General features: G+C 39.3%; 1 protein-coding gene and 1 pseudogene across 1 annotated transcript; both read left to right on the top strand.

Annotated features, from left to right (window-relative positions):
• Positions 1-7652: 7652 nt before the first annotated feature.
• On the top strand, positions 7653-9313 carry LOC125962190 (putative uncharacterized protein FLJ43944). The gene is made up of 3 exons (XM_049702527.1): positions 7653-7757; positions 8836-9065; positions 9214-9313. The coding sequence occupies exons 1-3, from the start codon at positions 7653-7655 to the stop codon at positions 9311-9313; spliced, it is 435 nt and encodes a 144-aa protein (XP_049558484.1).
• A 22502-nt stretch (positions 9314-31815) lies between these two features.
• LOC125962025 (RAD52 motif-containing protein 1-like) lies at positions 31816-63265 on the top strand (annotated as a pseudogene).
• The last annotated feature ends 8824 nt before the right edge of the window (positions 63266-72089 follow it).

Genomic DNA, 72089 nt, shown 5'->3' with positions numbered 1-72089 from the left:
CCATCCAAAAACAACAGACTACACATTTTTCTCTAGTGCTCATGGAACATTATTCAGGATAGATCGTATCTCGGGTCACAAATCAAGCCTTGATAAATTTAAGAAAATTGAAATTCTATCAAGTATCTTTTCCAACCACAACGCTATGAGACTAGATATCAATTACAGGAAAAGATCTGTAAAAAATACAAACACATGGAGGTTAAACAATACACTACTTAATAACAAAATGATCACTGAAGACATCAAAGAGGAAATAAAAAAATACCTAGAAACAAATGACAATGGAGACACGATGACCCAAAACCTATGGGATGCAGCAAAAGCAGTTCTAAGAGGGAACTTTATAGCAATACAATCCTACCTTAAGAAACGGGAAGCATCTCGAATAAACAACCTAACCTTGCACCTAAAGCAATTAGAGAAAGAAGAACAAAAAAACCCCAAAGTTAGCAGAAGGAAAGAAATCATAAAAATCAGATCAGAAATAAATGAAAAAGAAATGAAGGAAACAATAGCAAAGATGAATAAAACTAAAAGCTGGTTCTTTGAGAAGATAAACAAAATTGATCAACCATTAGCCAGACTCATCAAGAAAAAAAGGGAGAAGACTCAAATCAATAGAATTAGAAATGAAAAAGGAGAAGTAACAACTGACACTGCAGAAATACAGAAGATCATGAGCGATTACTACAAGCAACTCTATGCCTATAAAATGGACAACCTGGAAGAAGTGGACAAATTCTTAGAAATGCACAACCTGCCAAGACTGAATCAGGAAGAAGTAGAAAATATGAACAGATCAATCACAAGCACTGAAATTGAAACTGTGATTAAAAATCTTCCAACAAACAAAAGTACAGGACCAGATGGCTTCACAGGCGAATTCTATCAAACATAGAGAGAAGAGCTAATACCTATCCTTCTCAAACTCTTCCAAAATATAGCAGAGGGAGGACCACTCCCAAACTCTTTCTATGAGGCCACCATCACCTTGATACCAAAACCAGACAAGGATGTAACAAAGAAGGAAAACTACAGGCCAATATCACTGATGAACATAGTTACAAAAATCCTCAACAGAATACTAGCAAACAGAATCCAACAGCACATTAAAAGGTTCATACCCCATGATGAAGAGGGGTTTATTCCAGGAATGCAAGGATTCTTCAATATATGCAAATCAATCAACGTGATACACCATATTAACAAACTGAAGGAGAAAAACCATATGATCATCTCAATAGATGCAGAGAAAGCTTTCTTCAAAATTCAACACCCATTTATGATAAAAACCCTCCAGAAAGTAGGCATAGAGGGAACTTTCCTTGACATAATAAAGGCCATATATGACAAACCCACAGCCAACATCTTCCTCAATGGTGAAAAACTAAAAGCATTTCCACTAAGATCAGGAACAAGACAAGGTTGCCCACTCTCAACACTCTTATTCTACATAATTATGGAAGTTTTAGCCATAGCAATCAGAGAAGAAAAGGAAATAAAAGGAATCCAAATCGGAAAAGAAAAGTAAAGCTGTCACTGTTTGCAGATGACATTGATACTATACATAGAGAATCCTAAAGATGCTACCAGAAAACTACTAGAGCTAATCAATGAATTTGGTAAAGTAGAAGGATACAAAATTAATGCACAGAAATCTCTGGCATTCCTATACACTAATGATGAAAAATCTGAAAGTGAAATTAATAAAACACTCCCATTTACCATTGCAACAAAAAGAATAAAATATCTAGGAATAAACCTACCTAAGGAGACAAAAGACCTGCATGCAGAAAATTATAAGACACTGAAGAAAGAAATTAAAGATGATACAAATAGATGGAGAGATATACGATGTTCTTGGATTGGAAGAATCAACATTGTGAAAATGATTCTACTACCCAAAGCAATCTATAGATTCAGTGCAATCCCTTTCAAACTACCACTGGCATTTTTCACAGAACTAGAACAAAAAATTTCACAATTTGTATGGAAACACAAAAGACCCAGAATAGCCAAAGCAATCTTGAGGACGAAAAACGGAGCTGGAGGAATCAGGCTCCCTGGCTTCAGACTATACTACAAAGCTACAGTAATCAAGACAGTATGGTACTGGCACAAAAACAGAAAGATAGATCAATGGAACAGGATAGAAAGCCCAGAGATAAACCCACACACATATGGTCACCTTATCATTGATAAAGGAGGCAGGAATGTACAGTGGAGAAAGGACAGCCTCTTCAATAAATTGTTCTGGGAAAACTTGACAGGTACATGTAAAAGTGTGAGATTAGATCACTCCCTAACACCATACACAAAAATAAGTTCAAAATGGATTAGAGACCTAAATGTATGGCCAGAAACTATACAACTCTTAGAGAAAAACATAGGCAGAACGCTCTATGAGATAAAATACAGCAAGATCCTTTTTGACCCACTTCCTAGAGAAATGGAAATAAAAACAAAAATAAACAAATGAGACCGAATGAAACTTCAAAGCTTTTGCACAGCAAACTAAACCATAAACAAGACCAAAAGACAACCCTCAGAATGGGAGAAAATATTTGCAAGTGAAGCAATTGACAAAGGATTAATCTCCAAAATTTATAAGCAGCTCATGCAGCTCAATAACAAAAAAACAAACAACCCAATCCAAAAAATGGACAGAAGACCAAAATAGACATTTCTCCAAAGAAGATATACAGACTGCCAACAAACATATGAAAGAATGCTCAACATCATTCATCATTAGAGAAATGCAAATCCAAACTACAATGAGATATCATCTCACACCAGTCAGAATGGCCATCATCAAAAAATCTAGAAACAATAAATGCTGGAGAGGGTGTGGAGAAAAGTGGACACTCTTGCACTGCTGGTGGGATTGTGAATTGGTACAGTCACTATGGAGAACAGTATGGAGGTTCCTTTAAAAACTACAAATAGAAGTACCATATGACCCAGCAATCCCACTACTGGGCATATACCCTGAGAAAACCAAAATTCAAAAAGAGTCATGTACCAAAATGTTCATTGCAACTCTATTTACAGTAGCCCGGAGATGGAAACAACCTAAGTGTCCATCATCGGATGAATAGATAAAGAAGATGTGGCACATATATACAATGGAATATTACTCAGCCATAAAAAGAAACGAAATTGAGCTATTTGTAATGAGGTGGTTAGACCTAGAGTCTGTCATACAGAGTGAAGTAAGTCAGAAAGAGAAAGACAAATACCGTATGCTAACACATATATATGGAATTTAAGAAAAGAATTGTCATGAAGAACCTAGGTGTAAGGAATAAAAACACAGACCTACTAGAGAATGGACTTGAGGATATGGGGAGTGGTAAGGGTAAGCTGTAACAAAGCGAGAGGGAGGCGTGGACATATATACACTACCAAACGTAAGGTACATAGCTAGTGGGAAGCAGCCGCATAGCACAGGGAGATCAGCTCTGTGCTTTGTGACCGCCTGGAGGGGTGGGAGGGAGGGAGACGAAGAGGGAAGAGATATGGGAACATATGTATAACTGATTCACTTTGTTATGAAGCAGAAACTAACACACCATTGTAAAGCAATTATATTCCAATAAAGATGTAAAAAAAAAAAAAAAAAGAAAAGAAAAAGAAACTGCAAAACTCTTTCACAAAAGGACTGTACCATTTTGCATGCTGACCAGCACTGCACTGAGAAGTGCTGACATCCTTTTCAGCACTAAGTATTGCCAATTTAAAATAAATTATTAGCCATTGTAAAAAAAAAAAAAAAAAAGAGGACTTGATTCCTGTATCAAGGTTCTTAGTGACAAGCAAAACTGACTCTTGTAAGTTTAATCATAAAATTCATGCATTCATCTCGACTGTTGACTATGTCTGTGTCTTTGGCAACTTACTCAACTCCTTGGACACTCAGCTTTCTCTTCTGTAAAATGGGAATCACAGAGATTCCCAGATAGAGTGGGTGTGAACTTAGAATTTGATAACCATTATAAAATAGCAAAACAGTGTCCAATAATTATGAGTTCCTTTCCCTGTCCCAATTGTCAGTGGACAAAGGAAGTCTGACCCTGAAGAAGCAGGGGGGAGTTAGCAATGATGTCAGACTGCTTTAGAAAGCCAGAACTTTTAGCAGAAGCAGAAAGCATCTCTACAGAGAAGCTTCAGGTCAAGGGCCACATCCACAGACAGCTCCAAATGTAGAGTAACAAGCATCTCCAGTACTTCCAACATTTTTATTCCATCATGTTCTACGGTAAGTGACACTAACAGACGTAGAAGCCATTTTATTGGCAATTTTCACAAAATGCCCTGAGCAGGCACAATAGCAGACTCCAAGGTGAGGTGATGCAAAGTGATGCCAAAGCAAGTACAGCCCACTTCTCTGAGCTGCAGTCTGGATTCTGAGCCCATCGCTGTGTAAATTGACATGGCTGAGGGAGGAAGGGGAGGACAAGGCATTGCAGAATAATTCAAATAAGTGTCCGGATGCAACCAGAAAAGTCTGGAAAATGTTGCTAGAAGTAAAGGAGAGACATCTGAAATATTGGTGCTGGAGAATTTCCAGAGGTAGGTTGGCCCATAAGGATTTTATGATTCTAGGCAATTATATATTCTAGATGATGAACAGCTATAAGGATAACTAGAGAATCTGTGGAAGGAATCTTGAAGGATAACTTAATACAACCTGCTCTTCCAGTGCTCAGTCCTCTCCACCACACATTGGCTAAGTGTTAATGCAGTTTCTAACTGAGCATCTCCAGCTGCCCATTCAGTGTTCCAACTGTCACATGGTAAAGTTCTTCCTAAGGTCAGACTGCAATCTTCTTCACGGTGATCAGAACCCATTGTTTCTAGACCGTACTTCCAGGGCAACATAAATGAAGACTCACTCTCCACAGGGAAACCCTCCAAGATCCTGGATCCTCATCCCTGAAAATGTACTGGTTTGTCAACATTCTGCCTAAAGGATCCCAGAAATGCTTACTTTCAGTAGATAACAAGAGCTGAAGGACAGTGGAATTTTCCCCTCCCTCGCTTTTAATATTTTACTTCCATTAACTCATTCTATGCACTCATTAGTTTTCTGATAAGCCACAACAGATTGAGAATAAATACACTCAAAATTTATTGAGCTCTTGATATGTGCTTTAGGTACTTTATTATTATTACTTTACTTAATCCTCTTTCCTACCCTGGAAAGTGTTGTTTAAACCATTCATGAGTGAGCAAATTTAAGCCAGTCTGTGGCTATACAGTCAGAAAAAGTTAAAACTTTCCAAGGTCATATCCAGGTTTGTCTGCTCTAGAATTCATGCTCAAGCCCACCAGGTTCTTATACTGTTCTTGTTCATATGAGCTACAAACACAGACAGAGATATTTTCAACACTGGTTGCACAGGCATGCTTTAATCTTTGTTAGTCAACAAAGCACTATGACCTACATAAATTAAAGAAAGACAAGTATTTTCTGACCTTCAAACCTTTGGTGTGTGCAGTTTCATACACAGTTCTATCAGGGAGAGAGGAAAAGGAGAAAAATCGGAGTGGGAGGGCTGGAGAGAGAATCTGCCTTTGAGAAACTTTTGATGGAATTAGGAATTTGAAATAAATTAGCTTAATTCAGTTAGAAAAAATTACCAGGCATAACATGATAAAATATTAAGTAGTATAGGAAGGACCCCACATACTCCAAAAGCACAAAAAAAAATCAACGCAGAAATGAAATAGTCATGGGGGGCTGTACTCAAGAGCTGGAATTTAAATGAGTTCTTATAGGATAAGTCTGTATCCTGAATAAAAGAAACTGCTGTTACAGTCTACCAGTCAGGTTTTTTAATATATGCCATAGGAACCAATTCTAATTTATGCAAAAAAGAGATCTTATTGGAAGGATAAATTATACCTCATAGATCAACAGAAAGCAGAGAACAGAACTAGGAAAATGAGCAGGAACCAAGCGAGGCCAGCATAAAAGTAAAACCCAGCCAAGGTCATTTGGCAGGATGCGTCTGAAGACCACCACTGACATGCAGCCAGAGTAGTCACCGGACAGCTGGCGTCACTACAAATGACCCTTGACCCTGCTGCTATAATTATGAAATCCTACACTATTCTTTACTGTTGGATAACTCCCTCAGACAAGAGAGCAGGAAGGGAGGAGGGAAAAGGAAGGGAAGGAAGGAAGAGGAGGAAAGAGGAGGCAGAAGAGGATGTGGGAGCAGAGGGAAAGAGGATGAAGACAAGGAGGAAAAGCTTTTGTTAATAATAAAATGGGGGCTTCCCTGGTGGCGCAGTGGTTGCGAGTCCGCCTGCCGATGCAGGGGACGCGGGTTCATGCCCCGGGCCGGGAAGATCCCACATGCCGCGGAGCGGCTGGGCCCGTGAACCATGGCCGCTGAGCCTGCGCGTCCGGAGCCTGTGCTCCGCAACGCGAGAGGCCACAGTGGTGAGAGTCCTGCGTACAGGAAAAAAACCAAAATAATAATAATAATAATAATAATAATAAAATGGTGTCGTGAATACACAGATGAGGAAAGAAAGATCCCCTTAAGCCTTTACCCAACCCCCTTCAGTTTCTGAAATTGGAGGCACTCCTACACTATATACAATAGGGAACTTATTCTATACAGAAAGTTTGAAATCTGAGTAGCCTCAAAGTTTAAATTCCACCCCCCACCCCCCCCGCCAACGCCCTTCACATGAAAGCGTCTTGGAGTTTAGGTGTTAAAGGTGTACCAGACTATTAAAAAGGACTAAAATTAAATAGATTATGAAAAGGACTGTGAAGAAAGTAAACAGGGTGCTAGTTACAGTATTTCAAGAAAATTACTTAACATGCTGACTTGAACTTTCTAAGTATCTTCTCCATGTGTGCTCACAGGGAAGACCTCTGAAAAGTGACGCTGTAGTTTTTTCTAGATTAATGGCTCTGTTGAGAAAAGGTGGGGTGGGAGAAGTTTTCCCATGCTAATGTAAAGGGCCATTCACTTGGTTTTAGACTCTCTTTCCCAGAATGAATTGCTCATCTGCCCCAAACCCCTCCTACAGAAGTTCTGGAGTCATCACTGATTCAGTGGTAACCCCTAATAATAGAGTGGTGAATTAATAATGAGATGTGAATACTGAGAGTTTGGAGGAAATGGCAACATTTTATTTTATTTTATTGTTTTTTATTTTTTAACATCTTTATTGGAATATATTTGCTTTACAATGATGTGTTAGTTTCTGTTTTATAACAAAGTAAATCAGTTATACATATACATATGTTCCCATATCTCTTCCCTCTTGCGTCTCCCTCTCTCGCACCCTCCCTATCCCACCCCTCTAGGTGGTCACAAACCACCGAGCTGCTGTGACAAAGAGAGATTGGCATGGACATATATACACAACATTTTCGAATAATTGTAAGGTGTGTTCCCCTCCCACCACCCAACTGGTGCTCATTTTGCTGGACAGCTACTTTTCTTGTCAGGCGTGTGGCCACTAAAGATGTCATAAATAACGGGTGGAACGTTAGGCGGGGGAGGGGCGCGCAGTTGCTAACGTGAGCGCTCGCGTCGGCGCTGGCATAGTGGTTCAGCTCGGATGCAGGTTGTGGCTCCGGCTCCTCACTGGCCTGGGTCACTGCTCCTGGGAGCCGCCGCATGTTATGTCGCATCTGCGCCCCACGTCTCCTCCTCACATGGCAACGAGTGTGGCTTCTAGTCCAGTCAGTTCAGCCTCCGGAGTGGGCCCTGGGCCCCATCCAGGTGACCTCCAACCGCCCGCGGCTGACAGAGGCTTGGTCTTCATACGTCTCAGACCCCCCCTCCCAAATTGCCCCATGCCCTTACACCGCTGGCAGAAGCCGGGGGCTTTAATTACTTGACGTCCTCGTCTCCAGTCCAGATGTTGGCCCCGCCTCATCAAGAGTTAACTGAGACTGAGGCTCCATACCCGGACACAGATTCCGTTGCAGAGCTGTCTACAGGGCCAGATCAGTTTGCTGTTCCACATCAGGATCTGAATAACAAGAAAACCCAACATCAAAAGATCCCAGAGGCGGTTCCAGTGCCAGACTGGGATCAGAATCAGCCCTTGGTTCTGCCTTCTCGACACAAAAGTAAGATTAAAAACATAGGTCTAGATCAGGCTGAAGGTCACCAGTCATTTTAAATACTTGTTCCACCTCTAGGTAGTAAGAGCTCAAAACCAATGAAGTTTATTGTTTCTCCCCCAAACCTGAAGAAAGATCTAGTTCAGCATCACTGGCTTGCCAAAGTTGTTGTTGGAACTACAGGCCAATTTGAAAAAAACAGTCAGGGTCTATAACAACAGTTGCCGGGTGATTATTTAGATCCCAGTATGGATGCCTTTTATCCTCAGGAGAGCCTACCTAGGGATTTTCTGGGTGGCCCAGATGAACCTCCAGAGCCCCCAGAGGAAGCTGAAATTTCTCCATCCCAGCAGGAGGCCCAAATTTGTCATCCAGAGCTCACTGAGGAGGCTGAATCTTTACCCCAGCAAGAGCCCCCTGCTCAGCATCCACAGACCCCTGAGGAGGTTGAATCTTTTTTACCCCAGGCAGAGGCCCAGCCTCAGCAACCAGAGCCCACTGAAGAGGTAGAACCACCTCCACTTCAGCAGGACGCTCCATCTCAGCCTTCAGAGGCCCCTGAGGAACTAGAAACTTCAAGTCCTCAGGAGGCCCTAGCCCAGCTTTTGGAGACACGTAAGGAGGTTGTAGTTCGACTAGTAGCACATCATGGGGTAAATGAAGCTCAGCAGTCAAACTTGTACAATGTCACTGTTAAACCTCTGGATCTAACACTTACCATAACTCCACAGGTCACCAAAGAGGTTGAACCTTCTCCAGTCCAGCAGGAGACCCCATCTCAGCCTCCAGAGTATGCTGAGGAGGTTGAACCTTCTCCAACCCAGCAGGAGACCGCAGGTCAGCCTCCAGAGCCTCTTGTGGAAGCTGAGCCTTCTCCAAGTGAAAAGGAACAACCAACTCAGCGTTCTGAGCCTACAGAGCCTCCAGCAACCCAGCAGGAGACCCCAGCTCAGCTTTCAGAGTCTTTTGGAGAAGCTGAAATTTCTGCAACCCAGGAGAAAGCCTCAGCTCAGTCTCCAGAGCCCCCTAATGGGGCAGAATCTTCTCCAACCCAGCAGGAGATCCCAGCTCTATCTCCAGTGGAGATAGAACCTTCTGCAACCCTGCAGGAGCAACCAGCTCAGCCTCCAGAGCCTTCTTCAGGGGAGGTGGAACATTCGCCAACTCAACAGGAACAGCCAGCTCAACCTCCAGAGCATGATGAAATGACAGTTTCACCTCCAAGTCACCCTCAGGCTCAGCATTCAAACTTATCCAGTGTCGCTGTCAAACCTGCAGATGTGGAGCTTACCATAACAAAAGAACCCACTCCAGAGGTGGACCCTTCTCCAAATCAGCGCAAGCCTTCAGCTCAGCCCTCAGGGCCCCTTACTAATGCAGAATTTTCTACAACCCAGTATGAGGCCCCCACGCTGCCTTCAGAGCCACCTGAGGAGGTTGAACCTTTGCCAGTTCAACAGGAGGCTCCAGCCCAATCTCCAGAAGCTGGTACACATAATAAACATTTCAGTACAAGAGGAGACCCCAGCTGAGTATCCAGAGCATCCTGGAGAAGAATTTACACCTGCCACAAGCCAGCAGGAGTCTCCAGATCAGCATCCACAAGCTCCTGACGTTGTACCTTCTCCACCTCAGCAGGAAGCCACAGCTCAGCATCCAGACTCTCCTGGTGAGGTTGAATCCTCTCCAACTCAGTCTCCAGAGCTCTCTAATGTGACTGTAGTTTTCTCTGCAGAGCATCCTGTGCCAACAGTTTCTCCTCTAGGTCAGGATCAAGCTCAGCTTCTGCAGCAGCCTGATGTCACTGTTAAACCTGTGGGTCTTGCACTTATCACAATTCCAGCGTTAACTAATGAGGTTGAAACTTCTCCACCCCAACAAGAAACCTCGGCTCAGTCTACTGTGTCCTCTGAGCAGTTGGAACCTTTGTCAGTCCGGCAGGAATTTTCAGATCAGTATCCAACCCCCTCTGAAAATGTTGAACTTTTTCCAGTTCACCAAGGAGCCCCAATTCAACCACCATACCCCAAGGTGACATTTCCAAATCCAGAGCAAGTTCAGGCTCACCACCCAACCTTGATTGAGGTCACAATTCAACCATTGGACCTTGGACTGACCAGAAGGCCAGAACCCACTAAGGAGGATGAACCTTCTCCAGTCATGCAGGAGACCTTAACCCAGCCTGCAGAACCACCTAAGGAGGTTTTTGTAGCTCAGCCTCCAGTATATCACAATCCAATAGTTCCAACACCGGATCAGGATCACACTGAGCCTCCAACATCACCCAGTATCACACTAATCAGAATACTCCTACGAAAAGTGGGAAGACTTTTAAAGTCCTGGAAGTCATCTGATAACCTTTTTGGTAGATTTCTAGCTCACTCTAAATCTACTTCTTAAATTCCTCTTCTTTTCTAAATACTGTCAAATGCATTTGCACATAAAGGGAGTTTTGCTTTTAACTGTGATAGGTAGCTTACTTATTTGTATGTGTATACCATGCCTACCACTTTTATCCCAATCATAAGATTTTGAGATTGTGAATGTCTGCATGAACTGGCAGGGGATAATGAAAGATAATGAAATTTACAGTTTAAAACCAAAAGCTCGCATTTTTACAAGTCTCTTTAATGAAGTTCTGTAACCAAAGTAATGCATATGCTCAGCATAAATGTTTAGCTACAAACCAATGTACTCTATTAAACCCTCATCTTCCATAAATAAAATAAGCCCAATAAAAGTAAAAATAAGGGGACAAGATAATACCTAGAATTTCATATCTTTCTAAAGAAAAGGCCACTTCCGAAACTAAATTCTAAGAAAGAAAAATATTTTTATTTCAGAGGCATTTCCTACTTCTATGCTGGCAATATACATTCCAAGAGCAAGTCTGCTTCTAAAACAAATGAGTTTGTATTAATGCATCTTAAAAGCATGAAGCTACAGCTCAGATTAGATGACTAGCTGCAAACAAGAATGCAGATGGAAACACAGTTTTATGCGCTGTAAACATGCTGTACTCTGAGACATAAAGGTACTGGAAATGTCACCCTGAAGAGTGTCTGTGCGTGTCTTTTCTCCTTTCATTTTGGACTGCAGTTAAAGTCCATGCTAATATCATTTCCTGTTTCCCAGAAAAGAAATTAAAAGTCAGAAACAACTTAAATTACTTGACTCCTCTCCCATGAGAGGAATTTGTATACCTCAGGAATGAATGTGGCTCTTTGATGGGGAATGCTTATTTGCTGTTGACAGCTTTTTAGTGAAAAAGATAGAAATCAGATTGAATTTCGACAGAGAGAAATTGAGAGCTTGTTCTGCCAGCAGGAGGCTGAGGCCTCTAATTTTACCGCTGCAAAACAAGACGAACCAAGAATATAATCTACCTACTTTTCAAAAACAAAACATAAAAATTCTTCATGTAGCCTGCTTCAAAGTAAGAAAAATTGCACATAAGGCCAGCTCTGTTCTATCCATCTTGGTATTAATATAATAGCTGGACTGTATTCAAAAGCAGATAGAATAGATTCCAAATTCCATTATACTCTTTTCTGAACTTTTCATTTGAACAATGAAGTCCACAGTAACCCCATCAAACTTCCTTAAACCAAAAGTTGGACAATCTCTGAATATCAAGATATGTGTAGCACACAAAGTTAAATTCTATTCTACACGCCAAATATCGATGGTCAAAGGTACACTTTTGCAATAGTGGTGATATACAGATAGCCTTCATCAGACTCTAGTAAGCTCCTAATTATATATAGTAAATCCAAACAGGCAAGACTTGCTTTGTAATGGAAATAAAATTTGTCTTTGGTGTGTCTGTCAGATTCTTTGAAGACATTTAATTTTGTAACATTTCCATCTGAGACAAAGGTAATGTTTATCAATTTCACATCCCAAAAGCCTGAGGGGGAGAAACATCATAACAATTTTCCAAGTTAGTATATTATGGTTGTGGAAGAGGTTTTTGCTAATAGAGATTTTTAACATCAAGGATATTTCTGTTACCATGTCCTTATGTGTATTATCTCAGAAAAAAAAACAAGGTAGATGTTATCATAGACTCAAAACAGGGTTTTATCAGGCAGTATATACCAGGCTCTCCTTTGTCCCCTCAAAGAACAGAGAATAATGATAATAATAACAACAACAACTACTACTATTACTACCAAGTTGCCAGACAGAAAAGCATATGATATTTCAGGGGACAAAATTAATCAAATACAAAATTAAATATAATGAAAGGAAGTAGCACAGTATGTTAAACAAAATCCAAAGCAGTTATAAGGATACAAGGAGGAAAGGACTACATAACTATAGAATAATTTAGATGTGATATATGATAAAGACATAAAAATAGTATTACAGATATATACAGAATATTTCTGTTTTAGCAAGCCTCAATCAACCATGTGTTTTCAACAATTTCAAAAGAAACGAATTCCCTGCATATTTAAGCATTAACACAACATGCCAATCTAGCTGAAGTAAATAAATAAAGTCTAATTGAGCTTATTAGTTCAAAATAATTAATTTTACTAAATTACTAATTTTTTATTGAAAGTAATATCAGGATACAAAGTAAAAAAGATCTGAGGGCTCATTCAGTTTAATTTGAGAATTCTACAGCAGAGAAAGTAAGTCCACTGAAAAGAACCAACTGATTTCTATATTTCTGGAACTTGGTTAGTTATCGTAAAAAAATCTGCTAAAAACAATCAGAAATACTAGCAAAAAATATAGTAGGCATCTTTTTAAAGTATGTTGGTTGGCCAGAAAGTAAAGGACCTGGTCTGGAATACCCTGCCCCCGGTCCACCTCTTCATACCTGACAGTGCTGCCTCCCTCCTCCCTCACAGGCCGGCCAACATGTATGGTTTGCACAACTAGGTCAAGTTCCTAAATCTGCAGCCACATTAACATCTAAGGATTAGGCCACAAGTGTAATTCTTATAGAAGAGAAGACCTCCCCATACAAGTTCCTACTAAATAATGTCTTTTTTGACCTTAGACTTCTGCTTTTCCTATGGTGCCCAGTCACAGGATGGACCCCTCCTTTCTACGGTGGGCCTGCAAAGAATGCCCAGCAAAGTAATCAATCCAGTTGTTGGGTATGTGGGCAGCTTCCCCTCTCTAGCTCATCAGGATTGCCATGGTAGGGATCACTGCTCCAGGAAGGGGACTGGAAAGCCCCAAAGCAGTACATTAAGGAAGAACAAGCTACAACTAGGACTCTTAATTCGAGTGATTCAAAAACCTGGCCTGTGGCACACATCATCAGTAACATGGGTCATGGTATTCTTTTTCTGCCAATCAAACTACAACAGGCAGCCCATCAGACTACTGACCAGAAAGGTCCCAGAAATACCACCATTAGAGCTATGGGTGGCTATGTTCAGATTTGGAATGGATTTATGGATTTACCACAGGATATGGACATGTGAACACCCAGGCAGCCCTATGTTAGAAACAGAAATCACTCTAAAGAGAACCAACTCAATTGTACCAAGAATATGGGATGGGTATCACTGGAGCTGTGTAGTCATTCTGTCATATAAAAGGATAGTGACTGATAGTGACTGGTCACACCTCCCAGGTATTTACCGGGTAACACTGAATGGGACTCAATATCACGCAGCACACATCTTTGGCCGTGGCTTCCACCTGGGTGGTTGGGCTGCTGCACCCAGGGTTTTCCCTGGACACAGGAGAAAATCTACCCACAGTAAAAATTGCCAACTTCCCTCTCTTCAAGGCCAGAGGTGCACATTTTGCTTTTCACTGGTATGATCATTTGGCTTCCCTCTTTATTCCCTCCATTGACCTGGAGAATGTTAGAGCACACACAGAAGCCCTTACTAAATTCACTCAGGAAGCCTTAAACGATAGCCAACAAAGCCTGTCCTTACTGAACACTGAAATGTCTCTAATGAGAAATGCTGTCCTCCAAAAGAGGATGGCCTTAGACATTATTACTGCCTCACAAGGGGGCACCTATGCAATTATCCAAACAGAATATTGTGTGCTCATACCTAATGAGTCTGCTAATGTATATGCCACCTTTATTAAATCACATAAAAACACAAATAAATGCCCTGAGTGACCTAACCTCCAGCCTAGGAGACTTAATAAATCAGTGACTTGGATCATGGGGCTCTTGATAAAAAAAAAAAATCGTCACTGATTTTGGGAATCCTTGTCTTAATCAGTGTTTTCTCTTACACGTGCCTATATTGTTGCTACATCTGTCTCAAATGTAGCCAGACAGCTGCCAAACAAGCCACCTCCATGCTAATGAAACCTCTTGCTGGTCAGGGCACATTGCAGATGAGGGGGACTCATGAGATTATAAGAGCCCATAATGAGAGGTAAAGTGTTGGAGGGAGTCATTGAGAGGACGTGACTGCCAGTTGACCCACAAGCTGGACCCAGGCAATCAGAGGCTCTTACCCCCTCCCCGTCCTTGGATTGAGAGCTCTGCTTGCCTTCCTCACACTGGAAGCTGCCCAGGGACACAGCCTTGAGATAGTAAGGTGGAATTGAGACCCCCTTTATGGTATATGTAACTGAGCCCAATTAAGGCCTCTACGTAAACTTTAAGATTTTAGCAGGCAGGTGAAAAGATCTGCTTGTCTGCAGCTGCCTAAGGCAAGCCGTATGTAGGTACCCTTTCTTAAAAAACGTGCCACCTACCAACCTGGAATCCCCTGCCTCTTTCTTCGGTCTCTCCCTGCCCTTCGTCTAGGGACACCCAAATAACTCCCAAGGTTGCAAACTAACAGCCTCTGATTTTGTCTTTGTCAAAACTGTTAACATCTTTTTAAAGTTAGAAGCCTATATACTAAAAAAACAGCAATGAATCTGTTCAAAGTCTCAACAGTTAGAGAAAACACCTAATACCTTTTCATGGCTTGCAGTCTCACGTTCAGACACATTCTTATTAACACAGTGGCACATGCTATTTAACTTGCTACTATCAAGTGATAAAACATAATCATCTTTCAAAGCCAGTTAATTTTCTTTCTACTGCCTAGTTTTTAATAGTTCCACAAATCTGGTAGTTTATTTAGTGAACTATCTGTGGTTGTTCATGTATTTTGTTTACAAATCACTCACTCAGACATGATACTCCAGTCAATAGCTTAATATTGAGATACGACTGAATGACTGAGAGAAGTTTTGTCCATGTTCTCATGATGGTGGAGATCTACTGTTTATCCTTTTCTTGGCAGCCAAAACTGACTTGGAACCCAACTTGAAGTTCCAAACCAAATCAACCTTTCCATTATCATTCAGCCCTCATGCAAACCTGGATGTCCTGACTTGACTTCACAGAACCATGTGGCAGCCACCTTCCTAAAGGCTGTCAGTGAAGGGGTTCCAGGCACAATATGGAGATATGTGCCTTGGTAACAAGGGGCTGCTGAATAAGTTCTCTTAGGAAGAAAGTCCATTTTCTCAATTGACTCTTCTCTCTAACATGGCAAATTTTGGGGTGATATGTTAAGAAGTCAAGCAGAGACATTTAACATGAGGATAAAGAGGGGGAGTGGGGGTAAAAAAAAATGAAGGCAAGGGAGAGAAGGGTAGCTAGCTAGTTCCACATGTCTCTCTCTCTTCTCAAAATAAGTCCGAGGTCCTTTTAATAGAATCCTAAATTTCTGTGATTGCAACAGCTCTTAGAAACTACTGAATTCAAACTCTTCTTGGCATTGATAAGAAAACTGTGGACTAACAAGAAGTTACAGGCATACCTTGTTTTATTGTGCTTTGCAGATATTATGTTTTTTACAAATTGAAGGTTTGTGACAACCCTGCTTCTAGCAATTCTATTGGTGCCATTTTTCCAACATCATTTGCTCACTTCATGTCTCTGTGTCACATTTTGGTAATTCTCACAATACTTCAAACTTTTTCATTATTATTATATTTGTTACAGTGATCTGTGATCAGTGACCTTTGATGTCACTATTACAAAAAGATGTCACTATTCACTGAAGGCTCAGATGATGGTTAGTATTTTTTAACCATAAAGTATTTTTTAACTAAGGTATGTACATTGTGTTTTTTGTTTTGTTTTGTTTTTTTGCGGTACGTGAACCTCTCACTGTTGTGGCCTCTCCCGTTGTGGAGCACATGCTCCGGACGTGCAGGCTCAGCGGCCATGGCTCACGGGCCCAGCTGCTCCGTGGCATGTGGGATCTTCCCCGACCGGGGCACGAACCCGTGTCCCATGCATCGGCAGGTGGACTCTCAACCACTGCACCACCAGGGAAGACCCACTGTGTTTTTTTTAAGATGTAATGCTATTGCACACTTCATGGACTACAGTATAGTGTAAACACAGCTTTTATATGCACTGGGAAACCAAAAAATTCGTGGGACTCATTTTACTGTGATGTTTGCTTTGATGCAGTGGTCTGGAACCAAACCCACAATCTCTCTGAGGTCTGCCTGTACATGAATTTTAGACCCAGCTTCCCGTCGTGCTCTTTTCATTCTGTCTTGCTACCTTTGATCAAAAATTTAAACTAACATCTATAAAAAGCTTATTAACACTGAGCAAAAATACTTTGCATATATTATTCTATTTAATACCAAAACATCTGTTTTAGGCAGCCACCAGCACCATCTGAGGAAGGTTATGTACCATCCCTAAAATCTCCCAGAACTGGCTGGTGAGGGAGCTGAATGTGACTGCAATCACACTGTTTCTCAAATACTTCCTCACACATGGTGATTTAAGCTCAACCTTCTCTTGACTGTGCTGAGAGCAGAGCCACAGATATGCCTACTCCAACATGAGAAATAATATTGTGCTTTTCTGGGAGATATATTTTAAAAACAAGCCCAAAGAGAGAAGCTAAAAGAAAAGGTATTTGGGGACTTCCCTGGTGGCACAGTGGTAAAGAATCCTCCTGCCAATGCAGGGGACACGGGTTCAAGCCCTGGTCCGGGAAGATCCCACATGCCATGGAGCAACTAAGCCCGTGCGCCACAATTACTGAGCCTGCACTCTAGAGCCCGCGAGCCATAACTACTGAGCCTGTGTGCCACAACTACTGAAGCCCGCACACTTAGAGGCCGTGCTTCTCAACAAGAGAAGCCACCGCAATGAGAAGCCCGTGCACTGCAACCAAGAGTAGCTCCCACTCACTCCAACTAGAGAAAGCTCGCGTGCAGCAAGGAAGAACCAACCAGCCAAATATGAAAATAAATAAATAATTTTTTTTAAAAAAAGAAAAAAGAAAAGGTATTTTCAGCAAAATAGAAAATCTCCTGTGTATAGTATAAGTAGTTTGGTGTATAAACACAAAATTTGGGCAGCATAAATATGGCTCCTTATGTATTCACAAGTTAATTTATTTCACTCAATGACAGACAGGAATTAAAAAAGAAACAGAAATCACTGATAGGAATTTATCAAGAAAGTATGGATCTATTACACTTTGACTGGAAACGATCTATTATAGCACACAAATGTGTCACCTCTTCTTGGTTATTTTATATTTCCATCTAGGAACTCTGAAAAAAGAGGGCATAAAATAGTGATTGCAAATAGTCTGATTATCTTGACAAATGCAATGCAGCCTCTTAGGTATGACACTCCTGCAGGCCTCTTCAGCAATCCCATGAAATCTGGAACATTGCTTGGTTCCACTACCTACAGGGAAATACAATTTGCGTCAGGAGTTACCTCCGGCTGATGCAGCTGAGAAATGTTATCTAATCAAGTCTGTAAGCGTCTCAGACAGGTGCTCTCTCCTCCAACCTAGGAAACACCCTGAATAATTCATTATCTAACATGTTACTCTAAGCCAACATACCTGAGGGCGAAAAAATCTCACATGTGGCACTCCTTATGTGGAAAAAGCAAGGGCTTTAGAATTCTTAAATTCTCATAGGAAACATCACAAAACCCTTTCTTTTAATGTTAAAAAAATGGCATCAGGAAAATACGGGCCTTGCTACTCCATTACCGACTTCCTAGCTGATTTCCACATCCATACCTTGGCTCTACCCAGCTTGTAAATAATCCTTTCCATTGGTTAAATCCATTGCTAAATCATCATCCTCTCTCTACACTCAATTTCACTACAGACGTGAACACACTTGCTTTGCAGCGCCTGCGGATGGTGCTGCAGATACTTCCCCTGCCCAGTAGGGAGGAGAGTCCAGGCAGACTCACAGCTCTTTTTCTGGTTCAGCCTCTTTGTTCCTGCCCACACCCTCACTTCCCACTATCAAGACTAGAAGCTGGTTTGCTTTCGTTTTGACCCTTCAGATCTCAGACCAGGTGGGCATGGAACATGCTCTCGTCTCCTTAGGACCCAACACTAAGCTGACTCCTTTTATCAGTGATTCTCAAATGTTAATACACACCTGGAGAGCTTGTGGAAATACAGATTACAGGGCCCCACCGAAGTGTTTCTGATTTAGTAGATCCGGAGAGGATCAGAAAATATACATTTTAAAGCGAGTTCCCAAGTGATGCTGATGCTACAGGGGATCATGTTTTTAAGAACTTCCAAGTTACATTAATGTTTCCCACACTGGCTTGTTCATTATTTTAAAAAATAAATTTATTTATTATATTTACTTATTTTTGGCTGTGTTGGGTCTTCGTTGCTGCATGAGGGCTTTCTCTAGTTGCGGTGAGTGGGGGCTACCCTTCGTTGTGGTGCGGTGGCTTCTCTTGTTGCAGAGCACGGGCTCTACAGTACGCGGGCTTCAGTAGTTGTGGCTCGTGGGCTCTAGAGCGCAGGCTCAGTAGTTGTGGTGCACGGGCTTAGCTGCTCCGCAGCATGTGGGATCTTCCCGCACCAGGGCTCGAACCCGTGTCCCCTGCATTGGCAGGCGGATTCTTAACCACTGCACCACCAGGGAAGCCCTGGCCTGTTCTTGAAAATTACCTGGCAGTGCCTGAGGAGGAAATGCACAATATTTATTGATCAGCCACCACATGCCAAGCGCTGTTACAGACCATATAGACAGAGCAGTGACCAAGAGAGACCAACACATACATGCCTCACAGGATGTGGCAAAGTCCTGGAAATACAGTACATGTTCAATAAATGCTTATCACAACTGTTTTCCAAACTGGAGATAGTAATGGTTACCTGCCAACATGAAATGATAGAATGAATATATTTCAAAGGAATAGTCAAACTAATAATTATAGTTGTAGTTATGGTTATGATTGATATTATATTAATATGACCAATTGTATAAATTTTAAGATTCATTAATTTCATTTTTCTTTTTCTGCCCATACGCCAAAGGATGATATAGCCATGGGATCACAGAATACAAGAACTGAGGAGGACCTTAGAGATCTTGAATAGAACCCCCTCGCGGTACAGATGAGAACACCATAGCCCTCTGAAGTGAAGTTCCCTTCTGTAAGACTTGATTCTTACAGGTCAGACATGGAATGGTTTTCAACAGTGAATACTCCACAGTGCTTGGTCAGTGCCTATAGAGTGTAGGTTCTGAATAAATGTTTGTTGACTATGAGAATAAATGAAAAATGTATAAATAAAGGTCAATGGTAATCTTTGCTCAAGGAGTGCACATGGAACATTAGGTGGCCAAATAGGCAGCTTTTCAATTTGGTGTTTTAAAATATGACAAAAAGCCTATAAATATCTCGTCTCTGAAATAGCATCATACATAAGCATGGTATAGTATTGAATAAATTTTATAACAAGTCTCTTTTCAGTGTAAATTAATAAATTTCCTTTTCACATTATTTTTAGCTATCTAGGCCCTTAGGCTTTACTTAATGATGATGCACTTGATTAAATAAAATGAAAGTTCTTTCAGACATTAAAATGAATAATGAATTAAGACTTAATCCAAAAGTAATTTAACTTTAAACATTCACATGAAATTAAATGAGTCATTGAATTTGCTATATAAGCAAGCATTAATCTCATCAGGCTATGAAAACTAGAAAGTTATACAGTGATCCATTAATTTCAGAGCCTAATACAAGGTCTGTTTAATGCCTGCACTCCATTAAGAAGTCTTATTCCACAATATAAGTGCTTTCTCATAAGTTTAAACCCCAATTAATTTTTTTTACTGCTCCAATCATGTGATAATCAACTCTTGACAAGATTATGGCTGCAAATCTAAATATGGTATGTAATGTTATCGTGTGAAACAAATTTTCTCATGGCCGGCCTCCATCAAAAAAGAGGACATTTATAACACTGGCAGGAATATGAGCATAATATAGCCCATGCCCCCTCCATCCATGGGTGTTTGAAGTAGTTTATAATTCACCCAGTACGTGGATAGATGTCCCTGTTACATGAAAGCAAAATTCTTTCATAGAGTTACAAAAGCCAAAGCAGTGGAATGTACACAAGAATCTTATGCTATAAGCAGATACAGTTCAATGTTGAAATCAAAGAGCATATATTTTTACGCATTTAAAATATTTCCCCATATAAAAAAATGAATCATAATTCTATCAGAAGTTTTTACATCCCAACTTTAGGTTCCATGTGCAGTAAGCCCATTTTACACTTTAAACCATAGTTGAATAAAGGGTAAAGAAAAAAGAAAGAATGAGCAACAGTGTTGTACTTATTACCTTACATAATATTTGGCTAAATGACAAATCTATAATGCCATTCTACATGGCATTTCATTAATCAATGTTGGAAGATATGGGGGGGAAAGGACAACAGGTAGTAAAAGTGAAATATATGTTTTTCACTGGCAGGCAGGTTCACCATCAATTTCATTATATGCCATATGACAAACATCAATTATTTTGTAATAATAAAGAGGGAACCAAGGAAGCGGAATGTGCGAATATGATCACAGTGGTGTGGACTCATGTGTATTAATTATTTCATTGCATTGGGATTAGATTAAAAAATTATATGGTTTGCATATTTTAAACACTCATTAATAAATATTAGTTCTTATTACTTAGAGACTGGCTAATAATTCATCAGCGGCCTATTTGAAATCTACAGCAGTAAATTTAAATAATGAAGTCTATTATCAATGAAGAAGGATTTTGTGGTGAAAGAGAATAAATTGTTGCATAATTTTTTTAACCAAACAAGCATGGTTTACAATGTAAATCTATTCATACTTGGGCTGCTATTCAAAGTCTATATGATCTGTCTCCTAAATAAAGAATATGGGGTGGAGGAGGGAGTTTTCTGGGTCATTCATTTGTAGCCATTCATATCACTTAGGATTTAACAGTTTAATCCCATCTCTGCATTTAATCACCCCCCAACCCCCCCACCCCCATTCTAGTGCATAACTGGCTGCCAAGACCATATGGACACTTAAGACTTGCTCCCATCAACTCAGAGGCTTAGGACAGTCCAAGTGCTGCCCCTCCCAAACCAGCACAGCAGTGCTCAGGGGAAGCTTGAAGGAGGCGCAGCAAAGGTATGCTTTATTTCTTTGTACTCATCACAAAACTTAAAGCTACTTTCACATATTGTAAGTATTCATAGGCAATTGACAATGAGTACCTTAACATTTTGAGTTCTCCTAAAAAGAGAAAGGAAGGTACAAAACCTTCCAGTTTAAAAATGGATAAATGTGAATTTGGAGTTTTAAAAAATTTAAATAAAAGGAAGAGTTGAGCATCAATTACATTTCTAAACGGGACACCCAGGCAAGTTTTCACTATTGTAAACATTTCCTAACTTGAGAAATGAACACCCATCATATTTTGGAGAAGCCCCTCTTTTTTCAAGTCTTAGTAGAATTCAGGGCTTCCCAATATCCTTCCAATATGTTATACTTTTTTTATAATTTAGAGTTGTTTTCCATCATCTGCAACCAAGAACTCTGGGTAGCATATTACGTCTTTAATATTCCAATTACCCATCTCTACAATTGGGGATATCCCCTCACACCATATAAAAAATAGACTCAAAATGGATTAAAGACCTAAATGTAAGACCAGAAACCATAAAACTCCTAGAGGAGTACATAGGCGGGACAGGCTTTGACTTTAATCATAACAATATTTTTTTGGATCTGTCTCCCAAGGCAAAAGAAACAAAAGCAAAATTAAGCAAATGGGACATAATTAAACTTAAAAGCTTATGCACAGCAAAGGAAACCATCAACAAAATGAAAAGACAACCCTCGGAATGGGAGAAAATATTTGTAAATGAAGCAACTGACAAAGGATGAACCTCCAAAATTTACAAGCAGCTCATGCAGCTCAATAACAAAAAACCAAATAATCCAATCCAAAAATGGGCAGAAGACCTAAATAGACACTTCTCCAAAGAAGATATACAGACTGCCAACAAACACATGAAAGAATGCTCAACATCATTAATCATTAGAGAAATGCAAATCAAAACTACAATGAGATATCATCTCACACCACTCAGAATGGCCATCATCAAAAAATCTAGAAACAATAAACGCTGGAGAGGGTGTGGAGAAAAGGGGGGTGCTCTTGCATTGTTGGTGGGAATGTAAATTGATACAGCCAATATGGAGAACAGTATGGAGGTTCCTTAAAGAACTACAAATAGAACTACCATACGACCCAGCAATCCCACTACTGGGCATATACCCTGAGAAAACCATAATTCTAAAAGAGTCATGTACCAATATGTTCATTGCAGTTCTATTTACAATAGCCAGGACATGGAAGCAACATAAGTGTCCATTATCAGATGAATGGATAAAGAAGATGTGGCACATATATACAATGGAATATTACTCAGCCATAAAAAGAAATGAAATTGAGTTATTTGTAATGAGGTGGATCTACCTAGAGTCTGTCATACAGAGTGAAGTAAGTCAGAAAGAGAAAGACAAATACTGTATGCAGATATCTTTTTAAATGAAGTGTCTGTTCAAATCCATTGTTTAATTGGATATTTATATTGAGTTTTAAGAGTGCTTTATATAAAAAGCAATGGAAAAAGTCCTTTCTCTCAGATATGTGTTTAGTAGATATCTTCACCCAGATTGTGACTTATCTTCATTGTATTAAATTGTCTCTGAAGACTAGAAGTTTTAAATTTTTGATGAACTCTAATTTAGCAATATTTTTTCTTTTTTCATATTTATTTAATTTATTTATTTGGTTGTGCTGGGTCTTAGTTGGGCAGATGGGCTCCTTAGCTACGGCTCATGGGCTTCTTAGTTGTGGTATGCGAACTCTTAGTTGTGGCATGCATGTGGGATCTAGTTCCCTGACCAGGGATCGAACCCGGGCCCTGTGCATTGGGAACTCGGAGTCTTAACCACCAGGGCAGTCCCTTAGCAATTTTTCTTAGATAGTTTGTGCTTTTTTGAGTCTTATCTAAGAAATCATTGAGACCCCATTGTCTAACCCAAAATCACAAAGATTTTCTCCTATGTTTTCTTCCAGAAGTTGTATAGTTACATTTAGGTCTATGATTCATTTTGAGTTAATTTTCATGTATGTTGTGAGGGAAGGGCCAAGTTTCATTTTTTTGCAGTTTAAAAAACTATTTCTGTAGGACCCTATTGTGACAGTTTATTACACAACTTACTGCACCTTAAATTGTGCCATCCCCCTCCAATATGGCAAGCTAATAGAAACTTTCTGTTATGTCAGGGCTAGTTGAGGGGATTGCATTAGATTAGTATGCGGAAAGGGCCCTGCATTTAGCAGTCTGTTCCAACCGTCTTTGTCAGGTCAGCTGACAAATGACTGTCTTCACCACGCTGTCACCCATTGGTCACTGCTGTAGCCTCATCTCCCTCAGCCTCCCACAGCATCTCCCACAATTGCGATCCCTCTCTTGTCAGCTAGAGGTCCTCCTCTCTGGATATTAAAAATTATTTCCCTATGTAACTATAATACTGTTAACACACAGTATTGAAGAAATTAAATTGCTACACAATAATATTACCTAATAAAGAGTTGCTATTCAAATTTCCCCAATTGTCTCTCTCATATAATATCATTTATTTTAACAGGTTTTTGAGGTATAATTGACATACAATAATCTGTGTTCACACACACACATACATACAAACCATGAAGACATCACCAAAATCAATATGTCCATCACCTGAGAATGTTTCTTAATGTCTCATTGTAATTCTTCCTTCCCATCGTTCCTTGCCCTTCCCAATCACCATGCAACCATTGATCTGCTTTCTGTTTACATTTTCTAGAATTTTATGTAAATGGAATCATACAGTGTATACTTTTTTCTAACTGGCTTCTAACTCAGCATGATTATTTTAATCTTCATCCATATTGTTGTATATATCAGTAATTCATTTCTGTTTATTGCTGAATAGTATTCCATTATATGGATGTACCACCATTTATCTATTCACCATTGATGGACATTTGAGTTGTTTCAGTCTTTGTCTATTACAGGTCAAGTTGCTATGAATATTTGTGTACAAGTCTTTGTATGGATGTATACTTCCATTTCTCTTGGGTAAATACCTGCAAGTAGAATGGCTGGATCATTGGTGAGTGTATATTTAAGTTTTTTTAAAAATACCTATTTTCCATAGTGGTTTGATCATTTTACATCTCTACCAGCAGCGTATGGAAGTTGCATTTTCTTCACGTTGTGGCCAACACTAGTTATGCTCAGTATTTTTAATTTTAGATAGTTTAATAAGTGTGTAGTTGTATCTCACTGTAGCATTCCTAATGATTAATCATGTCAAACATTTTTTCATATGCTTATTTTCCTTCTGTATATCTTTGAATCTTTTATCTATATTTTTCTGGAGTTCTCTTTATATATTCTAGAAATTAGTCCTTTATCCAATATGTAAGTTGCTAAGTATTTTCTCCCATTCTGTGACTCATCTTTTCGTTCTCTCAAGAGTGTCCTTTACAGGGCAGAAATTCTTAATTTTGATTGTGTCTAATTTATCCCTATATATATTTTTATCCATTTTTTTATGGATTATGCTTTTGGTGTTGTATTTAAGAAATCTTGCTTAATTCAAGGTCATAAAATTTTTCACCTATTTTGTTCTAGACGTTTTATAGTTTTATGTTTTACATTCAGATCTTTGAACCAATTTGAGTTCATTTCTGTATATGGTTTGGATGGAAGTTCTTTTCTTTTTTTTTCTTTTTGCACCTGGATATTCAATTGTTCAAGCATCATTAGTTGAAAAGACTATCATTTCTCCACTTATATGCCTTTGAACCTGAAAGTCAGTTGTCCACATCTCTCTACTTCTGAACTTTCTATTCTGTTCCTTTGATCTTTTTGTCTATCTTTACACTACTATCACAATGTCTTGAAAGTGTAGCTTCATAAGCCTTGAAATCAGTTACTGTTAGTTCTTCAACTTTGTTTTTTTTCAAAGTTGTTTTAGTTATTCTAAATTTTATTTCCATAAGAATTTTAGAATTAACTTGTCAATTTCTATAGAAAAGCCTACTGGGATTTTGATCTATAAATCAATTTGGGGAGAATTGATGTCTTAACAATATTGAATCTTATGATCTATGAATACATTATATCTCTCCATTTATTTAGGTCTTCCTCAATTTCCCCCAGCAATATTCTACAGTTTTCAGTGTGCAAGTCTTTTACGTCTTTTGTCAGAATTATTCTAAGTATTTTATATGTTTGATTCTATTATAAGTAGTATTTTAAAACTTTGATCTCTGATTGTTGAGATAAATTAATCTTTTTGTATGTTGATCTTGTACCCTGCAAACTTGATAAACTCATTTATTAGTTCCAGTAGCATTTTTGTAGATTCTATCAGGTTTTCTACTTAATCATGTTATCTGCAAATAGAGATAGTTTTACTTCCTTTCCATTGTGAATATCTCTTTTCTTTTTGTTGCACTGGTTAGAACCTTCAGTGCAATGTCAAATAGAAGTAATGAGAGCAGACATCCTTGCCTTTGTCCTCATCCTGGAGAGAAAGTACTTTCTCCTTCACCATTAAATATGATGTTAGGTTTTTTGTAGAAGTCATTTATAAAGTTGAGGAAGTCTCCTTCCATTCCTAGTCTACTGAACGTTGTTTTTTTCTGTAATCAGGAATACATGTTAGATTCTTTCATTCTTTTCCTGCATCTATTGCAATGATTATGTGATTTTTCTCTTCTTTTCTTTTCTTAATTTGTTTATTTATGTTTGGCTGCATTGGGTCTTCATTGCTGCACGCAGGCTTTCTCTAGTTGTGGTGAGCAGGGACAATTCTTCATTGCAGTATGCAGGCTTCTCATTGCGGTGGCTTCTCTTGTTGAAGAGGACAGGCTCTAGATGCACGGGCTTCACTAGTTGTGGCACATGGGCTCAGTAGTTGTGGCTCACGAGCTCTAGAGCGCAGGCTCAGTATTTGTGGTGCATGGTCTTAGTTGCTCCATGGCATGTGAGATCTTCCCAGACCAGGACTCAAACCCATGTCCCCTGCAATGGCAGGTGGATTCTTAACCACTGCCCCACCAGAGATGTCCTGATTTTTCTTTTTACTGTGCTAAGATGGGTAAGTTGATTTTCAAATATTAAGCCAACCTTTCATTCTTGAGATAAACCCCATTGGGTCATGTTGTATCATCTTTTTATATATTATTGGATTTGATATGCTAAAATTTTGTTAAGAATTTTTGCCTCTGTGTTCATGAGAGATATTGGTCTATAGATTTCTTGTAATGTCATTGTCTAATCTTGATATGGTGAAATTTGGCCTTATAAATAAGTTGGGAAGTATTCCCTTCTCTTCAACTTTCTGGTAAAGTTTGTGTAGAATTGGCATTATTTTATTCCTTAAATGTTTGGTAGAATTTATCAGTTAAGCCACCTGGACTCGAAGCTTTCTTTGTTGGAAGGTTTTAAACTGCACATACAAGTTCTTTAATATCTTTATGCTTGAATAAATTTTAGTAGTGCATGTCTTTCAAGGGGTTTGTCCATTTCATCTTGAATTTATCAGTATAAAGTATTCTATAATATTCTCTTATTATCCTTATAATATCTACAGTATTTTTCTGTTTTCCATTTTATTTATTTCTACTTTGATCTTTATTGTGTTCTTTCTTCTCTTACTCTGTGATTAATTTGCTCTCATTTTTCCAGTTTAAGGTGGAAGTTGAGGAAGCTGTGTACAATGTTACCAATATCCCACATGTTGACATATTTTATTATGTTTTCAGTTTCCGTGAGTTCAGAATAGTTTCTGATTTCCCTTTTGATTTCTTCTTTGACCACAAGGTTACTCAGAAGTGTATTATTTATTTTCCAAATATTTGGGGATTTTTGGATTTGATAATTTCTAATTTAATTCCATTGTGGTCAGAGACATATATTGAATGACTAAAACCCTTTAACATTTTTTTAAAGTATTTTTTAAAATTTATTTTTTTGCTGTGTTGGGTCTTTGTTGCTTCACCTGGGGTTTCTCTAGTTGTGGTGAGCAGGGGCTTCTCTTCATTGTGGTGCCCCGACTTCTCATTGGATGGCTTCTCTTGTTGCAGACAGAGGCTCGAGGTGCGTGGGCTTTAGTAGTTGAGGTACACAGGCTCTAGAGTGAAGGCTCAGTAGTTGTGGTGTATGGGCTTAGTTGCTCCATGGCATGTGGGATCTTCCTGGACAGGGATCGAACCCATTTCCCCTGAATTGGCAGGCAGATTCTTAACCACTGAACAACCAGGGAAGTCCCAATTCCAGTATTCTTAATCTTTTGTGTAGATCCATATTCCAATCTGGTGTCATTTTCCTTCTGCTTAAAAATACTTCTTTTAACATTTCTTATAGTGAAAGTCTACTAGTAATGAATTCTTTCAGCTTTTGTATGTCTGAGATAGTCTTTATTTTGCTTTTGTTTTGACAGATCTGGTTATAGAATTTTAGGTTGATAAAATTCAATTCACTACTTTAAAGATGTTATTCCACTGAATTCTCGTTTACATTGTTTCCAACAAGAATTCTGCTGTCATTGCTATCTTTGTTCCTCTGTATATATTGTATAGTTTTTGCCTCTGGATGCTTCTAAATTTTTCTCTTTATTGCTGGTTTTGAGCAATTTGATTATTTTTTGTGCCTTGGTGTAATTTTGTCCATGTTTCTTATGATTAAAGTTCATTGGTCTTCTTGACTTTGTGGGTTTATAGTGTTTACTAATTTGGAAAAATTTTGGGTATTATTTCTTCAAATTTTTGTATTTCTCCTCTCCTTCATGGATTCTAAGTACACATGTATTAGGCCACTTGAAGTTGTTGCACAACTCACTGATGCTCTATTGATTTTTGTTGTTTTTTTTTGTTGTTATTCTTTTTGTTTCATATTGTATAGTTTCTATTACTATGCCTTAAAGTTCACTGACCCTTTCTTCTGCAGTGTCTAATCTGCCATTAACCTCATTCAATGTGTTTTTCATTTAGACATTGTTTTTAATCTCTAGAAGCTCAATTTGGGTCTGTTTTACATTTTCCATGACTGTACTTACCATTTTCATTGTTTAGTCTGGGATTTTTAACATATGAAATACAGTTATAATAACTTTTCTTCATGTATAATAACTTTTAAAATATTCTTTTCTGCCAATTCTAACATCTGCATAGATTATGGGTTAGTTTTGATTGTTTGCCTTTTCTCCTCAGTATGGGTCATATTTTCCTACTTCTCTGCATTCTTGGCAATTTTTCATATGGTCCCAGATATTGTGAGTTTTAGTTTATTGTGTGCTATATATATTTATATTTCTGTAAAATGCTTGGGCTTTGTTTTGGGTGAAATTAAGTTACTCAAAACAAATTTTATTCTTTTAGGTCTAGCTTTTCAGATTCGTTGGGTAGGAGTCCAAGTAGTCTTCAGTCTGGAGCTCATTATTTGTAACTACTGAGGCAAGTCCTTTCCTAGTATCATGAGGTTTTCCAGTCCAACTTGTAGGAATAGGTACTATTCCTTCAACCCTGTGTTATATCCAGTTATTCTTATTATCAATCTTTTCATGTGGTTGTTTTCCTGTCATCAAGTAATTCCTCACACAAATGTACTGACCAATATTTTGTTGAATTCTCAAGAGATCCCTCTGCATATCTCCAGAGTTCTTTGTGCACTTCTTTTCTCTCTGATACTCTGCTTTGTGAACTCTAGTTACCTTGGGTTTCCCAGATTCTCAGCTCCATTTCCTCAGTCAGGAAGTCCACCAGTCTCTGCCTGGACTTCTCTTCCTTGTACCATGACCTGGAAACTCTCTCAGAGAAGTAAGTTAGGGCAATTATAGGGATCACTTCATTTATTTCCCATCTCCTGGGGATCACTGAACTTTATTGCCTGAGGTGCAGTTTCTTGAAAACTGTTGTTTCATATGTTCTGCCTGATTTTTTCATTGTTTCAGGTGGGAGGTTAAATTGGTCCTTGTTACTTCATCTTGGACAGAAGCCAAAGCATTCTTTAAGTCTGTTTTGTTTTGATACGGGGTCCAATTAAAGATTAGGCATTGCATGTCATGTCTTTGTTTCATTTAATGTAAAATATTTCCCTACTGTTTTTCTTTTTCAGTCTTTTATGACATTGGCATTTTTGAAGAGTCTAAGCCAGTTGTCTTGTAAATTGCCCCACAGTCTGGATTTGTCTGTTTCCTCATTAGATTGAAAGTAAACATTTTGGGGAAGAATACTATATAGGTGATGTATTCTTCATACTTCATCACTTCAGGTGGCCCAGTGCTGTTTGATCACTTGATTAAGGTGGTATCTTCCATATCTTTCCATTGTAAAGTTATTTTTCCCCTTGGTAATTGATAAATAATATGTGGGGTGATACTTTGGGATCAGTGAAGATCCTACTTTCAAACAACTCTTCACCCAACTGTGCATCAATGATAATCCTTGTCTGAATCGATTATTACATTGATAGTTGCAAAATGAGACTTTCCTAATTCTATCATTCGTTTTGCACTTATTAGCTGACATTATCCTATAAAGAAGAGCTCCCCCACTTTTCATTTTGAGTATCATTATGAATTCATGTGCTTTTTTCTAAATTCCCCCACTTTTCATTTTGAGTATCATTATGAACTCATGTGCTTTTTTCTAAATTAAGTATGTTATACCTTATTATAATAATAATGTTATTCTTTGGAATGTTCCTTTTGTCCAGATTGGCCAATGCGATCTCTGTTATTGGTTAACCACTCGATGCATTTTTATTACTAGAGTAATTTCTAATATATTACTACTCACAAATAGGAACCGAGAAAGGGACTACAGAACCTGTGGTCTTATTCAGACTCTTCTTAGAAGTCTGCCTTCTTCCTGTGTACTCTCAAACCAAAGTGAGTCTTTTGGGTTGGAAGGAGATACTTCTGATTTAAAGCACAGATCAATGTCACCAAATTCTAATCTCTATTCCCTTTTTTCTAGGCATACTGTACATTCTGCAATCCTAATCCTTCTGTTGGGCACCTCTCTCCTCCTCTATATTTATTTACAACAGTCAAAAGCAGCAATTGGCCAACCGGCCCCTATCCAGTTCTCCATTCCATATGCCCCAAGAACTCCTTTTTGCACTGGTCTGTGGTGGCCTTGGCCTACCTCTTCTACCTACTCAAGTAACTCTTTTACCACGAATTTTAATTACCTGTGTTTCCATTTATAGGATCTTACCTAGCCGTATGGCCTGCTGCCTCTGCCAATTTAAAAATACTATTGAGGGCTTCCCTGGTGGCGCAGTGGTTAAGAGTCCGTCTGCCGATGCAGGGGATGGGGGTTTGTTACCCGGTCTGGGAGGAACCCACATGCCGCGGAGCGGCTGGGCCCGTGAGCCATGGCCGCTGATCCTGCATGTCCGGAGCCTGTGCTCCGCAACGGGAGAAGCCACAGCAGTGAGAGGCCCGCGTACCACCAAAAAAAATAAAATAAAATAAAAATTAAAAAATAAAATAAATAAATAAAAATACTATTGAGGTTGTCTGTAAGACAGTCAAGCTGAGTTGTGACGGTGAATGCTTGACAGACGTCACACGTTGTGGTGAGTCTCAGTTGCGGGATAATAAATTTTTAATTTAATTTTTATTTTAATTTTTAATCAATGATGATAAATTTTAAAATTAATGATGTAATTGCATTATTTTAATTCATTCATTCCGAGTTCCAGTTCCCTAAGTTTCTAAGAACTACCCCCTTGCTAAAAATTAGACTATTGGTTACATTATTAAGCTAATAATAGCTCAGTTACATTGTTAGCTTAATAATGTAACTGATCCACATACATAAAGGAACAAGAGAAAGGAATGGAAAGGAGAAGGGAATTATCATTAATGGCCACATATCCCATGCTGTGCTCTTTGCAAATGAGAACTTATTCATATAGTGCATCATAGTTTGTAAACTGATTTTATATTCATTAGGTCTTAAGTACCCTTTGTCTTATAGGACAGGTGTAAATATATTATTGTTTATTTTGTTTGTTTCTGCAATTTTATAAATAGTAAAAGTGTTACTGTTTCATGTCCTATTTGGCACCTGAGAGTTTCTGGTTCCATAACCAGAAGCTGCTACCTAGCCCTTCTAATGGATGGGAGAGATAGTTTATTCTTAGACTGTCCAGCTCTGTATTTGCTCTGAATCTCAAGCTTTTCTATCCACAAAACACTCAGGGGCTTTCAACTATTTTTCTATATATTAGATTTATTGGCACTAACTTTTTAAAAAGCGTGGGCTCGTGTGCGCAGGCGCAGTCCGCTTGTGCCCCGAGCCGCACATGCGGGGTGAAGGTAGGATGGTGGATTTGGTACCTTTTGTGGTTGCCATCGGTGGTGACAAAACCTTGCTGGTGTGGGAGCTGTGATCTGGACCCACGGCCGAGACCTTGCAAGTGAGCCGAGCCGGGGCAGAGGGAGGGGTGGAGGAAGCCGCCCCGCGCCCCAGTAACTGGGACTGCTTCGGTACCTCATCTGCCTGTGGTCTCCGCTGAGAGGAATCTTACTTCTAGAGCTGACCTGAGCAGCCAGCTCGCCCCCATAGATTTTTGAGAGATAGATCCCAACTGACGGCATCGCCTCCTAATGCTTCTCGGAGCTAAGGATTTCAGAGGGAAACTTGTTCATGAAATGAGAAGTGTTTGGAGTTGCAGGCTTACCACAGTTACCTGTGCCGAAGGGCTGGCAGAATATAAGGGAAAGGGTGGTTTGGTTTCCCGGGCGTGAAATTTCCTGCACTTACTTAGCGTGGGACCAGCCTACAGCATTCTCTGTTCACAGTCTTCTCCCACTTTGGCCTTCTGTAGTCGGTCCAAGTCTTCGCAAACGCAGCAGTGGCTGGTCCTGGGTTCTATGCCATCATTAAGTTTTATTCAGCAAGGGATGCCCACAGAGCCCAAAAGGCATGCAACCAGAAGCAGCTTTTTCACACATCTCCAGTGAAGGTGGGTCCAAATGTGGAATTCGTCGCTCTACTGGGATGAAGTGCTGAATTTAAAGCTAATTGGCCATCGGGAATTCCCTGGCGGTCCACTGGTTAGGACGCTGCACTTTCACTGCTGAGGGCCCGGGTTCAATCCCTGGTCAGGGAACTAAGATCCCGGGGGGGGGGGGGAAATGGCCAGCGTTTGTACAGCACTGTGCTGTACAGAATGCTCTCAGATGCACTGCTCCACTGATCCCCCAGTTCTCCAGTTCTTTCTTTCTTTTTTTTAGATGAAGAAACTCGAAATCAGGATGGTTAAGTGACTTACTTAAAGTTCATGACAGCAAATGTGGAAACTAGAGGCCAAATGCAAAGTTGACTGATGTTAAACCCCATGTCATTTTATGCTGCCCCTTAATTTAAGAAATCTTCACAAGAGTCTTCCTTATATTTACTTTTATGTGGATTTTAAATGTGTGAGGTTGACAAAAATTTTTTTTAATTAATTAATTAATTTTTGGCTGCATTGGGTCTTGTTGCTGCGCCCCGGCTTTCTCTAGTTGCGGTGAGTGGGGGTTGCTCTTCATTGCGGTGCGTGGGCTTCTCATCGCGACGGCTTCTCTTGTTGTGGAACACGGGTTCTAGGCATGTGGGCTTCAGTAGTTGTGGTTCACGGGCTCTAGAGCACAGGCTCAGTAGTTGTGGCACATGGGCTTAGCTGCTCTGCGGCATGTGGGATCTTCATGGACCAGGGATCGAACTCGTGTCCCCTGCATTGGAAGGCAGACTCTTAACAACTCTGCCACCAGGGAAGTCCTGAGCTTGCCAAACTTTTGTCAGATGTAACATAAAGGAGGCTTCATCATCATCATCACTCTCAAACTGCCTATTCAGAACCCCCTTCAGCTTCCAGAGGATCATTAAAATATTCTTTAATGCACTGTAGAAAACTTATTCCATATCAATATGCCATCCAATTTTACTTCCCCAGAATGAACATTTCATTATGTGCCTCCATTCAGCCACCATTCCTTTTTCAAGGACCTTTTCACTTCCTCTGAATAAGTGAGTGAGGCTTAGATTTCCCAGACCTTTCACTTTATAATTGTGTGTCTTCTCTGATTGGCTTCTTGCTCTGGCTACTTCCTACTGACCTTGCTGCTTATTCTCACCCATATTTCTTTACTCACTAATTTCACCTTTATTGAATCTGAGAACTCTCCTCAGATGTGACTCCAGGTACACTACCTCCCACTTCTGTACCCTGTTTAACACCCTCTTCAATCCTGGCTGTACTCCCTGGGATTGAAATGATTTTGTGTCAGACATTCCTTAATTTGCGGACCCTGCAACCATTTCACATAACCACTCAGATATTACAGATGATCCTGGAAAGATTATGAAACAGTTACGTGGTATCAGTTGTGAGTAATGAATTCTTTTCTTATATTGGACATTAAGACCATTGCATAAGCTTAGGTTCTGAGATTTTCACAGCATAAAGCCCATCACTAATAAAATAATGAAGAAAAATTTCTACAAGTCACTGTAGTGTTGAGAGGAAAGGACATTCGTATTAGATTTCTTTATTTAATGCAGAGCCTTAGTTTAGTACCCACACCCCCGAAATTGTTATCTACTTTAATTATGTGTTCTTTTTAAATTTTATTTATTTATTTATTTGGTTGCACCGGGTCTTAGTTGCAGCAGGCAGGCTCCTTTCGTTGTGGCTCACAGCCTCCTTAACTGTGGCGTATGAACTCTTAGTTTCAGCATGCATGTGAGACCTAGTTCCTTGACTAGGGATTGAACCCGGGCCCCCTGCATTGGGAGCATGGAGTCTTAACCACTGCAGCAGCAGGGAAGTTCCAAATCTGTGTTCTTTAACTCATTGGCAGGTATACATATTTCTTATCTTTTTTCCCCTGCATTTTTAAAAAATACAGAAAAGAGAATAACTTCTTAAAATAAAATGAAGGAAAGGCCTAATGTATCTGAGTTTTTCTCAGTAGCATGAAGGGAAATGTTTGCCAGCAAGAACTGTGGCAAGGTTATCCCAGATGTCAGCTGTCTCTACTACTCAGGAGCTCAGAGCCCTTCTGAAGCTTCATAATTGTCCAGGACAGCTCCATTATGACTCAACATACAGAGCCTAGCCTCCCATGTGACACTCAATATTTAAAAATTAGTCTTCATTTCTCCTTCCCAGCAAGTAGCTTCAGTTGGAGAAAGTAATTTCATTTTCTTATGTGCCCATTCATTCACTCAGTCACCAGACCATCACTCCTCTATTATATGCCAAGATCTATGCTTGTTTCTGGTAATAAGGAAAGAATAATATATGGTTCCTTCAAGCACTTAAGGAGTTCATAAACTAGTGACAGAGGAAGATGCACAAACAAATCAATAAAGAAGTAACAATGCTTTCACTTTATTTGTATTATTTGAATTTTATGACTATATTTATATACTACACCCTGTTCAAAGTGGAAATAGACATTTAAGAAAGAACTAGTGATGTAAAAAATCCACAGTAATATGTAAATGACTTAGGGAGTTAAGACTGGAAATATTTGCACTTTCAAAGAAGCTTGTTAATGCAGATGAACCTCTAATTCTTTTGGTTACTTTATTTACATTTATAGACGTATATGTCTTCCCTCTTCTAACAGGCATTAGTAACATGGGGAGGGGGTGCTACAGATTAAGGTCCTAATTCAGTGGCAGGCCCATCTTATCTCCTCTTCAGGTCATATTCTCAAGCAGGAGCTACAGGATGAGACAACTAAAACAGTTCACTTCCTTTGCTTACCCCCAGCCCCATAATAGGCTTCTGCTGGGCTTCTTTGGTTGCTTTCATCATCACTTTCACCACCAGAGGTCAGGGAACCTTCCGGTTAATCAGGGGCCCTGGAAATGATGCAGAAAGTACTGACTTAAAAGTAATAAATAACATTTATTTAGGGCTCACTGTGAACTCATTGCTTAAAATGTCCTACTTAATCTTCACAACCACTCTATGAAATTGGTATTGATAAATCTCAGGTATATCCAAAATAAGTCTCTATGTAGGGTTGTGATAATTTTAGGTCTTTTATGTCTTTAGGTTCATTTTGGCACTAGACATAAGACGGTTGAACATAATACACTTGCCCTAAACAGCTCCAGATGCCAAGAATTGTCAAATTACTACTTTGGTTTCCATGGGTGGTCAAAAAGGATCATCAGGGTAAACTCTGTAGATTTTCTTTGACTAACCAGACTCCTTTCAACATTGAACTCCTAGACTTTAGAGAGAAGAATAGAACAGGGCTATGGGGAGGATGTGTGAGAGGCTTCCACATGGAAGTATCTGAGCATTGGCCTGCCACCTAGAATTAGTGATAATCTCAATGACTTGGATGGTGGTGTTCATAGTTTTCTCCAGTATTTGTATGGTATATAATAAAAAATAGTTGTCCATATCTAGTCATTCATTTGCAAGTCTCACTTGCTTTTGAAGCTATAGAATACCTAAACTATTACCTGGGATTGCTGGAGTTTATTTTTTATTTATAACAACAGAATATGTTGAAGTCTAGGCTTTAATTCAAAATCCTAAGAGCTTCAGGATATTTCTAACCTTGAAGAAAGGGAAAATGAAGATATTGTGACATGACTTCCGAAGCAAAGCCTGAAGTTCTTCTGTGATTAGGGGTGGTGTTCCCCTCCCATGAGTGCAGGAGTTCTGGAGGTGGCATGGCTGAGGAACCTTTGGATAAGTTGGAGGAAGGTATGTGTGTGTGTGCCCAGGTGAGGGAGTGGGATTTCTCTTTTTTCCTTTCTTTCTGAAACTCAACTTTTCAAACATCATCACCTTTGCTAAGCAACTAAAACCCTGGGCAAAATTTTTCTGCCTGACAATATAGGTTTTTATCTTAGGCAATACCTGACACCACCATAAACTTTAGAATTTTAGAACTGACTGACTGCCAAGAAGCTTAGGAGGAGGGAAAATTAGTTAGGTTTTTTTTTGGTTAATAATTTGTGCTAAATAGTCCTTCAAATACAGATGTCTTCTGGCCTTCAGTTATCCCAAAAAAATCATTGTCTAAAGATTGAAATAGATGACTTCCGGGAAGATAGTGGAAGAGTAAGATGTGGAGATCACCTTCCTCCCCACAGATACACCAGAAATACATCTACACGTGGAACAACTCCTACAGAACACCTACTGAACACTGGCAGAAGACCTCAGACCTCCAAAAAGGCAAGAAACCTCCCCACGTACCTGGGTAGGGCAAAAGAAAAAAGAATAAACAGAGACAAAAGGATAGGGACAGGACTTGCACCAGTGGGAGGGAGCTGTGAAGGAGGAAAGGTTTCCACACACTAGGAAGCCCCTTCGTGAGCAGAGACTGCGAGTGGCAGAGCAGGGGAGCTTCGGAGCCGCAGAGCAGAGGACAGCAACAGGAGTGTGGAGGGCAAAGCGGATAGATTCCCGCATAGAGGATCGGTGCCGACTGGCACTCACCAGCCCAAGAGGCTTGTCTGCTCCCCCGCCGCAGCGAGCGGGGCTGGGAGCTGAGGCTCGGGCTTCGGTCGGAGCGCAGGGAGAGGACTGGTGTTGGCGGCGTGAACACAGCCTGAAGGGGGTTAGTGCGCCACGGCTGGCTGGGAGGGAGTCCATGGAAAAGTCTGGACCTGCCGAAGAGGCTAGAGACTTTTTCTTCGCTCTTTGTTTCCTGATGCGCGAGGAGAGGGGATTAAGAACGCTGCTTAAAGGAGTTCCAGAGGCGGGCGCGAGCCGAGGCTAAAAGCGCGGACCCCAGAGACAGACATGAGACGGTAAGGCTGCTGCTGCCGCCACCAAGAAGCCTGTGTGTGAGCACAGGTCACTATCCACACCCCCCTTCCTGGGAGCCTGTGCAGCCCGCCACTGCCAGGGTCCCATGATCCAGGAACAACTCCCCTGGGAGAATGCATGGCGTGCCTCAGGCTGGTGCAACGTCATGCCGGCCTCTGCCGCCGCAGGCTTGCCCTGCACTCCGTGACCCTCCCTACCCCCCGGCATGAGTGAGCCAGAGCCTCCGAATCAACGGCTCCTTTAACCCCATCCTGTCTGAGCAAAGAACAGACGCCCTCCGGAGATCTACACGCAGAGGCGGGGCCAAATCCAAAGCTGAGCCCCTGGGAGCTGTGACAACAAAGAAGAGAAAGGGAAATCTCTCCCAGCAGCCTCAGTAGCAGCGGATTAAAGCTCCACAATCAACTTGATGTACCCTGCATCTGTGGAACACATGAATAGACAAAGAATCATCCCAAATTAAGGAGGTGGACTTTGAGAGCAGGATTTATTATTTTTTCCCCTTTTCCTTTTTTGTGACTGTGTATGTGTATGCTTCTGTGTGAGATTTTGTCTGTATAGCTTTGCTTCCACCATTTTCCTAGGGTTCTATCCATCTGTTTTTGTTTCTTTTAAATTTTTCCTTTATAATTATTTTTTTTAAATAACTTTATTTTATTTTACTTTATCTTCATTCTTTCTTTCTTTCCTTCCCTCCTTTAGACAACGAATCATCCAAATTGAGGAGATGGACTTTGAGAGCAGGATTTATGATTTTTTTCCCCCTTTTCCTCTATTTGTGAGTGTGTATGTGTATGTTTCTGTGTGAGATTTTGTCTGTATAGCTTTGCTTCCACCATTTGTTCCAGGGTTCAATCCATCCGTTTTTTTTCCCACTTAGTAATTATTTAGTTTATTTTAATAATATTATTGTATTTTATCTTAATTTATTTTATTTATCATCTTATTTTCCATCCTTCCCTCCTTCTTTCCTTCCTTCCTTCCTCCCTCCCTCCCTCCCGCCCTCCCTCCCTCCCTTCTTTCTTTCTTTCTTTCTACTTCTACTAATTCTTTCTTTCTACTTTTTCTCCCTTTTCTTCTGAGCCGTGTGGATGAAAGGCTCTTGGTGCTCCAGCCAGGAGTTAGTGCTGTGCCTCTGAGGTGGGAGAGCCAACTTCAGGACACTGGTCCACAAGAGACCTCCCAGCTGCACATAATATCAAATGGTGAAAATCTCCCAGAGAACTCCATCTCAACACAAGCACCCAGCTTTACTCAACGACCAGCAAGCTACAGTGCTGGACACCCTATGCCAAACAACTAGCAAGACAGGAACACAACACCACCCATTAGCAGAGAGGCTGCCCAAAATCATAATAAGTCGACAGACACCCCAAAACAAACCACAAGACGTGGACCTGCCCACCAGAAAGACAAGATCCAGCCTCATCCACCAGAACACAGGCACTACTCCCCTCCACCAGGAAGCCTACACAACCCACGGAACCAACATTAGCCACTGGGGACAGACACCAAAAACAACAGGAACTACGAACCTGTAGACTGCAAAAAGGAGACCCCAAACACAGTAAGATAAGCAAAATGAGAAGACAGAAAAACACACTGCAGATGAAGGAGCAAGATAAAAACTCACCAGACCTAACAAATGAAGAGGAAATAGGCAGTCTACCTGAAAAAAAATCAGAATAATGGTAGTAAAGATGATCCAAAATCTTGGAAATAGAATAGACAAAATACAAGAAACGTTTAACAAAGACCTAAAAGAACTAAAGATGAAACAAACAACAATGAACAACACAATAAATGAAATTAAAAATTCTCTAGATGGGATCAATAACAGAATAACTGAGGCAGAAGAACGGAAAAGTGACCTGGAAGATAAAATAGTGGAAATAACTACTGGAGAGCAGAATAAAGAAAAAAGAATGAAAAGAACTGAGGACAGTCTTAGAGAGCTCTGGGACAACATTAAACACACCAACATTCGAATTATAGGGGTTCCAGAAGAAGAAGAGAAAAAGAAAGGGACTGAGAAAATATTTGAAGAGATTATAGTTGAAAACTTCCCTAATATGGGAAAGGAAATAGTTAATCAAATCCAGGAAGCACAGAGAGTCCCATACAGGATAAATCCAAGGAGAAATATGCCAAGACACATATTAATCAAACTGTCAAAAATTAAATACAAAGAAAGCATATTAAAAGCAGCAAGGGAAAAACAACAAATAACACACAAGGGAATCCCCATAAGGTTAACAGCTGATCTTTCAGCAGAAACTCTGCAAGCCAGAAGGGAGTGGCAGGATATATAGAAAGGGAAGAAGGAGAAAAACCTGCAACCAAGATTACTCTACCCAGCAAGGATCTCATTCATATTTGATGGAGAAATTAAAACCTTTACAGACAAGCAAAATCTCAAAGAGTTCAGCACCACCAAACCAGCTCCACAACAACTGCTAAAGGAACATCTCTAGGGAAGAAACACAAGAGGAGGAAAAGACCTACAATAATGAAAACAAAACAATTAATAAAATGGGAATAGGAACATACATGTCAATAATTACCTTAAATGCTCCCACCAAAAGACACAGATTGGCTGAATGGATACAAAAACAAAAGCCATATATATGCTGCCTACAAGAGACCCACTTCAGACCTAGGGACACATACAGACTGAAAGTGAGGGGATGGAAAAAGTTATTCCATGCAAATGGAAACCAAAAGAAAGCTGGAGTAGCAATTCTCATATCAGACAAAACAGACTTTAAAATAAAGACTATTAGAAGAGACAAAGAACACTACATAATGATAAAGGGATCGATCCAAGAAGATATAACAATTGTAAATATTTATGCACCCAACATAGGAGCACCTCAATACATAAGGCAAATACTAACAGCCATAAAAGGAGAAATCGACAGTAACACATTCATAGTAGGGGACTTTAACACCCCACTTTCAGCAATGGACAGATCATCCAAAATGAAAATAAATAAGGAAACACAAGCTTTAAATGATACATTAAACAAGATGGACTTAATTGATATTTATAGGACATTCCATCCAAAAACAACAGAATACACATTTTTCTCTAGTGCTCACAGAACATTCTCCAGGATAGATTATATCTTGGGTCACAAATCAAGCCTTGGTAAATTTAAGAAAATTGAAATTGTATCAAGTATCTTTTCCAAACACAACGATATGAGACTAGATATCAATTACAGGAAAAGATCTGTAGAAAATACAAACACATGGAGGCTAAACAATACACTACTTAATAACGAAGTGATCACTGAAGAAATCAAGGAGGAATTCAAAGTATAACTAGACAAAAATGACAGTGGAGACAAGACGACCCAAAATCTATGGGATGCAGCAAAAGCAGTTCTAAGAGGGAAGTTTATAGCAATACAATCCTACCTTAAGAAACATGACACATCTCGAATAAACAACCTAACCTTGCACCTAAAGCAATTAGAGAAAGAAGAAGAAAAAACCCCAAAGTTAGCAGAAGGAAAGAAATCATAAAAATCAGATCAGAAATAAATGAAAAAGACATGAAGGAAACGATAGCAAAGATCAATAAAACTAAAAGCTGGTTCTTTGAGAAGATAAACAAAATTGATAAACCATTAGCTAGACTCATCAAGGAAAAAAGGGACAAGACTCAAATCAATAGAATTAGAAATGAAAAAGGAGAAGTAACAACTGACACTGCAGAAATACAAAAGATCATGAGAGTGTACTACAAGCAACTCTATGCCAATAAAATGGACAACCTGGAAGAAATGGACAAATTCTTAGAAATGCACAACCTGCCAAGACTGAATGAGGAAGAAATAGAAAATATGAACAGCCCAATCACAAGCACTGAAATTGAAACTGTGATTAAAAATCTTCCAACAAACAAAAGCCCAGGACCAGATGGCTTCACAGGTGAATTCTATGAAACATTTAGAGAAGAGCTAACACCTATCCTTCTCAAACTCTTCAAAAATATAGGAGAGGGAGGAACACTCCTAAACTCATTCTACGAGGCCACCATCACCCTGATACCAAAACCAGAAAAGGATGTCACAAAGAAAGAAACCTACAGGCCAATATCACTGATGAACATAGATGCAAAAATACTCAACAAAATACTAGCAAACAGAACCCAGCAGCACATTAAACGGATCATACACCATGATCAAGTGGGATTTATTCCAGGAATGCAAGGATTCTTCAATATATGCAAATCAATCAACATGATACACCATATTAACAAATTGAAGGAGAAAAACTATATGATCATCTCAATAGATGCAGAGAAAGCTTTTGACAAAATTCAACACCCATTTATGATAAAAAGCCTTCAGAAAGTAGGCATAGAGGGAACTTTCCTCAACATAATAAAGGCCATATATGACAAACACACAGGCAACATCATCCATATGGTAAAAAACTGAAAGCATTTCCACTAAGATCAGGAGAAAGACAAGGTTGCCCACTCTCAACACTGTTATTCAACATAGTTTTGGAAGTTTTAGCCACAGCAATCAGAGAAGAAAAGGAAATAAAAGGAATCCAAATTGGAAAAGAAGAAGTAAAGCTGTCATTGTTTGCAGATGACATGATACTATACATAGAGAATCCTAAAGATGCTACCAGAAAACTACTAGAGCTAATCAATGAATTTGGTAAAGTAGAAGGATACAAAATTAATGCACAGAAATCTCTGGCATTCCTATACACTAATGATGAAAAATCTGAAAGTGAAATCAAGAAAACACTCCCATTTACCATTGCAACAAAAAGAATAAAATATCTAGGAATAAACCTACCTAAGGAGACAAAAGACCTGTATGCAGAAAATTATAAGACACTGATGAAAGAAATTAAAGATGATACAAATAGATGGAGAGATATACCATGTTCTTGGATTGGAAGAATCAACATTGTGAAAATGACTCTACTACCCAAAGCAATCTACAGATTCAATGCAATCCCTATCAAACTACCAATGGCATTTTTCACAGAACTAGAACAAAAAATTTCACAATTTGTATGGAAACACAAAAGACCCAGAATAGCCAAAGCAATCTTGAGAACGAAAAATGGAGCTGGAGGAATCAGGCTCCCTGGCTTCAGACTATACTACAAAGCTACAGTAATCAAGACAGTATGGTACTGGCACAAAAACAGAAATATAGATCAATGGCACAGGATCGCAAGCCCAGAGATAAACACACGCACATATGGTCACCTTATCTTTGATAAAGGAGGCAGGAATATACAGTGGAGGAAGGACAGCCTCTTCAATAAGTGGTGCTAGAAAAACTTGACAGGTACATGTAAAAGTATGAGATTAGATCACTCCCTAACACCATACACAAAAATAAGCTCAAAATGGATTAAAGACCTAAATGTAAGGCCAGAAACTATCAAACTCTTAGAGGAAAACATAGGCAGAACACTCTATGACATAAATCACAACAAGGTCCTTTTTGACCCACCTTGTAGACAAATGGAAGTAAAAACAAAAATAAACAAATGGGACCTAATGAAACTTCAAAGCTTCTGCACAGTGAAGGAAACCATAAAGAAGACCAAAAGACAACCCTCAGAATGGGAGAAAATATTTGTAAATGAAGCAACTGACCAAGGATTAATGTCCAAAATTTATAAGCAGCTTATGCAGCTTAATAACAAAAAAACAAACAACCCAATCCAAAAATGGGCAGAAGACCTAAATAGACATTTCTCCAAAGAAGATATACAGACTGCCAACAGACACATGAAAGTATGCTCAACATCACTAATCATTAGAGAAATGCAAATCAAAGCTCCAATGAGATATCATCTCACACCAGTCAGAATGGCTGTCATCAGAAAATCTAGAAACAATAAATGCTGGAGAGGGTGTGGAGAGAAGGGAACCCTCTTGCACTGTTGGTAGGAATGTAAATTGATACAGCCACTGTGGAGAAAAGTATGGAGTTTCCTTGAAAAACTACAAATAGAAGTACCATATGACCCAGCAATCCCACTACTGGGCATATACCCTGAGAAAACCAAAATTCAAAAAAGTCATGTACCAAAATGTTCATTGCAGCTGTATTTACAATAGCCCAGAGATGGAAACAACCTAAGTGTCCATCATCGGATGAATGGATAAAGAAGATGTGGCACATATATACAATGGAATATTACTCAGCCATAAAAAGAAACGAAATTGAGCTATTTGTAATGAGGTGGATAGACCTAGAGTCTGTCATACAGAGTGAAGTAAGTCAGAAAGAGAGAGACAAATACCGTATGCTAACACATATATATGGAAGTTAAGAAAAAAGAATGTCATGAAGAACCTAGGGGTAAAACAGGAATAAAGACAGAGACTTACTAGAGAATGGACTTGAGGATATGGGGAGGGGAAAGGGTAAGCTGTGACAAAGCAAGAGAGAGGCATGGACATATATACACTACCAAACATAAGGTAGATAGCTAGTGGGAAGCAGCCTCATAGCACAGGGAGATCAGCTCTGTGCTTTGTGACCGCCTGGAGGGGTGGGATAGGGAGGGTGGGAGAGAGGAAGACGCAAGAGGGAAGAGATATGGGAACATATGTATATATATAACTGATTCATTTTTTTGTGAAGCAGAAGCTAACACACCATTGTAAAGCAATTATACTCCAATAAAAAATAATAAAAATAAAATAATGTTCCCCAAGCAAAAAAATAAATAAATAAATAAAATAAAATGATGTTAATGCTGTGGGTCCAGAGACCATACTCTGAGAACCACTGCTCTATACCATATTGCTCTCATTCCTCTTTTGGGTAAACCTGGAGACAACAAGACCAGCTTTGTTTCCAACAGCCACATCTCTTTTCAAAGATGCCAACTGAAGACACCAAATCAAGTATGTGACAGCCTGTGTTGAGTCTGAAGTTGACCTCATTGTTAGGAGTTTAAAGATACAGATACAACCCCAGTTACCACAGTGCTGACTCAAAGTGTAAGACACTTGAACTCACGTATCAGAGGGACATTCTCTGAGGCTGGCATGATCTCTGCCACCATGAGCTGAAATACAGTCACGGCCAACAGTATGGTCACTCCCAGGGAGACCTTTTCACCAGAGGCTGCTGGGAGATAAAAACTCAAGGGAGCCAGAAAAGATATGAGGACACATGGGATGAGGAGGTTGACGATATAGAAAGAGAACCGCCACTTTAGAAGGAGAGTGAATGTCACCTCCGGGTAAGGCTCAGAGCAGCAGCCATAGGAGATCACATTCTTCACAGCAGGCATGCCATGCACCTCCCACTCTACATCTTTGATGAAGTCGGAGAGGTCTCTGCTGTCCAGGGCATTGAATATATCCACCTGATTGCCATTGTAGGTCCAGGAACCAAAGGTCAGGTTGCACTGCTGATTATCAAAGGGGAAGTAGGTGACATCCACCACACAGGAGCTTTTGGTGATGGCTGGTGCATCCCAGGTGATCAGCCCATCATACCGCAGGACCACATTGGTGTTCACAGGCTCAGAAGATTCATCATCAGCCCTGGAGGTGAGAGGAGGAAAATGAGAGCTGCTCTCCAGGACAACTCACCAAACTCCTTTCCCCCGATAGCTCACCGCCCTGTGCCCATCACTTCAGTGTCTTGGCAATGGATCACCATTCCTTGTCACCCTGGCTTGAAAGTATGGAATCAACTCTAATTTGCCCTTCTTCTCCATTTCCTGTGAATAGTTAGGGCTGAGTTCTCTTGGATTCTTTCTTTAAAGCATGTCTGCTTTATGTCCCTTCCTCTCCATTCCCAGTGCCACTCTCTTGGTCCAGGTATAATGATTCAAACATCCAGACAAAAAGTAAACGAGGCTAAAATCTAACAGGGGGCTCTGCTTACCTGATTTTGTTAACTGTGGACACAAGAATATTAAAGTAACTTTTTGTTGCTGTTGGAAAAAAAATATTGAAATAAACTCTTGTGTAAATGTTCAGTCCTTTGCCTTCTATAGAAGGGCCTGAGCAGAAAAAGTAAACGTAGATCCCTAGAAAGGGGATTCCTATTGGTACTGAGCTTTCTCTTAGAATCAATGGCACTTGGGCTTAGGGTTTTAAGTCAGAGGCAGGGCTGTTAGCGAATTGAGTGGAGGAGGCTCCACCATCCACCTGAGTGGGTGATGGTTGAGGAGAGGCCAGATCATCTGCACTACCACCAAATCTATCTCACTGTATGAATCCAGCCCTTTATGCCCAGGAGAGCAGGGTCTGTAGCCGTGTAGCCTCAGCTTGTCCATTTGAAATCTGTGAGTATTATGAAAGTTGTGCCACGTTCTTGGTTTGCATTTACCATCAAGTATTATAGGAACTTTGAGAATAGATCTGAGCAGTAAAATGTGCCATGCCAGGGTATACCTACAACAGAGACATTCAACCGCACCCCAGTGTTGTGCCTGCCCTTAATCACTAAGATAATGATCTAAGAATCACAGATGCATTTTTAGTTTTAAACATATAACCTAGAAATCAGTTATTCAGATAGGCATTTTAAATTCATCTTTTTTTGTTGGATTTAGGGTCATTATCATTCCTTATGAAAAGGAAGGTAACCCAGAAGCTTGCTATTCAGAAGGCTATGACAGATGCATTCCAGAAACTGCTGATAGTAGTTTTAGGTAAGACCTTTTTGATTGTCCTTGAAGTGCTTCAGTTTCAGTGAGCAAATAAACTTATTTGAAAAGTTAATTGGATGAAAATAATGGTTATCTAAAACATTGCATATTCTTTCATTCACCAGATGTTTTCACAGCAGCAGTCTTAAATTTGTTCTTTATGGCATTTATGAGAAAAACGACAGCAAATATTATTGTCCCCAGTGTTTAGATGTAGAATGACTTGCCTCAGTTCATACAGAATGTGTTTGATCCAGTTCTTCCTCAATTGCTTGCTTATCATATAGAATAGTGTAGTGATTATAAGTCTTGGACACCTGTGTTTGAGTCCTAACTTTGTGTCTTAGATTGTTTTGTTGCTGTTGTCGCAATTTTAGTTTTTTCTAGCCAGAGACATTTGAAGGTATTTAATATCTGTAAGCTGCAATTTCTTTATCTGCAAATAGGGTTAGTAATTCAGCTTACCACCAAATGGGGGATATTGTAAGAGTAAATGAAATGATGAATGTAAAAAGCTTAGAACTATGCCTGAAACATAGTAAGCAGACAATATATATTGACTATTATTAATATTATTGTTGTTTTTTTGTTGAAGAGTTTATTAGATTATGTTTTTGGAGTCAATTTAATTTCAGCTTCCATTTCTGATATATTGGGTGAATATGATTCTTATATAATAATCGGCTACGTTTTTGTGAGCCTTGAAAGTGGTCATGCTACTGAAGAGCGTTGATTGTGTTCCCTATCGAGTTATATAGCAGTGAGAATGTCACAGGCAGTGCCCAAAGGAAACTTTATGATTAGTAGATTCCCTGAAGAGAATTGCTCACCTGCTTCACAGCCCTGCAGGCTGAGAGACTGAGAAATCCTAGCTAAGTTGTCTGAGACCTTATTTGCTTGTAAGAGTTGACCCTGGATTGGTCTTGGCCTTCCAGCCTGGGCAATCCTTCCAAGGAAGTTTGACTTCCCTGGTCATCAGGCAAAATCTCCATCAGCTGTCAAATCTGGGTAACAACCTTTAAGAACCAAACTAAATGTCTGGGTTGTTTGTTCCTAATATGCCAAGGTATTCCTTATATGTACTCAAAACTTTTTTTTAGACCAAAAAGCCTGGTGGCTCTAGCTTGCCTTGAGGAAAGCTGTATTGTTCAAAAGGTACATGGGCCAGTTGCTGCCAGTGGAGTGTTCAAATTCTCTCTGTCTCTGTCTCCAAAGCTTTGTTCATTGTATCTGGTAGAATTTTGTTCCCAAGGAGTAGGCACTTGCCTTGCTTCTAATACGAAGTATCTATTATAGTCCAGTGGTATGTATCCCAGGTTTGAACTCACTTTGACCCCCACCTCATACCTTACTATGTAATTGTATTGTGATTGAACATTTTTGTTTCCACAGCTTTAATTCCTATGTCATTATTCCTTAGTTCTTATTTCTAAGATCATAAAAGTTTTTGAAACAAAGTTGATATTTCTTATATATTTTTTCACAAATAATTATGATAAAAACTGAAGTGTCAGATGAGGGAACTTCTAGGAAAATGCTCTTATTTTCTGCTTTTAGAAATCAAAAGGATGTCTAATTATTGGGTGCTACCATTGTATACAGGAAGTTTTAGAACAAGAACATTTCTGAATTGATTCTTGTTAACTTTATTTCAGAAAATGGTAAAATAGCTGTGGAAGAGAGACCCTGTGAAGAGGTCACAGGTGCTAGAAACGAAGAGGAAGTACAGGATTTAATTCAAGTATGTGGAGATAAAAACTCAAGGGGTACACAGCCAGTGTAGCCATAATTCAAAATAACCAGCAGGATTTGGAAGACTTTGGCATGTCTACTCAGCTCTGTCATCCTTAGGATAATGTGAAACTCTGAAACTGCTTTTGAGGCAGGGAATTTCTAGGACTTTTCCAAGTCCCAAGCCTTGTCTCTGGCCCCTTATTTGAAGTTTGGAGAGCAGGATTGAGGGCCATCAGTGTACGTCTACAGTTGTGGACACAGAAGAAGACACAGGTCTTTTAGAACTCCCCTCAAATAGAATTGCAGGAATTTGGGAACAAAGTAACTATGGCCTTAAGTGTGATTATGCTACAGAGTTTAAAAACTATTCATGTCTTTCAAGTAAGGTGTATAACCCAAATCTCATAATCACATATATACCTTGTGTTAAATATTTTGCCGAAGAACCTTTCTGTAAATCAATTATATGGATGCCTCGAATTAGGGATTAAGTTTTTAATGTAATTTCTAAAAGAAAACATTAATGTAGTGCATATAATATTTTTATTAAAAAGAAGCAAAAAATGTGTTTCATGTCATTGAGAGCTTTATTTGGGGCTAGATTGCTGATTATTTAACTCACCCCAATGTTGCAAAGCTTGTTTTGAAGGGAAGAAAGTAGAGAAAGAAAAGGTGGTTGTGTTCTGAAAAATGTAGATATTTTGATAGTTTTTCCCATAAAAAATAATTATTTTAATTCAATTTAAATAAGTCAAGGAAACTTCAAACTTATCCATGTTTGGGCTTTAAGAAGTCTAGCTTCCTGTGTAATGTAGGAGGAAAGGATTCCGTATTGATACTAAAGATTTCGGAAACCTGATTATAACAACAGATCCATTCCTAAATGAGGCCAATCTTGGAATCAGTTCCATTCAGAAATTCCATTCAGTTCCATTATGTGCTAGGTACTGGAAATAAGATGAATCTACTTCTCTCTTGGAGTTTAGGTGTTAAAGGTGTACCAGACAATTAAAAAGGACTAAAATTAAATAGATTATGAAAAGGACTGTGAAGAAAGTAAACTGGGTGCGAGTTACAGTATTTCAAGAAAATTACTTAACATGCTGACTTTAACATTCTAAGTGTCTTCTCCATGTGTGCACACAGGGTAGACCTCTGAAAAGTGACACTGTAGTTTTTTCTAGATTAATGGCTCTGTTGAGACAAGGTGGGATGGGGGAAGTTTTCCCATGCTAATATAAAGGGTCATTCACTTGGTTTTAGACTCTCTTTCCCAGAATAAATTGCTCACCTGCCCCAAACCCCTCCTACGGAAGTTGTGGAGTCATCACTGATTCAGTGGTAACCCCTAATAACAGAGTGGTGAATGAATAATGAGACGTGAATACTGAGAGTTTGGAGGAAATGGCAACATTTTAGAACAATTTTAAGGTGTGTTCCCCTCCCGCCACCATAACTGGTGCTCATTTTGCAGGTCAGCTACTTTTCTTGTCAGGGAGGGAGGAAGGGAGGAAGAATGTCTCTCGGACTTCAGCTTTGAGGAGGAAGAGTTCAGATTGCCAGACTGGACTAGCACTCTTGAATTTCCCAGAATGCCACGTCCTGTGGTTTCCTTGGGAAGCTCTGCATCCTTCCGAACACCCCTCCACCCCTGGACTACTGGAGTTTGGGGTCACTCGGGCCTGCAGCCCAAATCCCGCCTCATTGTTTGTGGCCAGGGAGGGCAGGGAGGGGTTGGGAAGAGGGTCCCGGCAGGAGGTAATTGTCTCCTTTGTAAGGGGAAGGATGGCTTGCGCCCTGGGGACTCTGGGAAAAAGACCCACTCTGGTGGCGCGGATTGGATCTCCGTACAAACCTAATAACGGTGGTGTAACTAAAGATGTCATAAATAATGGGTGGGACGTTAGACGGGGGAGGCGTGCGCGGTTGCTAACGTGAGCCCTCGCGTTGGCGCTGGCATAGCGGTTCAAGCTTGGACGCAGGATGTGACTCCGGCTCCTCACTGGCCTGGGTCACTGCGCCTGGGAGCCGCCGCATGTTATGTCACATCTGCGCCCTACGTCTCCTCCTCACATGGCAACGAGTGTGGCTTCTAGTCCAGGCAGTTCAGCCTCCGGAGTGGGCCCTGGACCCCGTGCAGGTGACACCCAACCCCCTGCGGCTGACCGAGGCTTGGTCTTCACACGCCTCAGAACCCCCTCCCAAATTGCTCCATGCCCTTACACCCCTGGTAGAAGCTGGGGGCTTTAATTACTTGGTGTCCTCGTCTCCAGTCCAGATGTTGGCCCCGCCTCATCAGGAGTTGACTGAGACTGAGTTTCCATACCCGGACACGGATTACGTTGGAGAGCTGCCTACAGATCAGTTTGCTGTTCCACATCATGATCTGAATAACTAGCAAACCCAACATCAAAAGCTCCCAGAGCCGGGTCCAGTGCTAGACTGGGATCAAAATCAGCCCTTTGTTCTGCTTTCTCGACACAAAAGTAAGACTAAACACATAGGTCTAGATCAGACTGAAGGTCACCAATCATTTGAAATACTTGTTCCAACTCTAGGTAGTAAGAGCTCAAAACCAATGAAGTTTATTGTTTCACCACCAAACCTGAAGAAAGATCTAGTTCAGCATCAACAGCTTGCCAAAGTTGTTATTTGAACTATAGGCCAATTTCATAAAAACACTCAGGGTCTAGAACAACAGTTGCCGGATGATTATTTAGATCCCAGTATGGATGCCTTTTATCCTGAGGAGAGCATACCTAGGGATTTTTGGGAGATCCCAGATGTACCTCCAGAGCCCCCTGAGGAAGCTGAAATTTCTCCATCCCAGCAGGAGACCCAAGCTCATCATCCAGAGCTCACTGAGGAGGCTGAATCTTTACCCAGCAGGAGGTCCCTGCTCAGCATCCACAGACCCCTGAGGAGGTTGAATCTTTTTTACCCCAGGCAGAGGCCCAGCCTCAGCATCCAGATCCCAATGAAGAAGTAGAACCACTTCCACTTCAGCAGGAGGCTCCATCTCAGCCTTCAGAGGCCTCTGAGGTACTAGAAACTTCAAGTCCTCAGGAGGTCCTAGCCCAGCCTTTGGAGACACTTAAGGAGTTTGTAGTTCAACCAGTAGCACATCATGGAGTAAATGAAACTCAGCAGTCAAACTTGTACAATGTAACTGTTAAACCTCTGGATCTGGCACTTACCATAACTCCACAGGTCACTAAAGAGGTTGAACCTTCTCCAGTCCAGCAGGAGGCCCCATCTCAGCCTCCAGAGTGCCCCGAGGAGGTTGAACATTCTCCAGTCCACAGGAGACCCCATCTCAGCCTGCAGAGCACCCTGAGGAGGCTGAACCTTCTCTACTCCATCAAGAGGCCCCAGCTCAGGCTCCAGGGTTCCCTACATATATGTACTTCAAACTCCAGTGAGTGATGAGGTAGCATGTCTACCTGGTGCTCAGCGTTACGCTCATTCAAACTTGCCCAGTGTTACACTTCAACCTCTGAATTTGGAACTTACCAACACTCCAGAGTCCACTACAGAAGGTGAATTTCCTACAGCTCAGCAGGAGGCCCTGGCTCCACCTCTTGAGCATAATGAGGAGACAGAACCTTCTCCAACCCAGCAGTAGACCACAGGTCAGCCTCCAGAGCCTCTTGTGGAAGCTGAGCCTTCTCCAAGTGAACAGGAACAACCGACTCAGCCTTCTGAGCCTACAGAGCCTCCTGAGGACTTGCAAACAGCAACCCAGCAGAAGACCCCAGCTCAGCTTTCAGAGGCTTTTGGAGAAGCTGAAACTTCTGCAACCAAGGAGGAAGCCTCAGCTCAGTCACCAGAGCCCCCTAATGGGGCAGAATCTTTGGCAGCCCAGCAGTAGATCCAATCTCTGTCTCCAGTGGAGATAGAACCTTTTGCAACCCTGCAGGAGCAACCAGCTCAGCCTCCAGAGCCTTCTTCAGGGGAGGTGGAACCTACTCCAACTCAACAAGAACAGCCAGCTCAACCTCCAGAGCATGATGAAATGACAGTTTCACCTCCAAGTCACCCTCAGGCTCAGCATTCAAACTTATCCAGTGTCGCTGTCAAACCTGCAGATGTGGAGCTTACCATAACAAAAGAACCACTCCAGAGGTGGGTCCTTCTCCAAATCAGCGCAAGCCTTCAGCTCAGCCCTCAGTGCCCCTTATTAATGCAGAATTTTCTACAACACAGCATGAGGTCCCAACGCTGCCTTCACAGCCACCTGAGGAGGTTTAACCTTTGTCAGTTCAACAGGAAGCTCCAGCCCAATCTCCAGAAGCCGGTACACATAATAAAATTTCAGTACAAGAGGAGCCCCCAGCTCAGTATCCAGAGCAACCTGGAGAAGAAGTTATACCTGCCATAACACAGCAGGAGATTCCAGATCAGCATCCACAGGCTCCTGACGTTGTACCTTCTCCACCTTAACAGGAAGGCACAGCTCAGTATCCAGAGTCTCCTGGTGAGGTTGAATCCTCTCCAACTCAGTCTCCAGAGCTCTCTAATGTGACTGTAGTTTTCTCTGCAGAGCATCATGTGACAACAGTTTCTCCTCGAGGTCAGGATCAAGCTTAGCTTTTGCAGGGGCCGATGTCACTGTTATACCTATGGATCTTGCATTTATCGTAACTCCAGCGTTCACTAAGGAGGTTGAAACTTCTCCACCCCAACAAGAAACCTCAGCTCAGTCTACAGTGTCCCCTGAGCAGTTGGAACCTTTGTCAGTCCAGCAAGAGGTTTCAGATCATCATCCAACACCCTGTGAAATTGAACATTCTCCAGTTCAGCAGGGAGCCCCAACTCAACCAACATACCCCGAGGTGACATATCCAAATCCAGAGCAAGTTCAGGCTCAGCATCCAACCTTCACTGAGGTCACGATTCAACCTTTGGCCCTTAAACTGACCATAAGGCCAGAACCCACTAAGGAGGAAGAACCATCTCCAACCATACAGGAGAACTTAACCCAGCCCCCAGAGCCACCTAAGGAAGTTTTTGTAACTCGGCCTCCAGTATATCAGAACCCAATAGTTCCAACACCAGATGAGGATCACACTGAGCCTCCAACATCACCCAGTGTCACAGTTCAACCTTTGGACCTGGAATTACGTTAACTCTGGAATCCAGTATGGAGGTTGAACCTTCTCCAACCATGCAGCATAGCCAAGCTCAGCCATGAGAGCTCATTAAGGAAGTTGTAGCTCAGTCTCCATTGTATCCCGAGGTGACAGTTCCAGTACCAGATCAGAATCATGCTGAGCATCCAACATCACCCAGTAACACAGTTAAACTTAGAGACCTGCAGCTTACCACAACTCCAGAACCTACTACAGAGTCTGAACATTCTACAGCCTGACAGCAGACTACAGCTCCCCCTCCAAAACACCCTGAGATGACACTTGAACAGCCAAACCTGAATCAAGTCGCAATTCATCCTATGGATGTGGAACTTACCGTTATTGTAGGATCCAATATGGAGACTTTACCTTCTCCAATCATGCAGGAGACCCCAAATCAGCCTCCAGAGGCACCTCAGCATGTTGTAGTTCAATCTCCATTCCAGCAGCAGGTGACAGTTCCAACTACAAGGAAAGATCAAGGTCAGTATTCAACATCATCCAGCGTCATTGTTCATCATGTGGACCTAGAGCAAACCACAATTCCAGAACCCACTATGGACGCTGGACATTCTACATCCCTACAGCAGACTACAGCTCCCCCTTAAAACACCCTGAGATGACACTTGCACAGCCAAACCTGACTCAAGTTACAGTTCCACGCGTGGACCTGAGAGTTAACATATCTCAGCAACCAAGGCCATCTGAGACAGTTCTTTTTCCTTTAACTCAGTATTCAGTATCCACAGGTCTTCCTGGTGTAAAATATACCCCAGAAAAGAAGCAGCCAGAACAGCATGCCACCACAAACATCAGCATATGTGAGCTCTGTACCTTCAAAAATGAGATGCTGTCATGTGTCGGTCTCAGCTCAAAGCAGAAGCTCCATAGAGTGCCTGAGCCAGAGCCTAATGCCTACATAGGCACTTTCAACATCATGTAAGAATCCCCTTTCCTCGTTTGTTCTCTGCATCCTTCCTGACACGGCAGCCTTTCTTCAGGTCTTCCTGGGTCCTCCTTATCTCCCCAATCCACATTGACTGACTTTCTGTTTCCACCTTTTGTTTGTCAATGATTCCTTATCTTCATTCTCCTTCTTACTATTTTTCCCTCTCCTCCAGTCTTTTACTTTTAATTGCCCTTATTTTTTCCTTCTCTATTTTTTACCCCATTATTTAATTCCTTAACATCTACTCTTCTCCCATCTTTACTCCATCCTCTTTACAGCAACATGTCCCTCTCCCCATCTCATTGGTGGTAATACAACAAAGTGGTTAAGAGTAGAGATTCCGGAGCCAGACTACCTGGGTTTTAACATAGGTCTGCCATTTATTAGCTTTATGACTCAATTTCCTCATCTGTAAAATGGGGATTATGGTAGTCATCGTCTCATAGGATGACTCCTAATTTTCCTAATGACTACAATCTCATTGGGAGACTTAGATGAGTTAATATAGGTAGAGCTCTTCTATCAGTGCCTATCATATATTTTAGTGTTAGCTATTATTGTTATTCAATCCCTCAGTTATATCTAGAACTCATCTTTGTTCCCTGGCTTCCTATATGTAGCACCCATTTTGTGCCCAACCCAGGGCTAAGTACTGTGGGAGCCACAGAAGTATATGGTATTGTCTCCAGAACATGACAATGACAAGTGGGAAGAAAGGGGATATGCCTTAAAATGGAGGTAATATATAATTATTAAAAGAAATACAGATAGGTGCTGTATTTCACCAGAACCTGTACTCACAGGGGTATGGAGGTCACGGAAGGCTGCATGGATAAGCTAAATCTTCAGCTGGGACTTAAAGATTGGCTGTGATTTGTCAGAGAAATAATAGGCAGTACAGTCTAGGCAACGGTGTGACTGCAGGGATGATCAGAATTTAATAGATTAGTTTGGCTGTAAAGAATTGGGTTAGGCAACAATGAAAGATAGGATTATGAAAACCCTTGACTACTGACAATGGGGGTTTGAAAGTTACGCTGTAAGATATGAGGAGCCAATGAATGTTTTCAAGCAAGAGAGACAAATGATTAAAACAAGGGGCTTATTTTAGATTTCATATGTAGAGCGATCAGAGAGGAAATCTTGATTCACGGAGACCAAATAGAATGCTTTAGCAAAATCTAGGAGTGAAGTGAGAAGGAGCTGAGTTAATGTGGTTGTGATGGAAGTAGAAAGAAAATCCTGAGAGTACTACAGAGGAAAAACTGACAAGATGTAGTAATTGACTAGAGTTGGGGGATTGTAGTACAGGAAAAAGAAAAATCACATGTGTTGATGGGCAGAATGATGGTGGTATAACAGGTGGAAATACAGCAATTGGGAAGCACAGTCAGTTTGAAGGAGATGAGTTCAGTCTTAGGCATCTTTTATTGGTGAGCATAAAGCAACCAGAAGGCTCTGTTTGAGTGGAAATGTCCCTCAGGCAGATGGGCAAACAGGTATCCATTTTGACCTATTTCTGACTCCCATGAAAAATGTGCTTATAAACTGAATAGTTACATTGTTGCTGAGGGAAGAGGACAATGCTAAAGCCAAAGATTCAGTCATCCACTGAGTTAGTGGTTCAAACTGAACCTCAGGCTTTTAACAGCTTCTTTTAAACATATCTAATTCATGGATACATTCTCACTGTTTAAAAAAAGAAACGTGACAGAAGTATATAGGATGAAATGTGAAAATTCCACCCCAACTTCCCTACCACCAATACGGTAACTCCTGTTACTCTTTTGATGTGTGTCCTTCCTTCCGATCTCTTTCCTTTGTATTTTGTTCCTCTAATGAGGTAATAAATTTACTCCTTGCTCAGTGACTTGTGCTTTTCCCTATGCAATATGTTTAAGAGATATTTTCGTATTAGTTACTATAATTTCTAATTGCCCGTAGCCTGCTAACACCTGGAAAGATTCTGAGGGCACTGAGCCAAAGCTTTGGTGTTGCCTGGCATAGGGTTTCTTTATATTTATTTGCTGATATTGATAAATGTTTGCCATTTTTCTCATTGATTTGTAGGAGTCATTTTAGACACATAAGTGATTTTGGAAAATAAGTAATTGGCATTATGTATCCAAGAAATTGGACAGATAGGAAGTTCAAGTTCTGAGGAGATGCCTCATTGTTTGTGCCAGTGGCCTCACAGTATGTTTTTTATTAATTGTGCACACTGGGAAGCTGATAAGCTGTGGGAATTATAAATCTGGTCTTTTCTGCATTTGAATATTCCCCACAAGGTGGCCATGATTCTTTTCCTCCTTCTCTACATTCTTTTCCTACCTATTCAAGCATATGAACTGCGGTTCTTCACAGAAATTTCCAGGGAAACTCTATTTCTTACATTGATGAAAGTATATGGAAGGCATACCGCTGGGCTGAGAAGCTGTGAGTATACTCTCCCCAAATATGAATACAAAAAGCTAACTGCCTTGTAAGATCCTTCTTGGTCCAGAATTTTGAGGTCAATACCTGTGAGAAAAGGTATTTCCCCTTCCATATCCCAAAGCAACCTAATGATTGAAATTCTGTGTTTATTTTAAAAATGAAATTTGGCAGGACCTCTTTAAAATCAGTAAGAGACAATTTAAACTTATTTTGCATTATACAAGTAATACATGATTATATTCTCAATATATAACAATGAAATAACAGGTATAGTGAAAACCCTTCTTGTGCCCTAATCCCCCACCCACTACTTTAAGTTTAGTATTAATCCTTCCAGACTCTTTTCCATACTTTTGTGTACATACATATTTACAGATAGGCAAATAGGTTTGTGTGTTTTTCTTATCTTTTTTTACATAAGTAACGTCTGCCACTTGATTCCTTCATTTCATGATATGTCTTAGATTTCTTTCCTTCCCAGTACATAGAGGGTTACCCCATTCATTTAAACTCATGCACAATATTCCATAGTATGAATGTATCACAGTTTAATAATGCCCCTATTGAAGGATGTTTAGATTTTGTCCAGTTTTCTTGTTACTTACATTGCTACAATGAATATCCTTGTACATGCATTTTTGTGAGCCTGTCATTTATTTCTATAGAATAGTTATCTAGAAATGGGATTGTTTGAGTGAAGACTATTTAGTCATAAAATTTTAATTGCCCTCACAAAAGTGGTGCCAGCTTATACTCCAGTCACCATGCTGTGATGACATTCATTTCCCCACACACTTCCACCACCACTGGATATTCTACATTTTTTTTTTTTTTTTTTGCTAATCTGACGAGTGAATAAAAGGGGTTCCATCTGAATTTGAATTTTTCGTATTACTTGTGAACTTAAATATATTTATATGTTTACTGGACATTTGTAGTTTATCTGAGAATTGTCTGTCCTTTGCCCATTTTTCTGTTACTATTTTTTTTATTGATTTGTAGAAAAAGTCATTTTAGATATATAAGTGATTTTGGAAAAAAACATTCAAAGTAATTTTTCATGACAGTCTGTGGTCATATCCGTAGTTCAACTTGAATATACAAGTCATAAATGACTTCTGAATTAATAATAAAAAATCATAACAGTCAATCTAAAAACAGGTATTATGACCACCCTTAAAGAGGTGACCCCTTAGTCTGATATATATTGGTAAGGAAAAAAATGCTAGAATCAGGAAATTTTTTTTTAATTTACAGATTTCCTAAATACTATATGTAGTTTATATTTCCTGTGATAGTATCTAACTTGGAGATTTTATTTCCCAAACTTGTAAGAAAAATGAAAGTCATTTGGCACAAGAAATAGATAACTTAATTTCCTCTGGGAGTGGAGGTGGGTGGTAGATTGAGGGACAGAGGTAAGAGAAAAAGTTTGAATTGTGTGCTACGTATTTTTGGAATTTTAAGATGTGAATATATATTACATATTTTTGAAAAATAAATTGAAATTTAAAAATTAATTTTTAAAAAGCATGAGTTTGGGAGGCGATACTCTAAAACATGAGTCTGGTAAGGTTTGAAGGTATCTAAGTCAGCTTGAGGTTTATACCTTATAACCTCCTAACTTGAGGTCAGTTGTTCCGCAAAGCAGAATTTCTTAACCTCCCTCCTGCTCCCCCGTGTATATATCTTTGGCAAGCTGCAGAAACTTATGTTCTTGGGATAGTGTTTTAAAATATATAATAAGTCAAAATATATCGAAACTTATGTTCTTGGGATAGTGTTTTAAAATATATAATAAGTCAAAATATATCGAAAAAAAAGAAAACCAACTATATTGAAATAGTTTTCAGAATATTTTTAAAATTAGTGAAATAGTAATAAATATGCTTCTCTTAGCACACTAAATAACAAGATATAGTGGTAGGTCTAATAAATATTATAACTCCAGGGTAGTGATGAGAATAAATGATATTTCAAGGTATCTGCAGCATATACGTGATATGAAATGACCTGTGATTTCTATTGGGGACCAAATAAACTATACTGCTGATCTACTGTGGTTTGTTGCCTACATTCATAACGGAAGCAAGTGCTGATTTTAGTTAGAGATTTGTGAAAACTGAGATGTAATTTTATTTCCCATCCCAGTTTGGCACTCTGGGTTCAGTCCTCTTTATTCACAGACCTCTGCCCTAAAAGGATGATCCACAAGTCGAAATTGCCTGCACACTTTTGCGTGTGTTCAAGAAAGTGCAGTATTTTGGGAAAAGAACCATTGCTTTTATGAAATTCTCAAAAGATTCTTGTCTCAAAAGATTGAGGCACAAATGTAAGGGAGAAGAAAGACATTTTTTTTCCTGTACTTATCCTCATGAGTGACGATAAATTGATAATTTGTTTTAAATAAAAGTATCTGATAGTTGATAACTTGTCACTTTCTTAATTCATTCAATAATTTTTTTTCCAGTATCTACGATATGCCAAGAACTGTTTTACATGCTAGGGTTACAGGCCCAGGAATGAAAGAGCCCAAGTATCCCAGTTCTCAGGGGATTTACAAATATATAGAAATAAGTATATAAGTGTAATAACTAGATAGATATAATTTCAAGCATTGCTAAATACTTTGGAGAGAAAGAAAGCAGGGGAAGGAGAGTAAATCAGTTCCAGAAAGGCCTATTGTTTGCATTTTATATATATATATATGGTTAAATCAATCAAACAGACCCTGAACCCTCTCAATTTCCTAGAAGTTACAGAGGTGGAGAGAAGGATAATTGTCAATAATACAGAATCAAAAATGAATGTAAAAATCAGAAGACTGCCTTAGACAAGAACCCTGGTCAGAAGTTAGACATGGATCTTTCTTAAATGTTCCTTCATGCCTGCTTTTGATATTTTCCTGGTGTGAGAAAGTTTTAGATCTGGCTTTAACTCTGATTCCCCATAGTTTTAAAATTTTTTCTTCGATCAAGAAGAAAGAGTTCTACAGATTAATGTATTTTATTTCAGTTATTCAGCTATTTCTTATTTGAAGCTCCTTTTTGGGTAATGTTTTGGTGACTGACTCAATCTCAGTCTAAACTTTGCTTCTAGGCTGAATTTACCGTTGTTATTTTTAAAATTTCTTCTATCCTGTCATCCAAACAACTTCACAGAAAGAAAGCCCATTAATTTGAAATACATACTGTTTGGTTACTCCCTGTCCTACCATGATATTCAAACTCAAACCAGTGTGATATGGGAATCAGCCAATCAGAGAAGACACTGCCATAAAGAGTTGATGAGCAGCCCCATCTCTTTGCTGTACTTACTGAATCCTTGTCAACGTTCAAAGTTATAATTAGCATATATGAGTTCCACTTTTGTGTAGCTTTTTTTCATATGCCAGCATTTCCTGTGACGTTTGTATATCATTTTTGATGTATACCTACAGTTTTGTTATGAGATATGGGGGGGTAGAGTTTTTTCCTACCTTGGAAGGTATGAAAAGCGTTACCATAAATGTCCTTGGACATATTGATTTGTTTTTTTTCTTTTTGCATCATTTCCATGGAAATATGAAACCACTACTTAGAGGTGAGAAAACAATCAATCTTAGCACCATCTGTTGACCATTCCCCCTAACATGTGTTCTGACTATCACTGCGATTCCTTCTAACATGGTGAATTTCAATTTGAGGTCAGGGTCTCTGAAGCATGCTCAGGGCTCCAAGAGTTCTTTGTGGTAATTGAAGTCTTTTCTGTTTTTGTTTAAGTGATCTTTTAAAAATGTGTGTGACTATATTCTGTATAATATGAACCACCTTAATAACTGAGTTGCAGAGTTTCCAGGTAGTAATATTTTAGTTCTCATAAGCTATGAGTAAAGAATTAATTTATGAGGTGGAATTAAGCTATGAGATGGAATTAATATAAATATGTGATCAAGAGACACTGTGAGTAAAAAGCAGGACGTTTTAAATGCAGAACTCAATGGAAATAGCTTCACAAGGCAACATAGCCTGTGCTCAGATCCCCAAGGCTCCTGAAGGATGTACCACTGTTAATATTACCTGCAAGGAAGGGGATTCTTCCAGGCAAGAGAAAGCTACCTTTGACATCTTATAGAGTTTCTTCTGTACTGCCTCTCTCTCCCACTCCCTCACTCCACTCATGGGATACTGGCTATGTGCCTTCCTGCTTATCAGATATAAGAAACAGGTGCAAAACACCACCCCCTCCTCCCCGCAGCATGTTCCTAGTCTTTATTGTGAGACCAGCGGAAGCAAAGGGCTTAACATTCCTCAGGCAGACCCAGGCGTCAGGCTTGACTGTGAATGTTCCTGTTCCCTTGATTCTGCATTCTGGAGAAGTCATTGGCTGGATCTCTCAGGTTCCTAATTTATTCTTTAACTGTCATTTCTGCTGCTCATACACTGAGTTTTTTATTATTATTATTATTGCTAACACTTTTCATTCGTATATTCCTGAGTTGACTAATGGATGCACTATCTGCTTACATCTGCCTGAGGGTAATAATTGTGCTATCCTAAGGTCTTGTGCTTTGTTAACTCTTATTCATTGGCTATAAGGTCTTATGTTTGTTTTTGTTTTCTGTCCTTAATGGAGTAGGCTTTCTCACATTGTTTGGTCATTCCTGAGTGTAATTCATCTTTCTAGTGGAGATTCTGCTGCTTTTGTTTCACAGCTTTAGGGATGAAGTGAAATGAGCTTTTGGGGCTTATTACTCCCAATGGGTTGCCTTGAGAAAAAGGCAGAGGTGGAAGGTGCCTTCTGGTGGCTAGTCAGGGAGTGCATAACTTTCTTCCAGCGTTCTGGGACCTTGCCCCCTTTCTAACACCAATTGCTCCTGCCCAGAAGAATACACATTTTGCTGCCTGGATCAAGGAGGGAAGATGTGGGTTTGATGTGTGCTGTAGGCTGCTCCTACCGCACTATTCCAGCTGATCACCCTGTAGGTAGCTCCAGGATGTTTCTGGTAGGGGAGCATTTGTGTAGCTTCTCCCACACATCGAGCTAAGGTTGTGATTTTTTAAGCTATATCTTTTCTATCATTCTTAGGAATTTTGTTGGAGGTTGAAGGGGTGGAGACTTGACATGTTTTAATCTGCTAAATTGAAATAGCACAACTTCTTGGGAAACAATTTTGTATCCCTATTACATCCTAGACAAACTCAGGCAAATATGTATCAGGATACAAATACAAGAACGTTCAAAGCAGTATTGTTTTTAATAAATAAAAACTAGAAAAATCTCAGTATACACCAACAGTTGAATGACTAAAATGTGGTATAATCATACTTAGAAGTCATACACTTCATCAGAAACATAATGCAAGCCACATAAGTAATCTTAAATTTTCTGGTAGCCACTTAAAAATAAAAGTAAAATGAAACAGATGAAAAAATATTATCTTTTACTTAACCCTTATATCCAAAATATTAACATGTGATCATTATATACATTATTAATAAGATATTCTAATTTTTTTAATACTAAGTATTTAAAAATATCCTAAGTATTACCATATCTACATGTAATCAATATAAAAATTAATGAGAGAATCTAGATTTTTTTCCCATACTAACTCTTGGAAATCACAATTTGGTTGCTAAATTTTATTACAAATACTTGATTGGTATTTAGATTTCATAAAATTTACAGTCGAAAAAGTAGTATCACATATACAAATTGTTGCTAACCAAAACATTCTCCAATAATTACATTTAGTATCAGTTTTTTTAAATTTTAATTTCAAAATAATTGAAATTAATTAAATTAAAAATTCAACTCCTTAGTCACATTAGCCACTTTCAAATACTCAGAAGCCTCATTTAGTTGGACATGCAACACTACAGGCAAAACACATGCAACACTACAGGCAAAAATAAAATAATTTTACAAAATAATGTTGAATGAAAGAAGTAATGTGGCATATAATACATATAATATGATTCCACTTATATAAAGTTCAAGAAGAAGCAAGACTAAACTGTGTTGTTTATGACTGATAGAGAAAAGGCAAAACTATATTTAAAAAGCAAGGAAATTATTATTAAAGTAAGGATAGTAGTTTGCTCCTGGAAGCCAGAGAGAGGGTTGTGATTGGAAAATGGCACACGGGGGGCTTCTGGGATACTGGCAGGATTCTTTCTTGACATGAATGGTGTTACGTGGGGATCTGTTTTGTAATTATTAAACAGTTGAACAGTTGTTCAATTGAATTATTGAACAGTTATGTATATTTTATGCACATTTTAGTTTTCAAAAAATTTTAATGGGGGTAAAAACAGATGGCTTCATTTGCCCTGATACAGTGCTGTGTGGGACTTCCCAATAGGGTTTGGGGAAAGAGAGGAGGGAAGGGCAGCTCTGCAACGTTGGTGCCACCCAGAGCTGGTTTATAACAGAGACTTCGTGATCTAGAGAGTAGGCATTAATTATATGATTTGGGGGAAAGAGTGGGTGGGTTGTGAGTTTGTGTGTGTGTGTGTGCGCGTGTGTGCGCACATGCATGATGTAGAGAAATAGACACAAAGGAGGAAGTGAAAAGAAGGTTTAAAGGAAAACAGAGCAGAAATCACCATCCCTAAATTAAATAAGAATTAGGTTGCTTAGGTGGCACCATTACCCAGCTTTCCTCCACATATTGGAGTTAGTCCTATGTAGTATATAGTTGTAGTTATTTTGCATTTTGATCCAGAAATAACCTTTTCATTTTTCAGAATTCTCAGCGAAAATTATTTGGCTGAATTACATAAGGACTCATTTGAAGGCTTGCTATCCCTCCGATATTTGTAAGTTAATCATATTTATTTATGAGTTCTTATCTATAAAGTAGATTATCTATAAAGTAAGTAAGGGCTTCAAGTTAGATAATCTTTTTAATTTCTTCTAGCAATAAAATTCTACAATTCTGTAAGTCTGTGTAGGGCCCCAGCCCATCACTAGCGCTAAATATCTCCTATTCATTTTTAATTTTTTAATTATACAGACAAGGTATAGATAGAAAAATACACTTTAGTTGTAGAGGAAAAGTGGGAATGAGGTCTGAGCAATTATAGACTCCCATATGAACTTTGTTATATAAGTGTTCATATAGTCTCCATCTGTATTTATATTTTGTTTATGACCTATGGATCAAATCTGGCCCACAGTCCATTTTTATACAGCCAATAAGTTAAAAGTGATTTTTAAAGGGCCGTAAATGAGAAAAAAAAGAAATGAAGAAAAATATGCGACAGAGACTGTATGTGGCCTGCAAAGCCTAAAATATTTACTTATCTGGCCTTTACAGAAAAGGTTTAAAAAAGTTGGTTTAGTGAAATGAGAGAAATTAAAGTTAACCTCAAATTGTCACCTACAGGAAAGAAAATAGAGAACAATTACATTAATATGAATGCCATTAACTTATAGCATTGATAATTTAATCTAAATTAAATTAACATTTAAATATTAAATATTCAAGCAGATGAATTATGTAAACAGTATTGTCAAGGGACTTCCCTGTTGGTCTAGTGGTTAAGACTTTGCCTTCCAATGCAGGGTGTGTGGGTTCGATCCCTGGTAAGGGAGCTAAGATCCCACATGCCTCATGGCCAAATAAACAAAACATAAAGAAAAAGAAGCAATATTGTAAGAAATTCAATAAAGACTTTAAAAATGGTCTATTTCAAAAAAAAATAAAAATCTTAAAAACAAAATCAGTATTGTCAAGAACACATTAAGTTACCAAAAAAACAAACTGTTGTTAAGGATTTCAAGGCAGGAATTGTGATGCCAATATTAAGAATGTTTAAGATGATGGTTAAGTGGTATATTCAGAAATGTTTACATTAAATAAGCATATCAGAAATGCCCCTAATAAAAATCTCTCCAGCCTTTTTTTTTTCTGGTTCTTTTGTTTGTTTGTTTTGTTTTTTGGGCCACGCCACACGACTTGAGGGATCTTAGTTCCCCGACCAGGGATTGAACCCAGGTCCCCAGCAGTGGAAGTGCTGAGTCCTAACCCCTGGACTGCCAGGGAATTCCCTCTCCAGCTTCTTTATCAAAGAGGAAATGCTTGCCTAGTATTTCTTTTTATTTAGGGATAAGGAGAAAACTGTGTTTTCTGCTATAAAAGCTCAGTTTTTGTCCTTTGTCCATGGCATCCAAAGCTGTGTATGCCATTAATCCTTATTAAGCCAATGAGTGACCCTCTGTAGCAAATAGATTCTTCTTGCCAATATAAAAGGCTTAAGGGAAGTGGGTATAAAGAGCCTCAAATGACCCTAAAAATAGTTCTTTTAATTATCAAACCTTCCAAGTTTTAAGGGGCAATCACCTTTATAGTAGTCTCTTCTCTGCCATCTGGGCTCCAAACCTTACAAACACAGTTTGGAGAAACAGAAATAAGATAACTGCTCAGTGGACTAGGCCCTTCATTACTTCTACTATGAAATAATTTATAATCTGATTATTTCATGTTAGCATAAGTATTCTCATTCTTTAAAAAAAATGCCAATCAATAAAAAAGCGAAAAAAGAATATGCTAATAAGCAGTGTGCCTAGTGCTGTAAACATGAAGATGGGTAAGACAGGATTCCTTTTAGCAACTCATGATCTCACAGGGAAAATAAACATATAAGCTCAAACCACAAGGACAAAGTGCTGTGGAGGCTCCATGAAGTAATAAAACTACATTTCTTTTCAAAGAGTCATTTCCTCATTCTATCCACTCCCCAGCTATTTCTTGATTTTATACATATTTGAGTTTGCTTTATGTCCAGGTGTTGGCTTTAAGTATGATAAACGATTCACATAAGCAGGATCTAGTCCATACTTTGAAGGAGTTTATGCTCAGAGGAAATGGGTTGCAAACATAGCTATATTTAAAGAAAGAAATGAATATGGGCAATGAGAGCTATCAGTGGGGATTGCAGCACAAATGAGGGAAAAAAGACTTCAAATTGGATCAGGGAAGATGTTACTAGAGCAATGCTGTTTAAATGGGACCTCGAAGGGCCATTGGGTATCAATGACAGACATGTTGGGAAGAGTAAGCTTGCAAAAGGAACGTGGGAGAAAGACAAAACACAGGAAAAATTCTCTGAGTACCTGTAGAGTACAAGTGGGAAGAGTAGGAGATGAGAGGCAGATCATCTTGGGCTTTGGAGGCCAAACCAAGTATAACATGCCAAGCTACCACAGCAGTGCTTTAGGACAAGCTTTAGCCTGCAACAGAGCCAACCACTTGGAGGGCTTGTGTAAATACAAGCTCCAGCCCCATAGTTACTGATTCAAGAGGTCCAGAGTAAGGCTGAGTATTTGTATCTTCAATAAGTTCACAAGTGATGCTGGTATTTGAGAACCACTTCTGGAGAGTTAATCTGGTGATCGCGTGGAGGATGGCTTAGAAAAGGAGAGGGTAGAGATGGAAACACTAGTCAGAAGACAGTGATACACAACCAGTTGAAATGAGAGACTAAGCTGGAATCAATGGAAATAAGATAGTCAGCTATAGTCAAGAGTAGGTATTTTTGAATAAAAGTCAATATGATAGAAAGTGTACTACTGAATTAAAGCTATATATTAATGAGAGGAGTAATTTCCTTTCAAGTTGTGTGAAAGGGTATCTTTTATTTCTTCTAATGAATTGGCCTAGCAAAACAGAACTATACTGGGAAGTGTGTAAATATAAGAATATTCCTTTTAATATTAGAAATTATAATGATATATAGAGATAAAAACTTTGAACTCATAATCTACAATTTGAAGAGACCACAAAAGGTGGAATCTAATCAATGCTTCTGTGCTCAGGAAAGATTACCTTCAAAATCTATCAAGTTCTATAGTTGTATATTTAATTTATGAAGATCCTGAAGGTGAGACTCTTAAGAGAGGTGAAGACAGGGTTAAGGTCTCTGGAAGGTTTAAATAAAAATTCCTAAGGTTTGGAGTTTAGACAAAAGCTTCCTCTTTATTATTATCATTCTAACCTCTACTAGTTATTCCTACTAATTAGATATCTAATAGATAATTGAGGCAATATTTTCCTTTTTCTTTTCCTGGAGATTTATCCTGCAATAAAAGACAGTTTATCGAAAGATGTAGATTTGAACCACTACTTTTTTGCAATTTATGTAAGTTACAAATATAAATTCATTTTATTTGGAATTTTTATAAACCTTGATTTTTTATAAAATTAATTTGTTACTCATTTTGAAATATGATTAAAACTACTACTAAAATTTTGTAGCAAATCCTTTTTGTCTCTAGCAAAGATTAATGTGAGAATTATTACACAGATCAGAGTGAATCATTATAGAGCAGTGGTTCTCAAGCAGCGTGATTTTGCAAGCAGGTGACATTTGGTAGTGTCTGGATACATTTTTGCTTGTCAGAACTGTATATGCTACTGGCATCTAGTGGACAGAGGCCAGAGATGCTACTAAACATCCAACAGTGTACAGGAGAGCCTCCCACAGCAAAGAATTATCCAGCCCAAAATGTCAATAGTGCCGCCTTTCTAGAGAAATAAAGATCACTTAACACAAGTATTTAATGAGTATTTACTATTTTGAATCTACTGTACCACATATATAATCATGAAAGTATAAATCATAATATCTTCCACAGTGAGATTTCTTTAGAATATGGAGGGAGTAGTGATATTATGTTTCATCATATATAAATTAGAATTATTGCCAAATGATAACTGTTCTGAAAGAATATCTTTTTTCTTTTGCTTGTGTCTTTTTTTGTAGTATCCTTGGCTGCAATTTACTCACAGAACTGAGCTTTGGAATGTTTCAGGCCTGGCATGGAATGCAGTTTTTACACAAGTTTTAAGTGATATAGAAGATGAATGCATGTAAAAAACTGTGTGTAGAAACATCATGCAGTCATAGGTTAACTGGGTGTAAGCCCAGTATGAATTCTGGAAAATCTGTCTTGAGAGCCATTTATTTTTTTTTCACATGAGGAAACTAAGGCACAAAGAGGCCAAGAGACTTGAGTATCTCATATATATGAAACGCTGTGGTTTCCATAATACTGATCTTTGGCACGGGCAATAAAAGGCACCAAGCAAAACCACGCAAATTTGCATTGTCATGGAATCCCACTGATGCCTCTCCAATATGCGAATGGTCCATGAAGTTCCACTTTTGAATTTATCTTTGACTCCTGCTCATGTGCAAAGTTCCTAACTGCTTAAAATGTATGCAACACAGAGCTGCAAATAACTGTTTAGCACCGAATTCTTCAGGGAGCAAAAGGTGTGGGTGTTTCCCCAACCATTATTAGCTCTTTTAAATGGTAAAGCAGAAAGAATTCCTGAACACCCACCACAGGGCTCTCCCCAGCCACGCAGAACATTCTTCTTCAAAAAGCATATATCTCTGAAGTGAATTTTCTGTGGCCAATGGGAACTTTTTAGGCATGGAAAAAGACATTGTTTGTGTTCAGCTGTGTGTGAAAATATAAAGAAAATACATTGCTGTAGCCTAATTCAATATACTTTCTTTGCTGACTACTCTTCAATGAGAAGTGTGGGTTTTACACCCCTTCAGCTCAAAAATTCTGTGATTTCTCATGACACAAGGAAATGATAGTGGGTACGTTCAAAGGCCCGAAGGCGATTTTAGACTCAAGGTAAAGAGCTCTTCTACACCTGGCTTTGGAAAAGACTCTCTTACCTGTCTTGTGGTTCAGAAATCCAGTTTCACATAGTTCACACATTTTGGGTTAATGAAGGTGTTGAGGCTGTGTCTGGAGCTGGATTAGCAATTCCTGCAGATGCCTATGTTTAGCGGCCTCCTTCCTTTCCCTTGTTAGTTTGCTGATGCCTACCTTGGGCAGAGAGCACCAAGGGTCAGTTTTTCTTTTGCCAGCACACTGGAGAGCAGGCTCATGAAGTCCCTTCACCAGGAGGTTTTAGTAGCATCAATACAATGTCTTAAACTAACCACATTTCCTAAACATGCTATAACACCAAGAGTTCCTTATAAGAATCAGAGTTTCACTATAGCTATGTAGGCAACACAGGAAAATACATTGTGGAAATCAATCAATCAATCACAGTTTAAAAATTAATGAATTCATTCAAAAACATTCACTGAGTGCCATGCCCACTGTGTGTCAGCACTGTACTAACTGCTGGGGATACAAAGATGCATAGGGCAGGGACTTTGTCCCCAAGAAGCTTTCATACTAGAAGGAGAAAGATGGATGTTGATGGGAAAGCATATATATGAGCCATTCTAGCATCTATGCAGCAGTATAACAAGGTGAGGGAGGGGGGTGATGAAGTAGAAAATGGGTGGTAGGTTAGAAAAGATTTCTAATGTAAGAGGCACCAACTTGTTCCTTTGGAATTTGTGTTCCTCTTAAATGACAGAAAAAGGTAGTGAAAGAATCAGAACTATCTGGTGTTGGAAATAAATTAGTACTGTACTCCTAAAACTCATTCACAGTTACTTTCAAAAGATTGTCACAGTGTAGTAAGTCTTTGTTTTGGACTAAGTCTTTCTAATAGACAAAGCTAATTTGCTTCAGGAAACATTTTCCATGGTGAGATATACACTTTTTTGCAACACTTTCCAAAGGCAAGCCACCAAGGGAAGATGCCACCCTCGAGTTAAGTCATTTTACTACCTATAATGACATATTACTGGGGTGTTTATAAGTTGCCTGCATTAAATAAGTTTGGAAAAGGGCCCCAGCTGAGGTGGACTTATCATGAATACAATGAAGCTTAGGCTTCAGGGTTCCTCACTTACATAGGTCCCTGGCAAGGTCTTGAGAGGGGTCCTAGCGATTTTTGTATTCATAACTTTGCATGTTTTGATTAGACAGGATTTCCCAAAGTAGATGAGGTTCAGGCCCCACAAAACATTGATTTATCACTGGGTTTCAGGTAATTATAAGTCAGTAGGTTTCTTGAATGAAGCCTCTATGTTATTTACAAACATCAGGTGAAGTAGTTAGCCGTGTGGTAGTCTATTTTAAATCCGAAATCTACCTCAAAGATGAGCCAAGAGCTTATTAATTAATAAAGTACCACTTTTTGAATGGTGGTAGTAATCATATCTCTTTCATATAAAATCAGGAATGAAATATATTATGGAAAACCAGCAGTGTTGATAATCCTAAATGTTAAGTATACTTCTTTTTTCTGACTTTAATGTGTTTCTCCTTCATTCACCTATGCAGGTCCAGACTGATGGCTTATTTTTTAAAATGCTTTTAGTCACTTCATTGGTTCTAACAATACAAGCTCCATGATTTTAAAAACTGAAGGACTCTACAATGTAGAAAGGCTTTATAACTTAACCAGACAGAGCACATTCACATGCTGGCTTTTCTGTGATACATCAATATTATACCAAGAACATAAGCTTAAGAGAGAATAAGAGGAAAATCAAAGCCTTATCCCTATTGAATTATTTACCCTATTGTTGTGAATACCAGTGAGGGATGTGTGGCCACACTATGAAGGCAAATTGAGCTGCGGTCACAGAGCTGCCCTAATGCTCCCCCAGTCAACTAGCATTGGTTTCCCTTAGATAGCTATGTACACACAGAAGCTTACACACTTGAGGGTGTTGTCATCACTTTTTGCTATGTACTAGAATCCTGGCAGCTTCTCAGATTTAGAAAAACATAAACGCTAAAAACAAAAATAACTTGGGTCTGCCCTTTGTGGTGATTCATGGTGGCTGTTTTATTTGTAATAGTTCAAAAGTTTGAGATTGTCACATCTAGAAATTACTATACTTTTCTTCTCCCAACTGCATATTATTCTTCCCACCTGTAGTATTTTCTCCCATTCTACATGCTTTTTCACTTTCTTCATAGTGTCCTTTGAAGCAGAAACTTTTTAATTTTTATAAAATCCAATTCATCTATTTTTCCTTTGGTTGTTTGTGCTTCTGGTATCATATCTAAGAAACTGTTGTCTAATGCAAAGTGATAAAGATTTACTCCTGTGTTTTCTTCTAAGAGTTTTATAGGCTGAGCTCTTACATTTAGATATTTGATCCATTTGGACTTAATTTTAATATATGGTTTGTAGTGTAGGAGTCCAGCTTCATTATTTCGTGTGTGGATGTACAGTTGTCCCAGCATCATTTGAAAAGACTGTTATTTCCATATTGAATTGTTTTGGCACCCTGTTGAAAATCAATAGATCATAAACATGAGGGTTTATTTCTATACTGTCAATTCTTTTCCATTGATTTATATGTCTGTTCTTATTCCAGTACCACACTGTGATTTCAGTAGCTTTGAACTGAGTTTTGAAACCAGGATGTGTGAATCCTCCCACTTTGTTCTTTACTAACATTGTTTTGGTTATTCTTTTTCTTTGAATTGCCATATGAATTTTAGAATTAGCTCGGCAATTTCTGGAAAGAAGTCAGCTGGGATTTTGATAGGAATTGCAATGGAACCATAGGTTGATTTGGGAAGTAGTGATATTTTAATAAAATTATCTTCCAGTCCATGAATCCAGCATGTCTTTATATTTATTTAGAGCTTCTTCAAGTTCTTTCAACAGTTTTGTGCTTTTCAGTGTGAATCTTGCACTTGGTTAAATTTTTTCCTAGGTATTTTATTTGTTTTGATGCTATTACACAAGGAATTGTTTTCTTAATTTCTTTTCTGGATTACTCATTGCTGGTGTGTAGAAATAATATTGATCTTATATCCTACAACCTTGCTGAACTCATTTATTAATGCTAACAGTTATTTTCCTAGATTCCCAGGAATATGTCTTGTGGTCTTCCAGTTTCCCAGGAATACATTGGAACATTTCAAAGTCTCTGTGGACATCTCATTCCTCAGCTTTTCTTTTTAAGCTTTTCGGTTGGGCTGTTGTTTGCCCCAAACTGTTATCCATTGCCTCATGTAACTGCCATGTTAAAATATTTGCTTGAAAATATTTTCCAGAAATGTCACCTGAGGAGAGGCTTTTCTCACTAGACAGCTCTCAGTCAGGTCAAAGGCAATCCTTTCAAGTGAGGTCTTCCAGGGGACCAACAGACATGTAAAACAATGACAGTTCTTTGGGAATGAGGCTTTGAAGGACCTCTCAGTCCATGCTGCTCCTTCTGGTACCAGGGATGTGGGCTGTTTTTCAAGGCTACTACTGGCATGGAGAACAAAGTTCAAGGACAAGTTAAAGGAACACAGATCTCATTGTTCTTACAGAAATTAATTTGTTTTCTTTGAATAAATTGTTGCCCAATTTGCTGCTAGTCTGTTGGTTAAATTTCCAGAGTTCAGAAAAAGTTGATTCTGACCATTTTTGCCAGTTTTGCCGTTTTTGTTGTTGATTTTGTTATTGTTGCTTCTACGGAGGGATGAATTTTCAGATGTCCTTCCCCCATCATTTTTACTGATTTACCTTCAATATTTTTTTAAATATCTAAAGTCCCAATGACCATAGGCCAATTAAATATTTATCATGGGAGATTATTAAGAAAAAAATAAGTAAAAAGAGAAATAAATAAATAAATAAAAAGAGAAAATATAATTCTCATAGAGGCTTTTCCAGATGGGTAGATGAAGTCTGAAAAGGTATAGCTATATTTAGTGCTCTCAAAATTAAGGTTAAAGTAACAGATGTTTTAAACATCCCCCATTTTTGTTTTTTTCATTCAGGTTAAACACAGGCTTTAGAGTCAGAAATGAGTTCATATTCCAGCACTGCTTCTAACTAGCTTGATGAGTTAGGACAAGTTATGTAACTTCTCTGTGCCTCAGTTTCCTCATTTGTACAATGGGGTAATATATCTATCACATAAGGTTACTGTGACGATTAAATTTTTTTTTTAAACATCCTTATTGGGGTATAATTGCTTTACAATGGTGTGTTAGTTTCTGCTTTATAA

Source organism: Orcinus orca, chromosome 19, assembly GCF_937001465.1.
Source record: "Orcinus orca chromosome 19, mOrcOrc1.1, whole genome shotgun sequence".
In the NCBI taxonomy this organism is placed as follows: domain Eukaryota; kingdom Metazoa; phylum Chordata; class Mammalia; order Artiodactyla; family Delphinidae; genus Orcinus; species Orcinus orca.
This window is presented reverse-complemented; position numbering and strand designations above follow the sequence as displayed.

Coding starts and splice junctions, on each gene's coding strand:
- LOC125962190 (XM_049702527.1), top strand. CDS start 7,653: ATGTTATGTCGCATCTGCGCCCCACGTCTCCTCCTCACATGGCAACGA. Junction 7,758..8,835: donor GGGCCCTGGGCCCCATCCAG/GTGACCTCCAAC, acceptor ATAACTCCACAG/GTCACCAAAGAGGTTGAACC. Junction 9,066..9,213: donor ACCCCAGCTCAGCTTTCAGA/GTCTTTTGGAGA, acceptor GCAACCCTGCAG/GAGCAACCAGCTCAGCCTCC.